This window comes from Miniopterus natalensis, chromosome 2 (assembly GCF_054644295.1).
Source record: "Miniopterus natalensis isolate mMinNat1 chromosome 2, mMinNat1.hap1, whole genome shotgun sequence".
NCBI lineage: Eukaryota > Metazoa > Chordata > Mammalia > Chiroptera > Miniopteridae > Miniopterus > Miniopterus natalensis.
Window position 1 is genome coordinate 100928129 of NC_142082.1, and position 72089 is coordinate 101000217.

Consider the following 72089-nt stretch of genomic DNA (forward strand, 5'->3'; position numbering starts at 1 on the left):
TCACGTAAGACTTGGCTGGGAGGATTTGTAAATGAGGTGCCCTGACCTTCTGTGATTTGTTTTGTAATGTCTAAATCCATCATTCTTTTCAGTGGAGTAGATTTTACTTTTACCTGAAATTTTATTTTAAATTATGCCTAATATTTTTCTCCACCTACTCTACCCCAACCCTAGTCCTGTCCCTTCAAGCAGACGACTTAGGGAGTCCTTTTCCAATTCTACAGTTGTCCTTGTTCAGAATGAATTTAGAGCTGGACTCTGGGAAGTGCCACTAGGATTTGGGAATGGATTCTCAGAAAGAACCTTACTATTAATGGTGGCAATTTCTTCCTTTGGCTTTTTAATTTTTATTTATTTTTTTAATATGTCTTTATTGATTTCAGAGAGGGGAAAGGAGAGGGAGAGAGATAGAAACATCAATGATGAGTCATTTATTCGCTGCCTCCTGCACACTCCCGACTGGGGATCCAGCCCACAACCTGGGCATGTGCCCTGACCAGGAATCAAACCTTGATCTCCTGGATCCTAGGTCAATGCTCAACCACCGAGCCATGCGCGGCCGGATTCCTTTGGCTCCTTTGGCTTTTTTAAAAGGCAGGTTTATTGAGGTACAATTTTCACATAGCAAGTCTCACCCTTTTAGGTTACATGTGTTTAACTAACACATACAGTCACATAACTACCACCACTAACAAGATACAGAACATTTCCATTCTCCCCCGAACTTCCCTTATGCCCCTTTCTAGCCAACCCCAGTGCTCACCCCCAACCCTTGACAACCAATAATCTCTTTTCTGTCCTTATCACTTGTCTTTTTCCAGAATGTCTATAAGTGAAATTCTACAATATGTTTCTTCTTCTTTTTTTAAAATATATCTTTATTGATTTCAGAGAGAAGAAGGGAAAGGGAGAGAGAGAGAGAAACATCAATGACGAGTCACTGACCGGCTGCCTCCTACACACCCCCTACTGGGGATGGAGCCCGTAACCTGGGCATGTGCCCTGACTGGGAATCGAACCTCCATCTCCTGGATCCTAAGTCAATGCTCAACCACTGAGCCACGCCCAACTGGGCTTGAGTACGTTTCTTTTACATAGCACAATTATTTGAGATTTATTTATGTTGTTACATATATCAGGATATTTTATATATATCAATATATTCTTCCTTTCTATCACTGAGTAGTATTCCATTGTATGGATGTTTATCCATTAACCGGCTGATGTTCATTTGTTTCCTTCTAGTTTCTAGCAACTATGAATAAACCAGCTATAAATATCTGAATATAGGTTTTGGTGCAGGGATGGGTTTTAATTTCTCTTGGGTAAATATCCATATCCAGGAATGGTATTATTGTATTGCTGGATCAGATGCTAAGTGAATGTTCAACTTTGTGTGAAACTGCCAGTTTTTCAAAGTGATTGTACCATTTTTTTTTAATGTCTTTATTGATTTCAGAGAGAGGAAGGGAGAGGGAAAGAGAGATAGAAACATCAGTGATGAGAGAGTCATCGATCAGCTGCCTCCTGCACCACCCCCCCCCCCCCCCCGACTGAGGGTTGAGCCTTCGACCCGGGCGGGGAATGGATCTCCTGGATCCTAGGTTGATGCTCAACTGCTCAGTCGTGCAGGCCAGGCTGACTGTACCATTTTTCATGCCCAGTAACAATGTCTGAGAGTTGCAGGTGCTTGGCATCGTTGTCAGCACTTGGTATGGTCAGGTGTGGGTTTTTTTTAAGTTTTTAAATTTATATACTGATTTTAGAGAGAAAGGAAGAGAGAGAGAGAGAGAGAGGGAGGGAGGGAGGGAGAGAGAGAGAGTCAGAGAGAGAGAAACATCAATTTGGATGCTCTGACCAACTGAGCTACCCGGCCAGGGCTGGTTTTGTTTTTTAACCATTCTAAAAGGGAGTCAGCAGTATGTCATTGTGATTTTAATTTGCGTTTTCCTAATGCCTAATGATGTTGATCATCTTTATGTGTACTTAATTGCCAGCCTATATTTTGTTTGGTGAGGTGTCTCCTAAAATCTTTTGCCCATTTTTAAAAATCAGAATGTTTGTTTTCTTATTAATAGGTTTTGTGTTCTTTGTATATTCTGCAGACAAGTCCTTTATCAGATATGTGTTTTGAAAATATTTTCTCCCAGTCTGTGGTTTGTCTTTTCAGTTTTAAACAGTGTCTTTTGAAGAGCGTAAATTATTAACTTCGATAAAGCCCACTAGTGGAAAAAATTAGCTCTGCAAAACACTGCTTTGGTCCCACCTAACCAAGCTTAAAAGCAAGGATTAAAATGTTTACAATGAACTTCACTGAATCTCAAAAAAAAGTTCAAGAATATTTAACAATACAAAAACATCTGACACCTGGTAAAATTCACACTGTAATGTACAACATGGTGACTGTAATTATGAATACTCTGTTATATATTTGAAAGTTGTTAAGAGCAGTTCTTAAAAGTTCTCATCACAAGAAAAAAACTGTAACTATGTGAGCTGATAGGTGTTAATTAAACTTATTGTGTAGCCATATTATAAATATACATATATCAAATCATTATGTTTTACATATTACATGTTGAAAATATCTCAATAAAACTGGGAGGGGGGCTCTCAAAACTCAATAATAAGAAAATAAACAACCCAACTTAAAAGGACTTGATTTGGGCAAAAGATGTGAGCAGGCACACTACCAAAGGATATATAGGATGTCATATAAGCATCTGAAAGGATACTTAACATCATTAGTAGAAAAATGCAAAGTAAAACCACAGTGAGATATAGTACACCTCTTAGAATGGCTAAAATTAAGAAGTCTCATCATACCAAGTGTTGGTGAGGATGTGGCACCACTTATATTCCCAGAAGCTGCCAATAGAAATAGAAAAATCCTACAACCTCTTTGGAGAACAGTTTGGTACTTTCTTAAAAAGTTACAGACAACTTGGGTATGACAGGTGTTCAATTCCTCGGTATTTACTGAAGAAAAATGAAAGCGTATGTCCATACCAAGACTTTTATACAAATGGTTATAGCAGCTGTATTTGTAAAAGCTCCAAAGTAGAAACAACCCAAATTCTATCCATAGGTTAATGAATTAAAGTATTGTATTATACCTGTGTAATAATAGACTACTACTCAGCAATTGAAAAGAACGAGCTACTGACACTACAATAAGGGCCAAGCTAAAACCCACCCTCCCCCCAAAAAACACCCAGAGTGAAAGAAGCCAGACCACTCTCCCCAAGAAAAAAAGGTTCATACTGTATGATTCCATTTGTATGAAAGTATAGAAAATTGAAACTAATCTATAGTGACAGAAAGGAGATGGAAGGTTGCTTGGGCAGGGTGAGTAGGGTGGGTAGGAGAGGGATTACAGAGACGCATGTGGAAACTTTTAGAGGTGATGGATAAGTTCATTATTTTGACTGTGGTGATGGTTTCACATATATATGTGCATGTGTGTATTTATGTCAAAACTTATCCAATTATACACTTTAAATATGTTCAATTTTTTATACATCAGTTATACTGAATAAAGGTTTTTAAAAAGTGTAAGGAGAAAATTATGTGGGAAGAAGGTAGGAAAGTATCTTAGACTCTCTTTAGTCTTGTTTCTTTCTCTCTCCCCCTCCCTCCCTCCCTCCCTCCCCCCCTCCCTCCCTCCCCTCCTTGTCTTTGCAGTTGTGCTCATTTAGTTTCCTTTAAAAGACTGGCAACTACCTTAAGGGAAATAAAAACTACATAATGACTAAATGCTAATGTGGTTGTAGTAAAATCATTACGTTCTCACCTTCCATGTGGCAACATAAAATGGTATAGCACCTTCAGAAAACAAGAAGGCAATGCATATCAAGAACATTTAAATATATTTATATCCTTTGATTCACTAATTCCAATTCCAGAGATTTATACTAAGGAAATAATATTTTAAAAGTGAAAGGCTTGTCCTAGCTGGTTTGGCCCAGTGGTTAGAGCGTCAGACTGAGAACTGAAGGGGCCTGTTTCGATTCCAGCCAAGGGCACGGACCTTGGTTGCAGGCTTGATCCCAGGACCTGGTTGGGGCACATGCGGGAGGCAACTAATCAATGTGTCTCTCTCACATTGATGTCTCTCTCTATCCCTCCCTTCCACTCTCTCTGAAAAGCAATGGAAAAAAATATCCTTAGTGAAGTATTTTAAAAGACAGGGGAAAATGGTCAAATATGTAATAAGCAAGGGAATGACTGGGTCGTTTTATATCCATAAAGAAGAAGAAATGGCTTGTATACAAATAATCAGCTCCTCAGTTGCACTGGCCTCATTTCAGGTGCTCAATAGTCACATGCAGCTAACGACTGCCACATGGAACAGCACAGGGGAAGGATATTTTCATCACTGCAGAGCGTTCTATTGAATAGCACTGCTCTAAGTACCGCTGCTCCTGATTTATAGTGAGACTTGCCCTTTATGAAGTTATATTTCCTACATATTTCCCTGCTGGCCACTTTTCCTTGATTACATTTGTTTTGTTGTTTTGTTGCAAGATGAATATGTATTTTCTTTTTAAGGTGTGCATGTATCAATGTCATTGTTTTTATTTTGTTTTACAGTTGTTTTTTCAGCAGTGATATTTGAAACTATTACAAATCAAGATCTGCCTGTGATCAAGTGTGTTTTAATCAATCATAAGAACAATGATTCATCAGTGGGGATATCTTCAACGTATCCCACGGTAAAGTAATATTAATAGTATAAGTTTAGCTATTTTTCTGGAAACTATTGAGACCTAGCATGGCTATATGAACCTTTCTTTTTATGTATTTAAGAATATTATGTACTCATATCTGGTGCATATGAGTGTCTATACTCATTGCCACCTGGCACTCCATTCCATCAAGAGTCATGTTCTCTTTGAGTTTGGTTTCAGGAAGGACAACGAAGAAGTAACAGGAATTTCCCTTTCTCCTTCAAGAGCATCTGAGCTTCTCTCTCAAGCCCGAGTCCCCCATTTCTAACTATCTCCTGGATGTAGATAGATAAGTTTTCCATTTTGTCTTTAAAATTTATCTCCATAATTCATTTTAGTTCTATTTCCTTGAACCTGCTCCCGTTCTTGTGTTAACTGATTTCTGCTTATGGCTCTGTCTTGTTCCCAGGCTTGACAGCTCAGTGTCATTTTGAAGTACTTACTCTCCTTTTCCTTCACATTCACTCAGTACCAAGTCAATTTCCTTTCTTTACTAGTCTCACCTAACCACCTCAGATTCTCTAGTCTCATTATCACTTCCCTAATTCAAGCCCTCATTAACTCCGTCATAGTCACAGTACTATCCTATGCTGCTGCTTCCTTCTGCAGCTCATCTCAGATGGGCTGTCGGACTATCCTTCCTGACGCACAGCTCCAACCTTTACTGGCTGCCTGGGGACCTTCAGGGACCTCACTTAGGCTGACATGCAAATTGCTCTGTAATCTGACTCCTACTCCTTCAGGTTCCAACCTTGATTTTCATTACTTTTCTCCTTCTTGCTACTCATCTAATATAGCTCAGGTATTTGTGTAAATAAAGGAAGCTTAAACGATAGTGAACTGAGAATATTAGAAGAATATTTATTGCTTTTTACAGTAAAAAGCAAACCTAAATTAGCCAATTCCATGGCCATTTTCAGTTAAGAATTTATACAAATATATGGCCACTATTTTCTTTTGCAAAGGTATAACACACAAACACACGAGATGATAACCTATGTGCACCCCCCAAATCAGAGATATTAGAAATATTCTCAAATCTTAAAATCAATGTGAAATAGGTTTTAATGACAACATTCAATAGGAATGAAAACACCTAATTTAATGCATGATTTTTTTATGCCAGAAACATGGTTGGTTTGAATTTGTTAATTGTTACTGGTATCATAACACATTGGCTTATTAATAATAGTATTTCTTTTCTTTGCTTTTTAAATCCTCACCTGAAGATATTGTTTCCATTGCTTGTCAGAAAGAGTGGAAGGGAGGGGAGAGAGAGAGAGAGAAACATCAATGTAAGAGAGACACATTGATTGGTTGCCTCCCACAGGTGCCCTGACCTGGGCCAGGTATTGAGCCTGTAACCAAGGTATGTGCCCTTGGCCAGAATCAAACCAAGACCCTTCAGTTCTCAGGCCAACGCTCTAACCACTGAACCAAAACAGCTAGGGCTGCATACATAGTATTTCAGTGCATTCAAAAAATTAATATAATTTCTATAATGTTTTAAACTTTTAGTGTATATAAAAAATTTTTTTAATTGATTTTAGAGTGATAGGAAGGTGGGGGGAGAGAGAGAGAAACATCGATTGTTGTTTCACTTATTTATGCATTCATTGATTGATTCTTGTATGTGCCTTGACCAGGAATCGAACCCACAACCTTGGCACATTGGGACAACACTCTAATCAACTGAGCTATCCAGCCAGGGCTTAGTGTCTTTTCAACATAAGAAAATAATTGCGCACATTTAAGTGTTTTCTTATAAAACACAATCTTAAAGAAATTTATGATAAGTCTTGGTTCCTAATATTAAGTCCTGCATTATTTTTTCATGTAGTATAAATTACATTCCTTATCAATATTCAGGATTATATTAAGACCCAGTAGTTCTTAAACAGAATTAGACAAACCATATGAATTCTAACTGTGGCAAAGATGAGCTTTCCTTATCTTGCACATTCATCTCCTTGAACTTGAAGCTGCTGTGTTTGGGAATTTTCCCACTTCAGTGTGTAGTGGATTGTTAGGGTGCCTGTGGCTTTAAAAAAAAAAAATTTTTTTTGAAGCCCTAGGCGGTTTGGCTCAGGGGTTAGAATGTTGGCCTGTGGACTGAAGGGTCTTGTGTTCGATTCGGGTTGCAGGCTCAGTCTCTGGCCCTGGTCAGGTGTCGTGGGGGAGGCAGCCAGTCGATGTGTCTCTCTCACATCAATGTTTCTCTCCCCCCCCCCCCTTTCTTCCTTCCACTCTCTCTGAAAAGCAATGGAAAAAATATCCTTGGGTGAGGATTAAAAAAAAAAAGTTTTTAATTTCTTTTAGTGTAGATGAGATACTTTTCTGGAAACTTTATAGTCCAGGGGTGTTTTGAATAACCAAGCACTCTTTAGTAGACAAAACTTGTCCATGAAAACCTAACAAATAAGCTTCTACAGCCTTAGCTGTATATCCTTGACCCAAAATAAGATGATTTTACTATTCTCACAGTCCACTTAATTGTTGCTTAAAATCGAAATATTTTCATCAGTTTTCATTTCTGTTTGAAGATTAAGTTGCTGTGTGCTGGGTTTCTCCACTGCAAAGTTACTACTTTTCCTTTGTAATTAACAAATATTTGGGGTGAGATGCAAATATCCTTTTTCTCCTCTAATTCTCACCTGCTGATTTTAGCTTCCATTAGTGGACTTTGTCTACAACAGTTATTATTGTGATGTTTGCCTAATGGTGAGTTTTCCTTTTCCCTCATTCCCTCTACATTTATTAATTGGCATTCTCCTATGAGGAAAAGCTATCCCTTCTCTCTGTTTTATTTATTTATTCAATTATTTATTTATATCAGTATGGACTCATATACATTTATTTTATTCTATGCATTCTAAACGAAAACTACTATTTTTATTTCATTGTGCAAATGGTTCCAACATTGGCCATTGGGAGCTACTTCAGGTTGGCTCCTGTGTCCCTTCAACATGTCCCCATCTTTTTTCAAGCACTTACTTTTTAGCTCTGCAATGTAATTCGGGCTCATCTCGTATTTTTCTTGCCTCGGCTCTGGAATTAACCACTTCTCCAAAGAGCACTGGTTTCTTGGAGGACAGTATATAGAAACCAAGATCTGAGAGCTGGATGTGCTTATTGCTACTGGGATGTCATTGCTTCTAGGCCCTCTCAGCAGGCAGAGCTAGGACATGTATGTATCTATACTAACCCTGCCCCTTGCACACACTATATTTATCACTATCATCTCTACATCTATCTGTCATCTATCTATCATCTATCTGTCTGTCTATCATCTATCTATCTATCTATCTATCTATCTATCTATCTATCTATCTATCATCTATCTATCTATCTATCTATCTATCTATCTATCTATCTATCTGTCATCTATCTGTCATCTATCTATCTATCTATCTATCTATCTATCTATCTATCTATCTATCTATCATCTATCTATCTATCTATCTATCTATCTATCTATCTATCTATCTGTCATCTATCTGTCATCTATCTATCTATCTATCTATCTATCTATCTATCTATCTATCATCTATCTATCTATCTATCTATCTATCTATCTATCTATCTATCTATCTATCTATCATCTATCTATCATCATCTATCTATCATCTCCATCTATCACCATAAGTTCAAGATGATAACTCTGATTTTAGTTTGACATCAAACGATTCATTCTAGCTTTCCCTCTTATTAGTATTTCTCTCTCTGACAGTAAGAAACCTGGCTCTCATCTATAACAATTTACTTATGTATTCAGTTCTAGTATATACATAAAGTAGTTACAGAATTATTAACCCACATCCTAGTGAGAAACGGGTATACTAAGTAGAATACTGTATTTGTGTTATAATTATTTTTATTTTTAACCTTATTTTATCCAAAGTATTATTTCTCAAAGTTCTTTACTTTCCTACCCCCTTCACTATGGTTATGTTATTTATTTTTTAGACATTAAGTTAATCCTGTTTGTGTTCCTCCCATATCCTGGTTGGTTTTAATTATTTATTTTTTGAGTATATGAAACATAATTATGGTCCTAAAAGCTGCAGAAATATAAATACTCAGCCCTGGCCAGGTAGCTCAGTGGGTTAGAGCGTCATCCCAGTACAACAAGGTTGCGGGTTCAACCCCCAGTCAGGGCACATACAAGAAACAACCAATGAATGCATGAATAAGTAGAACAACAAATCGATGTTTCTCTCTCTCCTCCCTTCATCTCTCTCTAAAATCAGTAAATAAAACATTTTTAAAAAGGTATACTCAGGGAGGTATCACTTCCTCCTCGCCTCTGTTACCAAGGGCCCGTCCTTTTCCTACTCACCTCCTATTCTTAACCAATCCCTTTAGACTTTTGATACTATTCCTGTATTTCTTGTGCACAAATGAGCAGATACGAGTGTATTTTCTTATATTCTCTACTTTTTTACATGAAGTGTAGCACACTTGAGGGTAGATACTTTTTGCACTTAGCTTTCTTTACCTAACAGTATATCTAGGAAATCACTTCAAGTCAGTGCATAGAGACTGTTCTTTTTCTTCTTCTTTCTTTAATCCTTATCCAATGATGATGTTTTTTCCATTGATTTTTTTCAGAGAGAGTGGAAGGGAGAGAGAGAGAAACATCGATATGAGAGAGAGACATCGATTGGTTGCCTCCCGCCTGTGCCCTGACCAGGGCCAGGGATCGAGCCTGCAACTGAGGTACATGCCCTTGGCTGGGATCAAACCCAGGACCCTTCAGTCCATGGGTCTGTGCTCTAACCACTGAGCCAAATCGGCCAGTGCTCTTTTTTCTTCTTTACAGCTGCATAATACTCCATTGTATGGATGTACCATAGTTTATTTAACTATTCTCCTATGTGTGAGTACTTAGGTTGTTTTCTATATTTTATAATTACAATGATGCTGTAGTTAATTGTTGGAGGTATATTCCTAGAAGTGGAAGTGCTGGTGCAAACAGTGAGTACATTTGTAGTTTTATTAGGTATTGCCAAATTCCCCTCTAGAAGGTTGTACCAATTTGCATTCCCCTAGTAAGGTATGAAAGTAGCTGTTTCCTCACAGCCTCACCAACAAAATGTTTTATCAGACTTTAAATTTGTGCCAGTCTCAGAGATGAGAAGTGATATTTTAGTGTTGTTTTAATTTAGGCTTCTCTAATTATAAGCAGGGTTGAAAATTTTCTTATATGTTCAAGGGCCATTCTTTATACATATTTTTTGTTGTGAACTGTCTATTCATTTCATTTTCACATTTTTCTGCTGTGTCCCTCAATTTTTAAAACTTATGTGTTAGGGGTATTAGTCCTTTATTTGTAATATATATTGCAAATATCCTCCTCAAGTATGCCAGGTTTTTAAAAACTTCTTTCTATGTCTACCTTTTAAGATCTAGTTCCATGCTGGACTTCAGTGAGGCATGCCCACAACCCCAGCTTGGAAGCTGCCAGTCCCTCTTCTGAATTTGCAGAACACTTAAATTTACCTGTCAAAGTAGTTGGTACCTTTTTATGGGTCACATTCTGTTTCAGTTTTACTTACTTCTTATTACTAGACTCAAAACTCTTTAAGGACAAGATCAGTATCTTTTCTTTCTAGTTTCATAGTGTCTGGCAGATGGTCTAGCACTTATCAGATACTGATTAAATGAATTTATCTGATACTAACTGAATAAATGAACAAATAAAATCAGAAATATGACATGATCAGTTTCAGAAGAGCTACCCTGCTCTTCATCTGAAGAAGCTTGTGTGTGTGTGTGTGTATGTGTGTGTGTGTGTGTGTGTGTGCATTAACTGCGCTATGTGTTAGTAGGTAGGAGGCGAGGGTTCCAGCTTCAGAATTAGGTACCACACCCTCCTCTCAATATATCTCAACTTTTGAAGCAAGCAAGGAGTGTGGTGGCAATGAGCCTATGGGGAATATCTGCCCAGAAAATATTTTGGTTTTTAAATTCGCTCTAACACAGATACCAATTCACTGTTACTATGTAGACTCTTATCTTCATACCAATAACCACAAAAACATTTACCTATGTGTTACAATTTTGTGATTATTGTGTGTATATTTATTTGCTAGAGCTGTCATAACTAAGTATCACAGACTCAGTGACTTAAATAACAGAAATGTGTTGTTTCACAGTTCTGGAGGCTAGAAATCTGAAACCTAGATGTCAGCAGGGTTGGTTCTTTCTGAGACTGTGAGGGAAGGAGCTATTTTCCAGGCTCTCGCCCTGACTTGTAGGTGACCATCTTCATGTTTACATGGCATTCTCCCTGTATGCATGTCTTCTTCAAATTTCCTCTTTTTATAAGGACACCAGTCATATTGGTTTAGAGACCACTCTAATGACCTCATTTTATTTATTCATTAAAATATTTATTTTTTTAATCCTCACCTGAGGATATTTTTTCCATTGCTTTTCAGAGAGAGTGGAAGGGATAGAAAGAGAGAGACAGAGAGAAACATCCATGTGAGAGAGACACATTGATTGGTTGCCTCCCACAAGGGCGGGGCCTGGGATCAAGGTACATGCCCTTGGCCAGAATCAAACCCAGGACCCTTCAATCCTCTGGCTGATGCTCTAACCACTGAGCAAAACCGGCTAGCACCGTAATGGCCTCGTTTTAACTTGCTTACCTCTGTAAAGACTTTATCGCAAAACAAAGTCACATTCAGAGATGCTGGGGGTTAGGACTTCAACATATGACTTTGGGGGAGGGTTCCAAGGTAGACACAATTCAACCTATAACAGCCTGTAAAACATTTTAGAAATGTAGTCTAAAGTTATTTACCTTTTTTTAGAGAATTATAATTAATGGGATTTTCAGTCAGTGATACTTTTCAATGGGTACAATACGTTAACATGTATGTATTTGGTAAGGGTTCCAACTAAGAGGCTGCATTGAATATGCACTTGTAGTAAGTTCACATTGTTCCATCTATGACCCAGGCTTCAGAATCCCCGGAAGACCTTGGCTGCACCCTGAGGCCTGAGAGTGCGGAGGCAGTCTATGAGGCGGCCACTGTCGAAGTAGATGCGTCTGCGTCCATCACACTGCAAGTGCTGCTCACAAGCCCGGGGAACATCTCCTGTTTCTGGGTCTTTAAACATAGCTCCCTGAATTGCCAGCCACACTTTGATTTACAAAACAGGTAAGGGAGGGGAGTGGATGTGCAACCATAAGGATATTTGAAGGAACATCTTTTTTGCTGTAGAAATACTTTTTGCTTTACTTAGGATTTATTTTCAAATTTCTGTACATGTCCATTGTAACTCTTATCTCCAGTGAAATAATGAACTAAAAATATAGTTAGGGCATGGATACATTATGTTATATATCTGTCAAAAGTCATAGGATATACAACACAAAAAGTAAAGCCTAATGTAAACTATGAACTTTAGTTAATATAAATATTGGTTCATTAGTTGTAGCAAACTGGGGGTAAGGTGAAGGATGTATGTAGAATTTTTTTTTACTTTCTGCTCAATTTTTCTGTAAATCTAACATTGCTCTAAAAAGTCTATTAATTTCAAAAATTATAAATAGATATATAAGTATAGTTAAGGCATAAGAAAGCAGTGAGTAGCTGGTAAAATATAAAACAAATAGTGAAAAGACTATTTGGGATTTTTAAAGTGTCTTGTTTTTTAACTGTCTTACAGATAAAAAGTTAGAAAGTTTTCATTACATTCTAGTTAAAGTAGCAAGAAGCTTACCAGTTAAAGTAGTACGAAGCTTCTTTCTGGGAAATGTTTGAGGAAAGAACATTTGGTTTTATCTATTTTGTTTCACAGTATGATGAGCAGAATTGAAATGTGATATCCACAAGATATTTTAGTAAGAAATTGATCTGTGTGTGAGGAACATTGGTCTCATGATCCAGAAAAATATCTTAGCCAATATTTATGGATTGTCATCCAAGCCTGCATCTAACTCTGTCCTGATTGCTGTCACCTGTTGTCCCTGTCCTCTTGCTGAGACCAGATGGGGACAGGAAGCAAGGGGCACAGACCATTGAAATGCCCACTTAATAATTCTAAGGTAGCCTCTCTCTCTAATTCTTGGGGGTGTCCTGTTGCCCAAGAGCTGTAGAAGTGGTATTGTCTTTCCAGAACAGAAAGACAGTAAATGGCACACAAATGACCTAATTGGGGGGGGTATCAGGCTGCTTGACTGAGCTATGGGGGGAACATCTATGTGACAGATTTGTACCAAGTATTTCTATTTGTGTCTTTAAGTTCAAGCAAACTCTTAAGTAATTATCAGGACAGTGGCTATAATGCTGATGTTTGGTTCTAAATCTTGGAACACATTCATTTTCTTTTCCTCTTTTGAGACTGTATTGCTTACTTCTGTTTTTTGGTTACCTTTATCTTTGGGCTAAACCAAGACACTCTTGTATTAAGAATTTTGACTTCAAGAAATGTTCTGGATATTTTAATAAAATTTGATGCCACAGCAGTGCTCACTGGATTGAGACCAAAAAGCAAAGTGAAAAAGTCGGGTACTTTTCACTCCAAGAGAGTAGCCTTTTTTGCTTTAGAATTAATAGGCAGCCCCGTTTGTTAGCCAAAGTCATAGGTGTTGTGTGGAATAGTTAACTTAATACCAAAACATTTTTAACAACTTTTTCACAAATCATATGAGAGAGGATGATTCAGAGAAAAAAGGCCCATCACCAAAACATCTGCAAAAACCAATCAAATGTATGTATAACCCAGTAATTTGCTGTCTATGTGAATGCAACACAAATATTCCTGACTCTGGGGCTTGGAACTCTGAAGTGAGACTTCTCCAATATAACATGCAGTTGGATGGCCTGGGGGTCTTGTAAAAATGTGGGTTCTGGTTCAGTAGGTCTGGGTGGTGCCTGAGATTAAACACTGTCCAGGAAAGACCATACTTTGAGTAGTAAGGGTCTAAACATCAGAAAGTATACATTTAATTCCAACACCACTCAACAGACTGCTAGAGAATACTTTAAGCTTTAACGAGAATGGGTATTGCCAAACACACACCAAAGCTGTTTCTTTGAAGTGAATGCCCCTAGCCAAATATATCTTTACCGAATACCTGAAAAGTTAAAAATGCAAACATTGAGAAATCTTCCTTAGATCTATGTGATATGTCATTGTCATCATTACTTCACAGGAAAATGCCTTGTGTCAGATTTTGCTTGAATTCTCTTATCTAGAGAGGCACAAAGAGATTTTTTTTTTTTTTAAATCTCAGTGGCTCTTGCTTGTACAGTGCTCTGGTTCTGGAAATGGGAACTGAGGCTGGTGGCCAGGTGACTGGGCCAGTATGACTGTGGAGGATGCTTTGTGGTTGAAGGGAACGGAGAGCTGCCGACAGGAGCGTACCACTACACTTGTGTGTTTTGGGTGGAAGATTTCCCTTCAAGAGGCTTGGGAAGCATGAGGTGAAGGTGCTGGAATGGAGGTCCTTTACTCTCAAGGGAGAGACTGATTAAAAGTCAAGGTCAAACCGACAAGGCCCCGGGCTGAGTGTTGGCCGCATGACTGAAGCTGTGTCCCCAGAGCAGCATCCATGCTGCAGTCAGAGACAGAATATGGGAGACACCAAACTGCCTTCTGACTCAGTATGAAATTTTATGTTTTTAGTTTCACACGTTTTTCAAAGTAACCAGTTCTCTTTCTTGCTTTTCAGAGGAGTTGTTTCCATGTTCATTTTGAAAATGACAGAAACCCAAGCTGGAGAATACCTACTTTTTATTCAGAGTGAAGCGACCAACTACACGATACAGTTCACAGTGACTGTAAGAAGTAAGTTTAGCCGTTGTTTAGAACCTGAACCCATGAGCTTTTCCCCAGCTGCTCCGAGTACAATATACAGGTTTCCCTCAACATGGAGTTGAACTGACTGAATTCACTTCAACCATCCGTATAACCTGTTGAGACTCTCTGATGTGACCCATGGGCTATCAGAATTAGCGCTCTGAAAAACCCAGGACATCCTCTGCTGAGGCCCCCCATTTTTTTCAGTGACAGATGACTGACAGGGAAGAAATGGAAAACATTTTGATCTTGGAATCAGAAGATCTAGGTTCTTATTCTGGATCTGATATTACCACATCTGGCAGGTCACTTAATCATTCTGAGCCTCAATTTCTGTATCTGTAAAAAAGGGATAAAAACACATTCCTCATGGGTTGTAAGATCTTAGCACTGTCCACGGTCTCTGGGACTATGAAAATGTCCATGCCTGCTCTTTCCAATATGGCTGTTGAGCACTTGAAATGTCACCAGTGTGACTGAGGAACCAAAGTTGTAATTTTAATAAATTAAAAATTGAATTTACATTGCCACATATAGCTAGTGGCTACTGTATTTATATAAATGCCAGATCACTGTGCAAAGCGTAAGGAACAATCCAAATGTTCTTAACCAGGGAGGCAGCTGTGCGGTCGGCAGGATCACCCCCTGCATGTGTCTTCTGGCTTCTTGTTTCCTCTCAGTTGTGCACAGGCCTAGTGATCGCACAGGTTTATGCTATATGCCCTGAACGCTCTACTTCCCATGACAGACAGGACTAGAGGTAGGTGTGCCCACATAGGTCCTGCTGCACTTAGGGGCAGGCCTCCAAAAACCCTGGGTTTGTGCCTTTGTAAGTTAGAGTCCCTGGCTACACATTGTAGGACTTGCTAGGCTACACTCACTCTTCCGTGTCAGTGACTGTGGTGTGGGTGAGTCCAGCCCACAGAGGTGTGCTGGCTAAGGACTACCCTTTATGAGGGTGTTCTGCACATACCCTCTCCATCCCCACAGTGATCCTGCCTTCACGTAGGTGAGAAAACAGGCACACGGAGAGGTGAGGTAAAGGGCACAGGTACAGTTGAGTTTAGTCAGGTCTGCACTTTCTGCACCACACTGCAGGGGGGTTTTCAGTTAAATTTACCAACAGAAAGAGCACTGTGGCCATTTAGATTCCCAGAAGTGTCATTTTACTGGGGTTGGGGGTGGGGTTTTAGGTCCTAAAATCAGCCTGTAAGGCAAAAATTAGGTAAAGTCAAAATTTGTTCTGGCACGACCAGGCGTGGCTCAGCGGTTGAGCATCGATCTATGATCCAGGAGATCGAGGTTCAATTCCCGGTCAGGGCACATGCCTGGCTCCATCCCCAGGCCGGGGTGTGCAGAAGGCAGCCGATCAATGACACTCTCATCATTGATGTTTAAAAAAAAATTGTTCTGAAAAGCTCTCTAATCAGACACTAGAAGCTCAAGAGAAAAGAGTTACCTTTTGTTGTTCTTTGATTTTGGTCTCATTCTCTGTCCCCTCCCCAATCCCTGACTACCCTCTGTGGGACAGTAAGTCTGTGTGCTTCTGGTTGAAAGAGAATATGAGATTTCTTGCTTGTTTCTCTCTCTCTCTCTCATTAATATTTGAATATGTTTAAGCTAAGTGGGCATCTGCTGTGCCTCTATTATATCTAGATTATCTTCTTTTCACTTAAGATTTACAATGTAAAAAATTTTAACAATAATCATTCAAGTAAATTGTAACCTGTTTTTAGCTTTCTAGGGGTGGTGAGGTTCAAAAAAGTCATGTGGAGGAGACTTGCCAACAGTCAGTGTGAAAAAGAAAAAACGTTTAGTGAACCACAGGTCCTGTGTTAACCGACAGTATGGCATGGTTGCTAAAAAAGGAAATCTGAAACTTGGCTGTGTTCATGAAAATATGTCTAGGTTCAGGAAATTAGTAGAAGATTATTATCTTCAGTTCTCTATTTGTTTTCAGATGAATATTGACAAAAGAGAACAATCAGGACAGTGATGAACTTGGAATTCTTTAAGTTAGGAACAGTGGAAATTGGGAATGGTTAGCGTAGAAAATGAAATGTCTTGAGGAGAGAAGTCTGAGGGCAATGTGATGTAGAGGAGATCCTCTGGCATCTGAGGCAGGAAACCTGGTCTAACTAGTTAGAGTACCTTGGGTGGTAATTATCTCCTTTGACCTTTGTTTCTGACTTTTTTTTTTCTTTAAGTAGCAAATATTTTAATTTCTTTATTTTTCAATTACTTTTGACATATATTAGTTTCAGGGATGAAGCACAGTGGTTAAACATTTATATAACTTACGAAGTGATTGGTTTCTGATTTTAAGTATATGAAAGATTTTCATGTGGAAATAAATCTGTACTTTAAAAAAATTGCTCTAGAGGGTAGAATTGGGACCAATGGTCAGAAGTTACAGGGAGAGAATGTAAAAACCATCAGAAAATGGAATATTTGCAACTCACATAATCAACAAAAGATTAATAGTAATAATAGATGGGGGCTCCTATAAATCAGTAAGAGGAAAAAAACATAGTAGAAAAGTGAACAAAAGACATAAGTGGTCATTTCTTTTTCAGAACATGAAAACTAAATGGTCAATAGATATGTTATATTAATAATTTAAAAATACAAATTAATACCACAACAAGATATTTTATACCCACTAGATTGTTGACAATTCAGAAGTCTTGGTGAGTATGTAGAGCACACTAGACAATCTCATATCCTACTATGTAAGTGGAAATTAGTACATATAACCACTTTGGAAAACAGATTGTTATTATATGTAAAACTGAACATGCTCATGCCATATAAACCAGGAGTTCTACTCCTGGGTATGTTACTAAAGAAACTTACACACTGCCTCAGTAGGAATGCACAAAGTACTCATAGCACTACTGCTGGTAATATAAAAAACTGGACACCACCCAATGTCCACAAGGAAATGGAATCATTGATGGTGATATATTCACCAATGGAATACTAGGTAGTAGTGAAAAAAAATAAAGTATAGCTACATGCAGAACTATGGATGAACTGAAAACATAAGATTGGATGAAAAAATGAAGTTGTGTGAGACAACATATTGAATGATACCTTTTGTTGAAGCTCAAAAACAAAAGAGCCCGGCCGGGCGTGGCTCAGCGGTTGAACATCAACCTAGGATCCAGGTGATCGGGGTTCGATTCCAGATCAGGGCACATGCCGGGGTTGTGGACTCAATCAATGACTCTCTCATCATTGATGTTTCTATCTCTCTCTCTCCCTCTCCTTTCCTCTCTCTGAAGTCAATAAAGATGTATTTAAAAAAATAAAAAATAAATAAAAATAAAAATAAAAAACCAGAGACTGAACCAATTTAAAAAACAGAACAAAACAAAAACAAAAGAAACAAATATATTGTTTAGGGCCACATGTCTATGTGGTGAAAACATTTTTATTTTATTATTATTTTTTAATCCTTACCCAAGGATATATTTCTATTGATTTTTTTTGAGAAAGAGAGAAAGAAGGAGAGAGAGAGATGAGAGATCAGTGTGAGAGAGAAACATTGATGGGTTGTCTCCCATAAGTGCCTGGACTGAGGATCAAACCTGCAACCTAGATATGTGCCTTGACCTCGAATCAAACCTGCAGTGTTTTAGTGCAACAGACAATGCTCCAACCAACTAAGCCACCTGACCAGGGTGGTGACATTTTTAAAAACACCAGAATGATAAACACAAAATTCAGGATATAGGTTACCTAGGGAGATGGGGAGAAGCACGAAAGTACATTCAAAGGTGTTTATTAATATTCTGGTTATTAAGCTGAGTATGGGTCCATGGGTATTAGTTTTTATTATTATGCTCCAAAATTTACACTTCATATATTCTTTTGTGTATATATGTAAACACACACACACATATATAAAGTACTATATAATACTTTAAGATAAAATTTATTATAAGATGGGAGATTGAATTTAGCATAGGGAAACTTTCTTTTAAAAAAAAGTTTGTTGAAAAATGGAAGGATCTACTCAGGGAGGTAATGAACTCCTGTCCCTAGAGGGATCCAAGCAGAGGTAGAAAGTTTATATATTAGACATTGTGGGAGTAGCAGATGGGGGAGGGGCCAGGCGTGATGGTTTAGTGTAAACAGGAGGCTAAATTGAACCTCTCAATTCAGTTCCAGTTCTAACTCCATCCTATTATACTTCTGCATTTCTAAATTTGTGTATTTCTGCTTTGATCTAGATAAAATTATGGGAAGAAAGTTGGGTCTTAAACTATATAAGCATGTGCTTTAAACTTTATGTTATTTCCAGTTTTCTTTTTCCTATATGTATCAATATTTGTATTTTCACATGGCTTCTCTCCACTTGTCTTTAGTGGTTTGTGGATTTGTAAAATGCCCAAGAAAACTGGCTAAGAGCATAAATGCTATAGTTGGTGTTTCCACCAGAATTGAATTTAATATGTTGGTGAAGAGGGTTTATATTATTATACATACTTGGAGTGCAGCAGAAGACACTGCTATATTATAAAATACTAGTTTTTCTTAATGATAAAGAATTTTTTGAGAGGGCTGCTAAGACAGTTATTTGTAAAATATTAAAATGTTAATAATTTGTGATGCTTTAGATACACTGCTTTACACATTAAGGAGACCATACTTTAGAAAAATGGAAAATCAGGATGCCCTGGTCTGTATATCTGAGAGCATTCCAGAACCAACCGTGGAATGGGTGTTTTGTGATCCACAGAGTGAAAGGTAAGACATGTACATAGAGATAGCTACAATGATTCCTATACTTATTTGGTCTTTCTCTAATGCAGCTGACAACATACTGGATGTACAATTGAACTTGTCACCACGTTAACAGGAAACTTTGGCTCCTTAAAGAATGATTAGCATGGACTTTCTGGGAGGATGGGGGTTGCTGTTTCAGTAAGGTGGCCTTTTGGAACTCTATGTTGTGTCACTAAACTGCAAGGTCCTCCCTGGACATGACACAACACGAATAAAAGCCCTTTAAGTTACAGGATTGTTAGTTCCCTGAGTATCTAGTTGGGAAAAAAGAAAGGTATGGATTTAAGTGTGTCGTTCCCTATAAGTAAGAAATTCCCTGTGAATAAGTGCTTAATTTGTGATTATTCTGTTAATGTTGGAAGAGCAGTTTAATTTGATTGTTAAAGACATAGAATCTGGCCTGAGTTTGAACTCTGGTTTGCTTACTACCTGTGTGGCCTTGAGCATGTTATTTAATCTCCTTTCCCATCAGAAGAATGGGGATGGTCACAGTACTTACCTTATAAGATTGCCATGGTGATGAAATCAGTTGAAATTTTTGAAACACAAAGAACTGTACCTGGCAGATACTGAGTAATATATAACTGTTTACTTTTGTTTTTTGAATGTGCAATAGCTAAATTTTCATAAGGTAAGAATTTATGCAATTTTAACTAATTAAAATTTACTAAACAACTTTTATTGAAACGGGACTAAAGAGGAGAAAAAGAAATATATGTGTGTGATCCCAAATTTTAGATGGAAAAGAAAGATTACTTGTAGATAGGTCTGTAATGTGTGCATGGACAACAAAAAAATTAGAAAGCTACACACTAAAATCTGGGTAATTTAAAACTCTTTTCTTTGTTTTTTTCTTCTAAATTTTCCAAAATTCCTACAATGAACCTAAACTATTATCTTATTGTCATTGGAAAGAGACTGGACCCAGAGTGGGTCTGCCTGTAGTGTGTGGGTTCTTGACTTCATGCAGGAAAGATTTCACAGTATGAGTCCAGGTGATTTTGAGAGTATGTTTATTAAAGCCAGAGACAGCGAAATGAAGGAAGGGCTTAGGATAAAAGAAGCAACAGAAGAGAGCCTAGGAGTGCTGCTTTCGCCTTCTAGAAATGTTATAAGAAAAAAGTGAACCACGCTGGGCTGCTGTTAGTTCACTGGAAAGTAAGTCACAGTGACAGGAGCGGGCCAAGGCAGGGCTGCTGTTAGCTCACTGAGAAGTCAGACAAAAGAGGGCCTTGGAGACAGGTTCAGGGGTTAGCCTGGGACAAACTGCTGCTGCCCATTGCTCCCCTGGTGGCAAGTCTCATGGGGACCCTTAGAGTTTAGGAGAAAGCGAGCAAAAGTGCATGACTGAGGAAAGGAGAGGCATGGGCATGATCCAAGGAGAGCACACACAGTCTTCCTTTATCTTGAGGGTTTTTATGTGTTTTCTAAAGGCAGAAATTTTAAGGGAGATCTCAGGGGAGGATCTCAATAGGATATTCATCAGCTCTCCAGTCTGTCCTTCAATAGGCTGATTCATGGAAATGAATGGATAGAGGGGTCAGGGTCACTCTCTGGTCAGTTTCACCTTCAAAGAATGCCACCGAAGAGGTTCCTGATCATGGCTGGTCTGCCTCCGCGCCCAGTCTGGAATGTGTAAACCATTTGTTCCTAAGTATGCTTGGTTAGGAAAGATACAATCTTGCGATTTATTATCTGGCTATAAATTGCTAGGCCAGTGTGTTTAGCTTTGTCTCAGTTTCTCCATTCCACTTGCCCAGGCATTTTCCTAGTTTCTTACTATCCTGCATCATCATCATCATCATCATCATAATAAATAATAATAATAATACCCTCATGGAATGATGCATAAACAAAGAAAAAAATGCACCTGACTACAGTGATAAAGAGGAGAAAAGTGACTATACACAGACTCCAAAAGCGCATCTGCTGTGGGAAAGGTGATGGTTAGGGAAGCTTTCAGTGGGACAAAGTCCATCCTCTGCTGAGGGAGGAGAGGGGAGGGGGCTCTGCCAAATCCTGAGATGTGGCTGATGTCCCTCAGGAGGGACACAGTTAGCTCTGGGAACTGGTGACTTTTGCTATTCTCCCTCTCATTGGTTGTCCCCTTCTGTGCTTCAGAGAAAAGATACCTACCTTTGTTAAACTGATTATTAATCTTAATCAAGCTTTTCTCTCTTTTCCTTCCCCTGCTTCTGTCTTTTCTCAATTCTTTTCCCCTCTCTTCAAACAACAACAAAGAAGTCACCAAACACAAAAAATTGAAACTGTTTTATTATGTAATTCTTTCTAGTGTTATTCAGATTGTTGAGATGATGAGTAACTAGTTCCCTGTGAGCTCTGCTGAAATGACCAGTGTGGGTTTTGTTTGCCTTTTGACCTGCTCCCTCCTTTGCACTCTTAAACAGGCTCTTAATAAAACAGGCTCTAGAACCTGTAACCGTTCTTCTCCTGAACATTCACTTGTAATTTTAAAACATGTTTAGTCAAATGACATTTATTTTCTAATTGTAGCTGTAAAGGAGAAAGTCCAGCTGTTGTTACAAAGGAGGAAAGTGTACTTTATGAGTTATTTGGAACAGACATAAGATGCTGTGCAAGAAATGAGCTGGGCAAGGAATGTACCAAGCTGTTCACTATAGGTAAGACCATAATGTTATATATTTCTATTTTCAGTGACCATTCCTTAGAAATGATCTGAGACTAACCATGACCTTTTAGGTAATCATTCAACTTCAGAAATTCTGTTGTCCCTATATACCACTTTAAATGTAATATTATGGATTCTGTAAGTGCTACAAGATTTAATAAAAAATAAAAGATTGTTATTAATTCATTAATTTTTAAAGATTAATAAAATAATAAAAAGGTTTGTGACATTTGCAATGATGTTAAAATCTTTGTTCTTCAGAATGTTCGGCATATATTTTGCAATGAGTAAAAAATCACTTCTTTTCTTACTTGGGATGTTTTCATCTTCTAGATCTAAATCAGACTCCTCAGACCACGCTGCCACAGTTATTTCTTAAAGTGGGGGAACCCTTGTGGCTCAGGTGCAGAGCTGTTCATGTAAACCATGGATTCGGGCTCACCTGGGAAGTAGAGAATAAAGCCCTGGAGGAGGTAATATGACACATTTGTATTCTGAAAATGCAGAAACAGCCAACGGATAATCCAGGTTGAAATCATTAAATCCATTTTGTTTTATTAAAACCTAGGGCAGCTACTTTGAGATGAGTACCTATTCCAGAAACAGAACTATGACCCGGATTCTGTTTGCTTTTGTATCATCAGTGCAAAGAAACAACACTGGATATTACACTTGTTCCTCTTCCAAGCATCCCAGTCAGTCAGCTTTGGTTACCATCATAGGTAATGCAGGCTGCTCACGCAACCTTTATTCGTATTTTTAGTTGCTTTGGTGTGGACTCTGAGGTATGTGCTGTGAATTCTGATTTCAATGTAATGTTGGTATCAAAAGCTGAGAAAGACACAGAGTCAGAGTAGCTTTGCAAACATAAGCTGCCCACTTCCTTCCTTTTCCAGTCAAACCAAGCCCGCTTGAATGTCACTGTCTTCGTACTTGCCCCATTGTTACGTGACCATCTGTTTGTGGAATTTTGTCTTCCAGTAGAAGTTTCTTAAGAACAGGAGTAATTCCTTCTATCCTTGTAGTCCCAGAACCTGGAAGAGAGCCTGACACAAAGCAAGGAGTTAATAAATGCTTGTTCTAAGAACTGAGAGGGCAGTGGGCAATGACTGGGAGATCTGGACAAGCACCCACATGCATTGAAATTTGGGTGAAAGATGGAAGATTTGAAAATAATCATGCTTTTAAAGTAATTTCAGATTAGGTAGCAGCCTTCAGCGTAATGAAAATGTTAAGAAATGAAGTGATTCTCTTATCACACTGATAAGGAAGTGTTCCACAGGAAGCCTGGTGAATACTGCTGGCTAGGTTGTTCTTTGACTTGTGCCCTGAACTTATTTTATGTGGCATGTGTCACTGAGAGAGCCAGTCTGGCTGGGGACCCCTACTCTGTACATGGTTGGCTGCTCTGGGGGAACCCTTTTAACCTTTGAAATCATCTGCAAAGTCTATAGGTTTATTAATACATTTTTGGGGGAGAAGAGAGTAAATTATTTACATTCAGTTCCTAGAGGAATCTTGACTCCGGAAGGTGATGAGCTCAAGCTCATAACTGGATAGTCTCCTGTATTTCTTGGACTAGCGAATCTGACCTGCAGCATGAATTTATCTTCTCAATATATTTCCATAAATGCTTTTTTTTTTTTTTTTAACAGAAAAGGGATTTATAAACGCTTCCAAAACAAATGAAGATTATGAAATTGACCAGTATGAAGAGTTTTGTTTTTCTGTCAGGTTTAAAGCATACCCACAAATCAGATGTACATGGACCTTCTCTCGAAAATCATTTCCTTGTGAACAGAGTGGCCTTGATGATGGGTACAGGTGAGATGACACAGAGCTCCAGGTCTTGGCATCATTTTCGCACAACTCTTTTCGTTGCCCCGACAGAGGAGCAGTTTTGTGTCATGACTTCGTGTATTATTGAGTTGACACTGAAGACAGCACATGTGTGGACACAGTAACAGAGAGTTTTATAGTCAGTTCAGATAGCGTAACCCACTGCACGAAAAATGGAAAGAATCCTATTTGAGCAGGGTTCCGTGGCATTTTCTGAGTCACCAGATTGCTACTTCCTATTTGAGAGTACATGCTGCAGTGAGAACACCGACTCTCCCTCAGCACATTTGCAGAGGATTGAGGAAGTAAAGACCCTGAAAAACAGGAAAGAATTACTTATCAGTGTATTGATTTGTTTTCAAAAAATAGGTGCAGAAATTTCCCAATAATCAATGCTAAAAGAGAATTTTGTTTTCCTGGGACCTGTACAACTGTACTCGGGTTTCTCTCATGGGAGAAATTCTTCATTCCTTCTTTGGAAAACAAAGGTTTTTTTCCCCCTTGTCTTTTCTATAGCTATGAGACCTCTTATCTCTTAAAAGGAATTCTATGTAACTTGGTTTCAGGCTAGACTGTGACTGAAGGCACTCTGTTTTTCCCAGGCCTGTGCGCTGACGGATACACAGTCCCCTAACTCAGGGCTTCTCAACAGCAGCTCTGTTGACCTCTTGGGCTGGATAATGATTTGTTCTGGGCGGGCCTCTCCTGTGCATTGTAGGGTGTTTAGCAGCATCCCTGGCCTCTACCCACTGGATGTCAGTAGCATCACCACCCCCAATTGTGACAACCCAAATTATCTCCGGACATTGCTATACATCCTTGGTGAGGAAAATATTGTCTGGGGTTGAGAAACTGCCCTAGAAGGATCACCCCATTGTCATAAGTTCTTATTCTGAATCATCAGACTTGAAAGTAGAAGGTTAGGAGTCAGTTCCCCTCCTTCTAGTTGAATTGACTACCACAGATCTGTGTTCAGAAGGTACGGGAGCCATCACTTCCCCTCCCTTTGTGTTGTGACCCAGTGTCAGTGGAGCACTTGGCACTGTGGGATTCTCTTTTTAACCTGATTCAGAGGCAAAAATATCAATTCAGCTTAGTTCAACGAATACTTCCTTAATATCTTCTTGATGAGCTTGATGCTCTATGGAGCTACCAGGGTAGATAGGGTAATGTTTCTCTCCCCGCCCTCTCAAATTTACACAGGCACAGTTAAGTGCCAGACGCTGCCTGGCATCACGTACAACCTCTTAAGATTTTACAGATTCATTGATTAGAGGACCATGTTTCTGATATGTGGGTCATGGTCCAATCTAGTAGGCTAGTTAATTTGATTTCATTCCATGATCACAATCTACATTCCTCACCCCAAGTAGTTATCTCATAACTACCCAACCAAATGAACGAATCAGGGCAGGTTCTGATTCCCAGTTTTGTACCTCTCATTCGTCATGACCTGGTGATATAGTGAAACTCACCAGCGAGTTTATAAGCTCCATAAGGATAGCTTCTCTGTCATTTATCTATCCTTGTATAATGCCTCCTCCAGTCAAGGGGTGTTTAATAAGTGAATGAATCGTTGTCACCCCTGGAAAGCAACTCAAAGTGCATAGCATGAACCAAAGATGCATCCTCTTTGCACAGCAAGGACCACACTTACCACAACACCCACATTCAGTGTTCATTTTATTTTTAAAAGTTCTTGAAGAACTATAGTGTTTGTTGGTAATAAGGATGCACCAGGGACTATGGGCTACTTAATACCAATGCAAAAGGAAGGTGGGCCTCCTTCATGAAAAAGGTGATCAAAATATTGCAAAAAAAATAAACAATAAAAGATGTGAACACTAGTGCTCTAAATGTCTTTTGCTGTTCACATGAGTTTCTGTTTTGAGATAGGGGATGACAGACTAAATTGTAATCTGAGTTCTTTTCAACTTTTTATCATAAAAGCTTTCAAATTTGCCAATAAACTCAAGTATAGCACAGTATGCATCCTTCTCCCACTGCCTAGATTCAACAATTTAATCAAAATAAATTTTGTGGTGAAGTACAGTATCTTAGTGTTGCAAGAGATGATATAAGTTTTTATATGTAACTGAAAGGTCTATGCAATAACTTGACTCCTGAAAAAGCTCCGATGTGGTCATAGTGTGTGCGCCAAAAGTCTTTCAGCTTCCCCACCTTCACAGCTTCGTTTCTCCAATTTACTTCCTCAAATATTCCCCTAGGGTTGATTAGGGCTTGGCTGGATGTGTTTACACTTTATTAAACTAACTTTCCAGTAGTCCTGATGTCCTGCTCTTGAGAAAAGCTCCTAGGATATTTCATCTGTTTGTTTTCTATCTCTATAGACTGAATTTCAAACAAATCTACCTTAGCTTTTCCTACCTTCATGGTCAAAAGAACAACAACCCTGAATTATTAGAATTTTATGATTATTTAGTAAATTCCTCTGAAAGATCCTCCTTAGACCTCTGCAGAAACTTCAGTCTGAGGAAGAGAGTCACCCACTTCCCGAAGGTGTCCTTCAGGGCTGGTAAAGCCACCTCAGTCCTGCCAGCTCTCTGCTCTCCAGTTTCAGAAGCTCTCAGCTTCCCTAGTACCCATTTTATTATTTTCTGCATTCTGATTTGACTTGGATAATCCCTTGTTCTTTGAGTAAAACATTTTTTACGTTATGGCCAAATTACCCCCTGAGCCACTAGACAGAGCCTGTCCTTCCTCAACTCCTCCCTCTAGGTGCTAAATGGAAAATAAAAATGACCTGCATTTTAGTTATAACAGAAGAGAAAACCCTTTCCATAGTGGTAATGACAATACCTCTTCTTAGTCACCAAGATATTATGTCAGTGTAAATTCCAATTCCCTCATCTCCTGTCTCATGACAGCTGACCATTTTTAGAAAAACACCAGGGGAAAGAGGAAGCTGTGAATCTCTTGGTCACCTAACCGGTTAGTCCCTTTGGAATTTCCAGAGGAGGGTCAGCGACACAGTTGTTTCTATTGCTAGGATTGGCTGTCATAAACAGGAGGACAAGTAGTTTAAAATGACCTGGATATTCAGGCTATTTAGACTACTTTCCTACCTGGAAGAGTGAAAACATTTGAGATGATATTTATTTATTATTTTTAAAAATTATCTTAATTTTTAATTTTTTTAGTATTTCAATTTTTTAAAAAAATATATGTTTTTATTGATTTCAGAGAGATGAAGGGAGAGGGAGAGAGAAATAGAAACATCAATGATGAGAGAGACTCATCAATTGGCTGCCTCCTGCATGTCCCTCACTGGGGATCAAGCCCGAAACTTGGGCATGTGCCCTGATTAGGAATTGAACCGTGACCTCCTGGTTCATAGGTCGATGCTCAGCCACTGAGCCACACGGGCCAGGCCTATTTTTATTTTTTAATTTACCTTTATTGTTGAAAGTATTATAGATGTTCCTCCCCCCCCCCCCCATTGATCTCTTCCTCCTGGAACCTGCCCCACTCCCCCAGGCCTTCTCTACACTATTGTCTATGTCCATAGGTTATGCATATATGCTTATAAGTTCTTTGATTAATCTCTCGCCACCCACTCACCCACCCCCACCTTCCCTCTGAGATCCCTCAGTCTGTTCCATGCTTCTATGTCTCTGGATCTGTTTTGTTCATCAGTTTATTTTGTTCACTATATTCCACATATGAGTGAGATCATGTCTTTCTCTGACTTGCTTATTTCACATAGCATAATACTCTCCAGGTTCATCATGCTGTCCCAAAGGGTAAGAGATCCTTTTTTATAGCTGCGTAGTATTCCATGGTGTAAATGTACCACAGCTTTTTTATCCACTCATCTATTGATGGGTACTTGGGCTGTTTCCAGATCTTAGCTATTGTAAATTGTGCTGCTATGAACATAGGGGTGCATATATTCTTTCTGATTGGTGTTTCGGGTTTCTAAAGATATATTCCTAGAAGTAGGATCGCTGGGTCAAACAGCAGTTTCATATTTAATTATTTGAGGAAACACCACACTGTTTTCCACAGTGGCTGCACCAGTCTGCATTCCCACCAGCAGTGCACTAGGTTCCTTTTTCTCCATATCTTCGCCAGCACTTGCCATTTGTTGATTTGTTGATGGTAGCCATTCTGACAGGTGTCAGGTAATATCTCATTGTGGTTTTAATTTGCATCTCTGTGATGATTAGTGACTTTGAGTGAGATGATAACTTCTTGACACTATGGCCAGTGATACTCCATGAAGACAGCACAAAAGCCTTAGGAAGGAAAGAGTTTACAAAACATTTTGCTTTGGGCAACATGATAATCAATAGTTGTATTGGTAATTTGTTTTTCTATCAAATTAACTGGTGCTTTTGGCATGTCTCTGGCTAACCACATGGCTTCATTTTTATGTCCTCTCTTGTTCCTTTTCAGGGTGTTTGGATATTGTCCAGTGAGAATTACATTTTCCCTTATAGAGGCTCACATCTTTCTCTTCTTGGACCACTTAAACTCTGTCTACCTAAAGTCTGGAAATCACATATTTACTTTTCTCCCTATTGTTATAGTTTGGCTTTCCTCAAACCATTCTACCACTTTCACTTCACCAATCATTTCCTTCTTGTTGTCCAGAAGTAGGTCAGGATAAGAAATTCCCTTTTTACTTCATTTTTAAATTTTATTTTTAAATTACAGTTGATACAGAATATTATATTAGCTTCAGGTGTATGTACATCAATGATTCGACATTTATATGCCTTACAAAGTGGTCACCACAATAAGTCTAAGTACTCATCTGACATCTTACATAGTTATTACATATTATTGATTCTATTCTCTGTATGTACTTTACATCCCTGGGATTTATTTTATAACTGGTGGTTTGTACTTCTTAATCCCCTTCCTCTTTTCCATCTGTCCTCCCACCCTCTTTAAAAATTTTTTTTTATTGATTTTTAGAGAGAGGAAAGGAGAGAGAGAAATGTCAATTTGTTGTTCCACTTAGTTGTGCCTTCATTGGTTGATTTTTGTATGTGCCCTGACCTGGGATTGAACCCACAATCTTGACATATCTGGATGACACTCTAACCAACTGAGCCACCTGGCCAGGGATACGCCTACTTGGTTTTCACTTCTTCAGCCTTCGTGTTAACAAGGCAGACAAAAAAAAACCCTGTTAAATGCTCACTTGATAGGCAGAGCAGTGAATTCTCTGAGTCAATGAATTCTCACAGTCAGAATTGCCTTTTAGCTTCTGAGTTAAGGATGCACAACATTGGTGTCAGATAAACACGGGCCCGAAGCTGCTCATCGGTTGCTAGCTGTGCAGTTTGAATCTTAGGCATCAATTGGTGCTCTAGTCCTTCCTCCATCTCCATATCCAATCAAGCACCTGCTTTTTCTTTTTTTCTGGGTGCATCTTGGGTTTGCTCTTTCCTCTCCTTTCCCATTTTCCTTGCCTTAGGGAACACTCATCTTTTCACGCTCTATTCAAGTCTGAACTTTTACTTCTCCCCTCCCAGGACTTCCCACATTATACTGTAACTGCTTATTGACTTGTCTGCCTTCACCATCAAACTGCAAATTCTGTGAGAACAGAAATCTATTTTTCTAACTCACAGTTATATTTCTGATTCCTCCCACAAATAGGCTCTACCAATGATGGTAGAATGAATGAATAAATGCATGCATGAAGGAATGAATTCCTGGGTTATAGCTGCCGCAAGATTTCCCTTCAATAAACTTCGTACTGCCATCAACCTAAATTAAAACACCATTCCTGATAATCCTCCCATGCTCAGGAGTCCGTAGCATCTTCTGCTTTCTCCATCATGTCTAAACAATTCAGCTGGGTTTTCAAGGTCCTTGATCACTGGCTCTCCCCTACCCATTTGGCCCTCTTTTTTACCACTTCCCAATGAGGACCTCTGCTCATTGGCCTCCCCATTATTCTCCTTCTTGGACATATGAATTCCCATCTCATGTCTTAAGTCCTGCCCTTGCCTCCTCCTTGGATGTCTGTGATTTTGCCCTCTCATTAAAACTAACTCGTCTGCGAAGACCTAGCGCAAGCCTCACTTCTATGAAGCCATTGGAACTTGGCTCATGTATTAGTCTCTGATCCATTCATCTTCTCTTGGCCTTATTATATTGTTTAATGTTATAACTATTCCATTTATGTAGGTTTGTCCATCTACCTAGATATGATCTCTTTGAGGACAGGAGCCATATTTTATGGTTTCTGCATCCTGTATAGCTCTTAGTTTATGGCTGGCCTCCACTCTGGGTCCTCCTGTTCACATTTCTACCCTGCCCATAAGTAGACTTTTTTTTTAAAAAAACTTCAAGTGGTCTGTATAGAGGAAGCCTAAATAACCTCTGAAAAAGCCTTATTTTCTTTAAGGGAAACTTTGTGAGCAAACCTTCATTTTTTAAAATTTTTATTGATTTTACAGAGAGGGGAGGGGGAAGAGAGAGAGAGAAACATCAATTTGTTGTCCCAGTTATTTATGCATTCATTGGTTGCTTCTTGTATGTGCTCTGACTGGAGATTGAACACACCACCTTGGTGTATCCAGACAACTCTCTAAGCAGCTGAGCTATCTGGCCAGGGCCAAAACTTTATTTCTTTAATGCATGACAGCATATTCAATAGGTCCTCACTCCCCTACCTCTCCTACACTATTCCACATCCCACTACAATAGCCAGCATCCTGTATACATGGTAGACATGGTGGATAACCCTAAGATCAAGTTTTCCATGTCAAAATGTATTGAGTGGTTGATGAACACTCCAAGTGGATACTAGAACTTGCTGAGATGGCCCAAAGATTTTGTACAAACTCAGTTGATGCGAGCCCTCATCACTATTAATTACTATTTCTGTCAAGGATTCATCATAGGTCTTGCCTTGGACCAATGTTAGAGAGCCATTCTTTTAGGAAGCTAGGGAGTTATGGGCTTCTCCACCTACAGAGGTGTTTCCATGTTTCTGGGAAGTTGGACTAGTACAGAATGTGTAGAACAGAAGAATCGGGAACCTTCTTATCTCTCTGAGGAGCCCCGGCCCAGATCAACATGTCTCAATTCTTAATTTGCATATGAACCACGTGGAGAACATCTTAAAATGCAGATTCTGAGTCAGTAGGTTTGGGTCAGGGCCTGAGATTTTGTATTTGTAACATGCTCCCAGATAATACAGGAACTGGTGCTTCTTGTCCACCAAACCCACTTTGAGTAGCAAGGGCCCAGCATACAGACACCTCCTTGTCCATTGAACTTTAGAGAATGAGTGTCTCAAGGGAGGTTCCTCCCATGCATATCATCATTCATTTCAGCATCTACTGTAAGAATTGGGCTAAGTCTGTCTTTAATTTTTTTTTCAAACAGCATATCTAAGTTTTGCAACCACAAACACCAGCCAGGAGAATACATATTCCATGCAGAAAATGATGACGCCCAGTTCACAAAAATGTTCACGCTGAATATAAGAAGTAAGTCAAATTATTAAGAAATTTAAATTCAGTCTTATAACTCCTTAACTATTTATTAACTATAATCAGAAAGAGCTAAGTAATGGTTTAGAAGCAATGCTGTAACACTTTATATGCGAAAGCATTTTGAAGGTTTACTTTCGTGCCTACTAGCTTTGTTTATACACATTTCTCTACCTGTGCTCGTCCTTTGAAGCTAAGAGACGTATTCCATGTGCTCCGTAAATGTGTTTAGCGTTGTGACTGTTGACTTCAGTACTTGGAAAGGTCAAAAGTACTAAAGAAAGGCCAAAAGTCATATTACCTGCCATTTACTTATTTTAATAATTTTTGTTTCTCTGATCTATAAAAAGATGAGAGTACATGTTATTGGAAGTTTTGCAGACGCTTCTGAAGCTAAGAATCATTTCGGGGTGTTCAGGTAGATGGAGGTCGCAACCCCAGCTCTGTGCTGAGCCTGGCTGTGGCGGAGCGGTGCTCTGCAGGGCCGCCGTGCGGGGGGATGAATGACGTGGCCGAGGGACAGCCGGAGGTCTCGTGTCACCCCGCCTGGGACACCCCCCCAGAAGCACAAACTGCTCGGAGTAAAGGGGCGGCCTAAATGAAACTGACTGTGAAACCGTTTCTGGAAAGCCCTGTGCCTCGTGAGCTTCATTTCCTTGCTGTTCTCTGCAGGGAAACCTCAAGTGCTGGCCAAGGCGTCGGGGGTCCAGGCGTCCTGCTCGGCGGATGGGTACCCCTCGCCCGCGTGGACCTGGAGGAAGTGCTCGCGCACCGCCCCCAAGTAATACGACGGACGCGGGCGCCTCTTGCTTTGGAAGAACGCGAAACCCTCACATAGCGGCTCTTGCTCATGAATGCAGTTGAAGAAGTGATGAGCGTTTACAATGCTCGCTCCCAGTCCCCCGCACTTCTGCAGGCTCAGGGTCACTCCTGCGGGTTGGCGCTGGGCAGCTCCCTAGAGGGGGCGTCGCGTGCAGGCTGAAGGCCGCGCGCCCCCTCCTCACCGCTCTGTCTGCCCTTTCTTTTCAGCTGCACGGAAGAAATCACGGAAGGAATCTGGACCAGGAGGGCTAACGGGAAGGTGTTCGGCCGGTGGATATCGAGCAGCACCCTGAACGTGAGCCAGGCCGTCCGGGGGGCCCTGGTGAAGTGCTGCGCCCACAACTCCCTGGGCACGTCGTGCGAGACCGTGCTTTTGAGCGGGCCGGGTAGGCAGCTGCCGCCGGGGCGCACAGCTGGGGAACTCCCGCTCGGAGTCGGTCCCTGCTGGTCCTTTGTGTTTGGGGAATTTTACAAGAACTTACAAGGTTGGGTGTGTGATGCAAGAAGGCTTTTTTGAGTCAGGCAGGAATCCCCGGGGACCGCCCGCCGCCCTGCAGGCGGGGCGGAGCCGCTTCTCCGCGAGGTTCCGCGGCTCACCCTGGAGGTGGAACCCTGAGTCCCACAATAGTGACTGTCCCGAAAGACCTAATTTTAGAAAAACATTTTTAGTAATTTGGAGCAGCTGCCGCTTTCCCTTTTGCTTAATCTCCTTATTTGCCTTTAGCTTGCTGTTTTAGGATCTTTATTTTATTTTTTTAGAGCCACCCTAAGTTAATTCTGAAACCTGGCTGCCTACACCTATCGTTCAGAATCACCAGGATCCTTTAAGGTCTCCACATTCATACAATATAATGTCCTCAATATGTTTTGTGGTTTTTTTTTAATCTGACTTGTCTGTCCTGTGGGTTTAAATAGATGTAATTCTTATAATCCTAAGAATGTAAGATCATTTAAAATGTTCTAGGAAGAAGCTCTTCCTTTATACTGCCCGATTTCCACGAGTAGTGGAGTATCTTGCAGAGAGCTTGTAAGGTTGCAAGTCCCAGTGACTCAAACAGGGTGTGCGAGATCATGACGAGCATTCACTATAATACCAATCAGGAATCCTAAACTTTTGTATTGCAGGCCCCTTCCCTTTCTTCCAGGACAACATCTCATTCTATGCAGCCATCGGGCTCTGTGTCCCCTTCATTGCCATTTTAACCGTGCTAATTTGTCACAAGTACAAAAAGGTAAAAAAACACAACCAAAAACTCAAAGGTAAAAATGTATCATGCTTTCCTATTTCTGAAGAGCTGCCTGTTGCTAATGGACTCGCTGCTTTATCCCTGAAGCAATACAGGTATGAAAGCCAACTGCAGATGGTCCAGGTGACCGGCTCTTTGGATAACGAATACTTCTACATTGATTTCAGAGACTATGACTATGACCTGAAGTGGGAGTTTCCAAGAGAAAATTTAGAATTTGGTAAGAATCGAATGTTCGAGGTGTTTCCGTAGCATTGCCTTTCTATGGGAAAATCTCGAACTTGTACTCATTCACCATTTCTCCCGCAGGGAAGGTGCTAGGATCAGGTGCTTTTGGAAAAGTGATGAATGCAACAGCTTATGGAATTAGCAAGACAGAAGTCTCCATCCAGGTTGCTGTCAAAATGCTGAAAGGTACAGTGAAATGGTAGCCACAAAGGTGGGCGGCACAGGCTCCCGCCTCCCCTTCTCTTTCCCATCATTTTTGTGGGTGAGGCTCACCACCCTTCAAAGCTGAGAATGAGGTGTGTCGGGTTAGTGTCAACCAAGCCATGAATATAAAATGCAAGTCATGAATCCAAAACTCCGCCTCTTCTTCCTCTTCTCTTTGTTTAGCTTTTTTTGGGGGGGAGCTGGGGGAACCTTCAGTATCTGGGAGTACTGTTGCTACAGGGAGATGTTGTTTCTGCCATTTTGATGTATACTCTGGGTAGAAGAGCAAATTGGAGCTCTCTGTATCATCTCTCACTCCTGGCTCTATCCACGCCCATCTGGCTCACACCTCCACCCCTCCCCTTAGTTCACTTTGCAAAATCCCTTGCCCAACCCCCTGGCTTTTGCTCAGGTGGTCAGTGACCTCCAATGAACTAAAGTCTAATGGGCATGTGACTTGAATTTTTAACACAAATTGGCAGGACTGACTCTTCTCCATCCTTAAGTGCCTTTTTTCTTTTAGTTTCCATGTCACCGTTTTTTCTGCTTTTCCTCCTACCTCACTGACTGCTTCACAGCCCTTCCTGGCTGTCTTCTGGCCAGTTCTTTATGGGGAGCCCTGGAAGGCTCACTCCTGGGCCCCCTTCCACTTCCATTCCACATGCTCCCCATAGGCCGTCTCAGCCATGCCTGTGACTTTATCCTGAACACCAGTGGTTCTCATGATGGAATCTTTCTGCTAAGCTTCAGGGTCATGTATCCAGATGCTTGGCTGTCTCAGAAGTCCCTTTAATTCAGCTTCTCCAAGCTGAACTCTTCCAACCCTCTCCACACAACTGGGCAAACCAGAAACCTAGGACTCATCCTTGAAACTATCCCCATTCTAACACCCCAGGAGTGATTCCCACCAGGTTTCTGCTTAGTGTCCTTTTAGTCCACCCTCCCTCTTATCTTTATTACTGCCACCTTAGTCCAAGTTCATCTCTTCTGAATAGCTGCCATAGCCTTCCAAGCAGCTACCCTACATGCCCTCCTACTTTCTTTCAGATTCTCTATACTGAAGCCCAAGTGACGATTATGAAATGCAAAGCAGATCTTGACATTTTCCTACCTACCATTTCCAGTTGCTTTCAGTTACTCTTGAAATACCCTACACAGCCCTGCATGTGGTCACCACTCTGCCCTGAACTCTTGGCCTTCTTTCAGTTTCTCCAGAGCACAGTGCTCCCTTGCAGCTCAGAGCCTTGAACAGGCCTAGCCTCTCTGCTCGCCCTTCCCCTTCCACATAGTTCTCTATCACTCCTCCTTCAGATCTCAGCTTAAATATCACTTCCTCGGGGAAACATGCTCTCACACCAAAGACGGGATCAAATTTCTTGCTAGCTGCTGTCTTAGCTCTCTATAGACATTTCCCCCCCATAGAATTTATCACAATATATAGTTATATCTTTGTTTAATTACTCAATATCTTATTTGCCACATTAGTCTATAAGCCTCAAGAGGGCGGGGCCTCTATCTGTTTTGCTATGGTCTCTTCTTCCTTGCTCTTTGCCTGTTCTGTTCTTTCAATATAAAATGTTCTCTCTACCTCCTCACTGTGCATTCACATAATTAATTCCTATTTTTCCTCAGCTCTCAACATAGACATTTGGTTTCCCTTTCCCTATCCCTCTGAAGGCTAGGTCAGGTGTCCTTCTGGTGTGACTCCACAGCACCCTTACATTCATTTCCCGTATTGCATTTATCATACTACATTGTAATTGTTTGTTCATGTCACCCTTTTCCAGGAGACTCTAAGCTCCAGGAAGGCAGGGACTGTGTCTTGTCTATTACTTATTCCCTCAATGCTTGACACATTGCTGCATACATGGTAGGCCCTCAATAAACACTTGTTTAATGAATGAATGAATGTCAGGTAATGGTATATGAAAATGCTTTGAAAAAGTTAAGCACCCATAAAATGTATTATTTTGGTTATGAGGAATAAAACATGGACAATTGAAAGCCACAAGTCCCTATACAACATGAAGCAGCAGAAGACGTGAAGTGCTAGTGGGTCACAATGTGCAAGTGAAAGATCTCATGCCCAAGCCACAATGTTGGAAATAAGATTCTGTTGGCATCAGTGCTCTGGAAAAGCCACCATAAAGGCTAGGGTGTCTTCCAGGACTAAGTAAAGGGACCTGGAAATATCTAATAAAATCTTCATTGAATGTAAAGAGAAGTTACTATGTTTGTAAGAAATAATAACTTAACAGAGGGGTGGGTGCCTGGTGCCTGGATAGGGAAGCCCCCAAAACCCTGTCGTTGCCTCTAGGGCTCCCGCATCACCTGGGCAAGGGTGCTCTGACCAGCTGGCACATCAGCCTCAGTGACATAAGACTTTTGAATTCCTCAGTAATTACCCTCATGCTATGCTTCTAAGCAAGATTATGAGTACAATTTGCCAAGCTACCTAGACTTTTCTCCAGAGAAAGAATGCATAGTCAAGTAGATTCATTCCAGCCTACTCACCAGTCATATTCCTCATGATCAATTAATTAGTCTCTTGAGAGCTTGGTTAGTGAGAATTGGTCCTCACCATTGGACCCACTTACAAATTTAAGGTTGTAGACCTGGGGGCCAACAGGCTGGAGCCAGCCACCTTCACTGACATTCGTAGCTTGTTTCTCTATGAATTCAACAAATTTAAGAGTAAAAAAAAAAAAAAGAGCTTTTCCCTTCAGTGTATGTATTAACTTCTGTGGAGGAAAAGTTATTTCTTATTATTTTGTTTTGTTTTATTTTGCATTTTAAGAGTCAATATTAAGGGTTTTAATTTTGGTAGAGGAAATCCAATAGAAAGGCACATTATTAGATTCAACTTTTATATTATTATAGTATTTGAAATTCTGTCTTAAAACATAAGATATTATTCAAAATTCATGTAGTAGTTTACGTGTTTTTAAAATTTTTATGCAAATGTCCTCTGAACTGAGGAAAGTTTTAATTTATTAAATGACCTAAAATTCCCATTTTACTTTGGTTTTACATTTATGCTCTTCTGTTGGCAGAAAAAGCAGACAGCTCTGAAAGAGCAGCTCTCATGTCCGAGCTCAAAATGATGACTCACCTGGGGAACCACGAGAATATCGTGAATCTGCTGGGAGCGTGCACTCAGTCAGGTAACCAATTCCTGCTCAGAACTCCTGATCGCACACAGGTTAGCCTGAAGGCAAAGAAGACGTTTGTTCTCATGTTTCCTATTTTCTCAGTCACGGTGTGGGTCCTCGAACCCACGTGGAGTGAGACGTGAGTGTGCTGTAAGCAGATGGGTCAGTGTAGAGGATGCCTCTCTTTATTGGGACGTGCCCCACGATTCTAACCCACTTAAAAGCAGTCACCGTACTGCAAGTACATTCTGTGTGTCCTCCCTCTACCTTCTCCCCAGCTGCGGAGGGCTGCTGAGCGTGGCCACTGCCCCAGTGGGCTGCTTCAAAGATGCACAGCCAAGGAGGGATTTCAAACTTTATTTTCCTAGAATTCAACAGAACATGCACTCTGATTCTTTCACTTCTGCATAGAAATACCCGAAGGACGTGCCTCAGAGTAATTTTTTCTGGGACAGCTGGCCTAGGACTGAGACTAAAAGAGCAAAAGAGCAAATGGATCACAGAGGGGATGAGGCATCTATTTCTTCCTCTTCAGGCAAACCACGAATCAGCATGTATTTACCAAGTGCTCATCATGCAGCTCGCATATTATTTCCAATTGCAAACTGGGGAATCTAGGTAGACAGTGGTTATTGGTGAGGCCGCATGTTAATGGGCCAAAGTGGAAGGCAAGGAGACACTATTTTACAAAGGAGTGTGAGCAAAAAGCTGAAATTGAATTTAATGTATAAGAAGAGACAGGCTCAGAAAGAGTTATACTCTCCCAAAGTCAGGGGAGAAGTGAGTTCTTATCGAGTATAACATGTTCCCTGCTACACAGACATGTGAAAAAATTACTTGGCATTTATCTACCTATAATTAAAATTGTCACTATTTCAGGGCCAGTTTACTTGATTTTTGAATATTGTTGCTATGGCGATCTTCTCAACTATCTAAGAAGTAAAAGGGAAAAATTTCACAGGACATGGACAGAGATTTTCAAGGAACACAATTTCAGTTTTTACCCCACTTTCCAGTCACATCCAAATTCCAGGTAAGAGAATAGGTTAAGGTTTTTATGATTATGCATTCTAGGACACGTGCAAAGTATGATGGTTACACACCTCCCCTCTCACACGCCCGGCCAGCTTCTAAAGGCCGTACTCCAGCATTGAGGAGTCCGTGGGTTCTAAGACCTAGAAAAGTCACTTATCTTTGCTAGAGTTTCCCTGTTGATTTGGAACAATAACCTTTCCTACTTCCAGGCACTGCAGCTAAGCCAGTCTCTGTCCACCTGTGTGTGCCTAAATCACACCCTATGCACATATTTAGTTTGGGAAAGGTATGTTTTTCAGTCCCTCAGTCCTGCTGGTTAACATGTAGGCATTGGTGAAAGAAGAGAAGTCCTGGGAATATTGCACAAGAGAGCTCTTACCTCATAAATTGGATTTTTTTAATGTTTGTTTTTGTTTTAAGCCTCACCTGAGGATATTTTTTCCATTGCTTTCCAGAGAGAGTGGAAGGGAGGGAGAGAGAAAGAGAGATCGATGTGAGAGAGGCACATCGATTGGTTGCCTCCCTCACGTGCCCGGACCAACGCCAGGGATTGAGCCTGCAACTGAGGTACATGCCCTTGGCTGGAATCGAACCCAGGACCCTTTAGTCTGAGGGCCGACGCTCTAACCACTGAGCAACTGGCTAGGGAATAAATTGGATTTTAAAAAATAGGATAGATCCATTGACATAATGTGATGAGGGCAGAATAAAGTTATGGTAACAGTTGCCTCTGTGCTCTGTGTTGTGCATCCCTCCATCCGTGGGAATCCTGACTCTCGGCACTGGCAGAGCCCTGGTTTTGGTGTGTATGGATGAGGCTGGGGAAGTTTGGTGGGGTGCTTGTCCTTATCCTTGGCAATTTCTTGCTAACTGCTTGAACATCGTAACTCTGTAACACCGTTCTCTGAATGAATTCACAGGCACTCTGATAGTGTCGTTCCTTGATCCACAGTGCTTTCCTACTTCCCTGCATATGTGAAAGCTCTCCATTATCCTAAAGGCACATTTGTCGGAGGCTTTTATCTTTATTGGGGAACTTTTGGAGGGTACATTTGAGATCCAGCTTTCTTTACTTAGCAGATGTTTCAGGGCAGGCCGTTGGCCTCCTAAGGTCTGATACAGACCCAGCACCTAAAGCCCGTAAGGCCCCTCGGAGATCCCCGCGCATGTCTTTGTGCAGTTGCCCTTCACCGATTTATACCTGTCACACTAGTCCTCCCTTTTATATTCATTTCTCAGTTCATATTCTACAGCTGAGACAATTCTAATGTCATCTGCATTCTAGAACAGAAAGTCTGTCCTAAGGAATCAGATGTGTATGACCAGCAGTCCCTGGTTAGTAATAACCAAGGCTGGCGAACTCAGTGCCTTTCATTCAGTCTGACACTGGGATACAAAATGCACTGAAACAGTTACTTTTGGAATATTTGTGGCCTGAAAGCTTTAAGCCATTTTTAAAGATATAGAAACTCTAAGTTGGGGTAAGCTTGTATGCTGAAATAAGTTGAATCATTGTACATAATACATAGAAGTTCCTCAGTGAAGAGTTCTATATTATATACCATACAAGAGATTGGCATTATTGCTATTTATTAATTTCACAAGAAAAGGAAATAAGCTTTGCAAAGGTCACCTTGAAAAAAGGAGGATGGTAGAAAATGTAAAGGTCCTTGTAGACCTGTGTCACTTGAGCTGTTACAGGGAAAGACAGCTGAGCTTAGAAACAGAAGACTGAGGTACAGTTGCACTCTCTACCTGCTCCATGATTTCAGCCAATCATACTTATCTCCCAAGCCCAAGTTTTCTTTTACAAAATGTGACTTTGACACCAGCTTGTAGACTTGTAGGGGTTGAGTGACTGAAGTCATCTTTGAACTGTAAGACTCCACACAGATACCAGGCCCACTACGCCCCTAGTTAGACTGGCTCAGTTACACAGATGTTTTTAATTCTACAAAAAGTGAACAAATTGATGCTGTGCTTTTAATTTAAAAGCCCATTTATAATTGGAATTGATTTCTTTGATGAACTGTATTTTTTAAAAAATAAAGTGTCTACTCAGAAGACCATAAATAATGAAATAACAATTTTTTTAAATAGTATGCCTGGTTCACAAGAAGTTCAAATACACCAGGACTCGGATCATATCTCAGGGTTCAATGAGAATTCCTTTCAACCCAAAGGTAATATTTTATTCTAATTAGTAGCACTTAAAAATAGAAATGGATACAAGAGTTCTGTTATCTTTTTTAAAAGATGTATAGATGCAAAAGCATGTTTTACTTTGCTACTGTTATCTGTAGGCTCTCTGAACGCATATTTGCTTTAAAAGTAGTTAAAAACCAACAGTTTATGTATTGTGAATCTTATGTTAATGTTTAATAAATACTGAGGGCCATTTTGTTGGATCAGATTATTATTCTTAAAGTCATAAATTTATTAGAGCCATGCCATTACCTGGTACATGGAAAAGATGCTGAGTCATACAGAAGTTGTGTTAACCTCTGGTTCCTTCACTTTCTGGCTGGATGACTTTGGGTAAATTATTTAACAATCTGAGTCACAATTTTCTCTTTTGTAAAATGGGCCAAATAATACTTCCCTCATCAGACTATTAAAAGGATTAAATGGAAGAACAGTGAGTGTATAGTATGGCTCCTAAAATGTGTTAGATTGATGTGAATTATTTTCCCAACGTGACAAAACTACCTACCGCAAAAGAAGAGCATCTGAGACTCCTGGCTGATCCAGAAGCCATCTGTCAGCAAAGCAGCTGGAGAATTCATTTACCCCTCTAACCAAAAAGAGTCTTCAGGTGACTCTTCATGGGCTGCATAGCTCTCAGCATAAATAGCCCTCGTCCGACCAGGAAAATGATGTGAGGGCTGCACTTGCACAGCTTAGTACCTCATCTAATGGTGGCTTTAATAACTTCCTCATAGAGATTTATTTAATAAGGCCACTTCTTAGAGTCTTGGCAAAAATGAGGACCGGTTCTATTTTACAGATGAAATTGAATATGAAAATCAAAAAAGACTGGAGGAAGAAGAGGACCTGAATGTGCTTACATTTGAAGATCTTCTTTGTTTCGCTTATCAAGTTGCCAAAGGAATGGAATTTCTGGAATTTAAGTCGGTAAGCTCCTTAAAGAAGAAACTAACAACAACAACAAAAGAAAATTTTGAAAAAGATGTGGGTTTTTTCCTTGTTTATTTTAACTTATATCCCTTAGCCTATCTTTCCCAGCCTTGTCCACTGTTGGAGTCACCTAGAATGTTACCTGGTTATTGGCTAATTATAGATAGAGGCTCAGGGCCGGTATGAGGTAATGGGTATTACAGCCCTCCCAGTGACCCTGACGTGTCCAGGCAGGAAGTCCTCAGGAACCCCCCCTCACAACGAGGTGCAGCTGTGCCGGGCCTTCCTTAGACAGCCCAGGTTGTCAGGCCGTGCCTTGCACATGAGCATTTGACTCGGGATAAGAGGAGGCTCAAACACAGAGTTCCCTGCTTTCTAAGCTGCCACCCTGTGCCTATTTCGAAGTGTCCTGCGACGGGCAGCAGCCCTGGAGGCCTGCCTACTACCTCCACGATCCGTCAGGACCGTGGTGAGAAGGTCCTGGAGCCTGCCTCCAGCATGGTATCTATGTCAATTTCGTGTTCTTTGTATAATTGTCTTTCAGCCCTGCTGTTCTCTGACATTTCAAGTGTCTCCTGCCTACAAGCAGATTCAAACCATTTCCACCTACTTTCTGTCCTCATTTACTTACCTTCCATTACCTTCTCTTTATTTCCCAAACTTTTTCTCCTCTTTTTCCTTTGAGTCTTTTATTTTCCTCCTTCTCTCCTCCATTTCCCTCCTTTTGCCTCCTCTCTCCTCTTTCTCCCTGAATTTGGAGAGAATCATTTCAACTGTATTTTTCCCTTTAAGAAATTAGTCTCTAGCCCGGCCGGGCGTAACTCAGCGGTTGAGCATCGACCCAGGATCCTGGAGATCGTGGTTCGATCCCCAGTCAGGGCACATGCAGGGGGGCGTGCAGGAAGCAGCTGATCGACTCTCTCATCATTGATGTTTCTCTCTCTCTCTCCCCCTCCCTTCCTCTCTCTGAAATCAATAAAGATATACTTGGAAAAAAAAGTCTCTAATACAATGTTACATGCCAGTTACATCTCAATTTTTAAAAAGATTAACATGAAATAAACCAATAGCTTTGAAGACTAGAAAAAATTCTATTCATAACAGCAACTAAACCTATAAAACATCTTGAGATAAACATACCAAGAAACATCTTTATATGAAAGAAACCTGTGAACTTTACTAAAGGACAAAAAACAAACCCTGAATAAATGAGTTTTGCTATGTTTATAGGAAAGAATTAATGTTTAAAAGAGAAGTCAGTTATCTCCAAATTAATCTATATTCAGGGGTTGGCAAAAGTAGGTTTATAGCTGTTTGTATGGAAAAAGACATGCAGGTTATGATTATTGCAGTAGCCTCACTGTTTTACATACCCAACAACTGTAAACCCACTTTTGCCCACCCTGTAGTTAGCACAACCTCAACTAGAAGTGCAGGGTGTCCGTCCCCCCCCCCCCGGGATATTAAAAGTGCCTGTTACCTTCTTTGCTCTTCTTTTCCAAATTTGGGCATCCTTGCCCAATAGTTTAAAAAAATTACTGTCTCATAGTATCTTCTCGCCCTTCACCTCTGAGACAGTCTTCTCTTCATCTGCCTGCCTGCTGTCAGATTCCCCTTGTCCGAGTTTTAATTCGTATAGTTCACCTGCACCACTACAGTAGTGCTTTCGCAAGGATCTTGGTAGACACTGGAGGGTTATCCACCTGAATTGTCTGTCCCAGTTGGCTGCCTGTAGTTAAGTAAATACTCAAATTGCTCACAACTGGAGGTCAAGGAGCACTGCCTTTCCCCCCTGGGCTTGTAATGAGAATTTTTTGTCTTAGGCCCTCTCGCCTTGTTTTCCCTGTAAGCCTTCCCCTGAATCATGATGGCACTGTCTCCTGTTTTCCTTCCTGTGGCTGCTCCTCAGGTTCCTCTGTAGTCTATGTGATTCCCTCAAACATCACTTGAGCACTGGGTGGTTTTCGCTTTTATTTTTTAAGAGATGAGCAGTCAGGCAAATCAATGATTATACTGGAGCATGATAAGTATTGTGTTCCAGTAAGAACTGGGAACCCAGGGGAGGGACAGGCGCGTCAGACCTGGGGAGGGGAGGTGGTACAGAAACGCCTTTCTAAAGGAAAACCAGCAGGGAACACGGGATGGGGTCAGGAATTCGTAATCAGGAGGAAGTTTGTTGAGAAAGGTCATGAGTTAAACACGTTGAATGTGAGATTGATTAGGCAACAAAGTAGACACTTGGCTATGCCTGTCTGAAGCTCAAGGGAACTGTTTGGGTTGGAGCTAGAGATTTGGGTGCTGGTAGTTGCATCCCTGGGTTTGGATGAAGTGTCTCAGGGGAGGATGTGGAACCACCAGAGCAGCAGGAAGAAAACGGGTGAGTGACCTGCAGAACTCACAGAAGGAAAGACCTGAAGGAGGAGGGCTGGCCAACAGCACCGCATTCCCCTGAGAGGCCCAATCAAATCTTGCCTGGGTTGGCCCTGTGCCTGAGCAGCTGCGGCTGCCGGGCCTGCTGGGGAAGCCGGGGAAATGTAAAGGGAGCCCGCAAGTGGACAACACTCTCAGCAAGCTGGGTAGGGAGGAAGGAGAGCTGCAGGAATTTGAGTCTTTATGGTTTTTGTTTTTGTTTTTTAAGTACTGAAGATAGGCCTTTGGACCTTTGCTACTAGTGCCCTATTTCTTTAAAAATCTTCCTTCTTAGAGTTAATTTTCTTGACCACTTGGATTAATGTCATATCATGTTTCAATTCAGGTATTTTTCCTGATTCCACTTTAGTCAACCTCCCCAAACTTATTTTTTAGTTTTTTTCTGAATATTTTCTTTGAGGCTACCCATTTTTTGCCAAAACTATTTTTCAGTCAGAAAAGAGATTATTTTCTTCCCTACCGCAATAAGGGTGCTGGCAGATGGCCTCTGAAAATCCCTCTGGGAGCTCAGCAGAGGGCCCTGTTGTGTCTCTTATTTATATCAAGATATGACATTGGCTAGGTTTCCTCTCCTTTCTAAGAATCCATCCCCTTTGGCTTCTGGGAACGTTCCATGAGCAGCACAATGTCTGCAGCCACAATAGCTGGAGAAATGAGCCCTGGGTTCACTGACTGACTTGGTTACACTTCATGATGACTGCTCATGGCCCAGCAACGCTAAGACAACACATGAACTATACTTTCCTTCACCTGTAACTCCTGCTGAACTCGAAGGCTGCACACTGTTAGACTCTGCGCCATAGCAAATAACTCTCCATTGTCATTCTTTACAGTGTGTCCACAGAGACCTGGCAGCCAGGAATGTGCTGGTAACCCGTGGGAAAGTGGTGAAGATATGTGATTTTGGATTGGCTCGAGATATCATGAGCGATTCCAACTACGTTATCAGAGGCAATGTGAGACTGCTGTTTCTTACATGTTTTTCTACTGTTATTTTGTGTTCTGTCGTTGTGGTGAGCATTTATTATTTATTATTTTTTCTTTTTAATTCTCACCTGAGGATATTTTTTCCATTGCTTTTCAGAAAGAGTGGAAGAGAGAGAGAGAGAGAGAGAGAGAGAAAGAGGGAGAAAGATCTATGTGAGAGAGGCATATCGATTGGTTGCCTCCCACACACCCTGATCTGGGCTAGGGATTGAGCCTGCAACTGAGGTATGTGCCCTTGGCTGGAATTGAACCCAGGACCCTTCAGTTGGCGGGCTGACGCTCTAACCACTGAGCCAAACCAACTAGGGCAGCAGTTTGCTTTCTTATGCTTAAGTTTGCTGCAGCTCCAGGGAATATTCCATCTGTAATAAAAGGTGAGCAAAACAGCCACACATCTATCCTTGGGCTCATCAGAATAGGTCAGTTAGGGTCCTTTGAGTGCAAGCCACACTCAAAAACAAATCTCATTACTTGAATTTATTTCAGTTCCCTTAACTATAAAGTGACTACTGAGTTATATTTCCAATGATGGGAATAGCTAATAGTTACAATAAAGTACAACATGTAAATTACATATTAAATATAAAATTGTATAAGGCACAAATTTAAATTAAATATTAGTTAATGAATGTTTGTCATCGTATTGTTATTACACAGGGAAACCGAGACTATGACTAAATCTACTTGCTTAAAAAAACTGAGGGCAGGTGTGTTATTTACAAGGAAAGTATTAGAAATACTAGATGGTAACATTGTGTAGTTAAAAGAGTATGATTGTTAAGAATTACAACACCTGGATTCAAGCCCCTAGTCTTCTTTTGGTCTCTTCATTTTTGGGGTTTCTACTGCTTTATCGTTCCTACTTGTGAAATAATAACAACAAATGCTGATGTCATGCTCACCGTGAGCTAAGCGCTGTTCTAAGTGCTTTATATATATCAATTCAGTTAATTCTAAAGTGCCCATTTGTGGGTGAGGAAACTGTGGCGCAGACACATAACTTCCTGTGATTACACAGCCCAAGGATTAAAGCGTGAATGGTCTGAGCCTGAGCTCTGTATAACCACGATACAGTGTTCCCCATGGGGATTATACACTGACCTCAGCATCCTCGTGGGAATGAACCAATAAAACCCAGAACCAGCCCTGGCTGGTTTGGCTCAGTGGTTAGCGTATCAGCCTATGGACTGAAGGGTCCCAGATTTGATTCCAGCCAAGGGCCATACCCCGGCTGCAGACGTACATCGGTTGCAGGCTCAATCCCCCGCCCTGGTCAGGGAATATGCGGGAGGCAACCAATTGATGTATGTCTCTCACATCGATGTTTCTCTCTCTCTCACCTTTCCACTGTCTCTGAAAAGCAATGGAAAAAATATCCTCAGGTGAAGATTAAAAAACAACAACAAAACCCAGAACCAGTAAAACCCACTTGAAAGTTCCTGTCCAGAGTGAAGGTCCAATAAATATTAAAAATCAAATTCAACTGTATTCCCACTAGATTCAAATAATCCATCATCTTAGCTGATTTTAGATCTGTGCCTCATTGTAGCTGAAGTCACAAATATGACTGCACACCTATGGCTATGCAGTTTCTACCCTACTAGCTGGTGGTCTCTTATGTGGGAAGCTGAATCACATTTGCAACTATGATTAATTCCCTTAGCTGATCAAATTAGCCAGACTAGCCTGCTTGATTCTATCAGCTCATCAATTTGTGGAGGATTTAAGCTAGGGTTTCTATCTTGAGCTTTGATTTTACTCAACAGAATAACCGTACACTGTGAAGGGTTCCCCAACCCATGAAAAAGAAACTACTGCACAATGCTCTTTGTCCCCATCTTGATTCTAATCTGAGGCTGTACTCATTCAAAATCCCCATTTCATGCTACTGGAAATTATTAAAGCCACAGAAGCCAGCCTGCTATCATTTCTGGAAGTGATGACATATACTCCCTTCACCACATTCTTGTGGAGAGCATTTCCACTAAAGTTCTTCCAAGAAATGCTTTAACAAAATTGTGCACTAATTCCCTAGTGTCCACTCACCTCTGGGCAGCTGACTGGCTGCTCCTTAATGGAAAGTATCTACTGTTGAACTTCCCAATTGCAAGCACAAGTTTTGTTCAAGGTAAATTTTAGAGAAATATGGGTGGGTTTTTTTTAGGCTACTATGTTAGAATGTCAATTTGAAATGAAACACTTCTGCACAAGGAATACGATTTTCTCAATAAAGCATTCAGGGTGGCCTTAGGAAGATAAAATTCATCTTCTAGCTCACAAGAGACAAGAAGTGATGTTTGTGTGCGGAAAACTCACTACTCATTCCCGCTTGGATTTTGCACAGGCCCGCCTCCCTGTGAAGTGGATGGCTCCTGAGAGCTTATTCGAAGGGATCTACACAATTAAAAGTGATGTCTGGTCATACGGAATATTACTCTGGGAGATATTCTCACTCGGTGAGTTTTGTAGTTTGCTGCCCTCTCCGGCACTGGGCTTTTGGACTGTCTGTCCTTCTGCATCGTCCTTGGCTCCTAAGTCAAAGAGTGGATGAAATGCCACCTTGAATGGGCCCAGAGCTCCCGAGTCTTACTTCTGTTGCGACAGGTGCCACTTGATGTTTATTTGCTGGGGTGGATGGCTCTGTCTTCAGCCTATTACCTACTCAACAGCAGAGCCATGACTTCGCCCAGTAGCAGCCCAGGACAATTCAGCATCTGGCGCACGGGAGCTCTCCACACGTTTGTTAACTGAATGAATAAAGAAATGAAGAATGAGTAAATGCTTACACTCCCCATGTTTCCTTCAGGTGTCAATCCTTACCCTGGCATTCCGGTGGACGCAAACTTCTATAAACTCATTCAGAGTGGATTTAAAATGGACCAGCCATTTTATGCTACAGAAGAAATGTAAGTTCACACAGACTATAAAGTGGCTGCAATCAGAAATGCTCAGTCTGTCTAGGTTCCAATACATGAGAAAAAAAAAGTAAAGCTCCTTAATGCAATGCTCAGATGATTCCTTTTTAGAAAAGAAAACTCCTCCTTGGGGGTTTCTGAACAAAACTGAGCCTTTCCTGCCCTAAGGCACTCTCACTTCTGGGTTTCAATTCCTTTGCTTGAGGGATCTGTAAGGGTGATAAGACAATATCTCCTCACTTCTAGTCCACATTGTTTTTTTAAAATGCATTTATGTCCATCATCGAATTTGTCCTTTCGGATAGGAGTTCACAATCCAGTTGAGTACTTGCCACAAAACAAACATGCCACAAATAAGCAGCTCCCTGGCAGCCAGGGGTGCTTCATTATGTGAAAAATGATCCCTTTTCTCTGTTCAGATTTTCTCATCTTGCCCCTGTTCTGTTGCTTTTACAGATACTTTATAATGCAATCCTGCTGGGCTTTTGACTCAAGAAAACGGCCGTCCTTCCCTAACCTGACTTCATGTTTGGGATGTCAGCTGGCAGACGCAGAGGAAGCGGTAAGTGGCAGCACACCACTTTCTCGAGTGGGACTAGAAAGGAAGCAGTGAGAACACTCGTTGCTGGTTTTCCTAAAAACCAAAGGCACCAAGTTGCCTTTCTCACCCCAATTTGTCGTGCTTGCCCTTTAAAAGTTGTGCAGGGTGATACACCTGAAACTAATACAATATTGTAGGTCAACTGTAATTGAAAAATTTTTACAAAAAATTAAATTTAATTAAAAAAATAAAAGTAGTATGGGTGAGGCATACTTATTAAGTGATTTTTTTGGTGGCGTGTGGGGAGCTTTTCCTGAAGATTTCAGCCAATTGATTAAGAAATTAAGTGCTTTTAAGTGTCTAGTACAGAGGACTAGACAATTAAATAAAACTTAATCCCTGACCTACCTTTCCTAATTCAACATGAAGCTTTGTACAAAACAATCATGTAATATAGTAGAGTGGAAATAAACATTGATCTGGAGCTGTGAGCATCTAATACCAGCTCTACTACTCCACCTCCTAAGAGCTGTGTGAATAAGTCACTTTATGTCTCTGGGCCTTAGTTTTCTCACCTGTAGAATGGTGCCGGAGCCTGCCGGCAGTCGAACGGGAACCTGATTGAGGGGGTGAGGATTGGAAAAGAAAGACAAGAGACAGGATGGGATCGGGAGGGCTGCAGCTCATTCCTGTTGCCAGCTGCCAGCCCCGAGTTTATTTTCTCCGCTCAATATATACAGGCACTGTTGATTGTGCTGAATAGCACCCTGCCCCACATTTCTTCCCTTAGCCCGATACTAAGTAATTCCTCCAAGGCCCTACGAATGCCTTTTCAGAGTAAACACCCTGCCTCCTGCAGGAGCTCAGGCCTTGGAAAGTATCCTTATCTCGGCTTCTAATGGGAACTTTTGGGGAGGATAGAGTCCTTGGCTTGGTATGTGGCTTAACTATCCTTTAACCCTTCAGGCCGGGGCCAGCTTCCTAATTAGCCTTTCTAGAATTTAGTGTTGCTTTGGTGCCTCAAGGACTGGGTCAGGGAGCAGGAGGGCACCTCTGCAGCTCACCCAGGCAGCTCCTCTGTGCCTGGGGCCACTAACTCATCCACATCTCCCTGGGGAAGCATTTTCCACTGATACCGTTGCATGGGTCTCTGCAAATTGATAGCTGGGACACTGAATGCAAACCGTTCCCTGTCCCTCGGATGGAGGGGGAGCGGGGGGAGCAGGGCGAGTGCTAGCACCGCTGCCCACCACTCGGGTCAATGCCTCAGAGATTTCTCTCTTGATGGCACTAGGGCAAGCGGGCCTCCCGGGTCTTTCTCCCTGGGCAGCACCTCGCCCGGCGGGTCCTCCCGGGGGGAGTCCCGCCGGCTCCCCACAGAATGGGTTGCTAAGTTAGATGATCCTTGAACTTTGAGAATATGGAATTACTCTGATGATTCTTCCCCTCACCAGTACCACCTGCCATAGCAAAAGGAGCTGTTCCCTAGGTGAACTGAACAAAAGATGACACCTTGAAGTCCCCATACCTAGGTTCAAATCTTGGCTTCAACATTTGCTTCTTATATGACTTAAGTCACTTAGCTTTTGCGGGGATCTGATTTCTTATCTGAAGTATGGCATTAATAAACCTTACTTCATGGAGTTGTAAGGAGTAATTAAGATGACATGTGAAAAGACTTAGCACATAGTGGGCACCTAGTAGTTACTCAATAAATGTTAGTTAAATATGAATCTGATTATTTAAGTGGATTGGCTGTCCTCTGTTTTGAAATTATTATGAGCCCATTTTCAATTCTGTAGTTTTTCTAGAGGCCTGTGTAGATGGTGAGTGTTCTTTCCTCCTGCGATGATTTTTTTTAAAAATCACATATAGAAACTAAGTTATTGTCAAGAAATTAGGTCAAAAGGTTGGGAGAAATAAAAAGCCTCCAAAAGAATGGAATATAGGCCATTTAAAAGATGACCTGTAAACAGTTAATAACACTATGAAATAAACTGAAAGAAGAGTTATAGAGAGAAACAAGAAATGAGCTGTTGGAGTAAAGAAAAAGGGTTGAGTGATTTTTACTTGTTGGGAAGTCAGATGCAGATTTACAGGGGTGTCTGTAAGCTGTGCTGTGAATAATGAGTAGTATTTTGTCTACTGGGGAGTGGAAGGTAGGTAGTGTGTCTCATGCTGGATGAGTAATGTAAAGGGACAAAGTTGAGAAATTAGAATGAGGAATAGATGGTGTGAGTGGGCACAAATGGAGGAAACAAGACTGTGAGGCTAGTGTGACCAGGCGGGGAGGGGCCACTGCTACTGAAGAACCCCTTGGCTTTGGTCAGGACCACCTTGGCTTTGGTGCGCGGTTCTCCTTCCATGTTCCCACACCCACAGAATGTCCAAACCCCCTTCCCTCTGGTCAGGGAGCCATCAGGAATGGAATGGCAAGCTCTCCATAGATGATGTTTCAGTTGAGGGTACCCATGGTCAAGGACAGTGCTCCAACTTTCCCCCCAATTTCTTCTGCCTTCTTCCTGGCCCTTTGTGATGAAAGGTTCTCCTTACTGGTATCAGAGCCCTGGTAGCAAGCGGTAGCTTCTTTAGGTAAGTTAGAAAAAGGCGCCCCCTCTGGGTGAGATGAATATACCAAGAGGAGTCCCTGACTCCTGGCCAGTGCATCCAGTCTAGATGCCGGGGGAGCAGAGCACAGATGGGGTTTTAGTCACCACTTGCCCACTTGGCTGGGCACCTTGGAGCAAGGTGTAATCTGCGCAACCATACCAGGCAGCTCTGCCCGCTCCGAGCAAACCCTGTCCCTCCTCTGCTGCTGCTCCATCTTTTCACATCTAAGCACACTCACGTCCAGTCTCTTGGATGGGAAAATAGGCCTGGCCAGCATACTTTGCTCGGGGTAACCTTTTCCGGAGCCCATGTAAATAGTTTTTGTAGAAATTCTGTTTCTGCTTCATCACGGACCAGGGAAAGAAAATGCCCTCAGAGTACAAGTGAGAAGGAAGGGAAACACATAGAGAAAACATAGGATAATACTTTTATATGTAACCCAACACCAATAGTATGGAGTTAGAGCAGGGAGATCACTGGATAACCTGCTAAAGCATTATTTAAACAGTGGTGAACCAGTGAAGATTTTAGAGGGGACAGACATGCTTCAATATTTGTCTTAAAGACCCAGATCACTATGTATAGTGATGGATGATAACTAGACTTACGTGATGATCCTTTTGCAATATAGACAAATTTTGAATCACTTTGTTGTACACCTGAAACTAATATAGTGTTATAGTGAATTATACCTCAATTAATATAAAAAGTGAGCCAGATCAAATATTCTCTTCTCTACAAAGACTCCCCTAATTTCCCTAGTCAAATTTCAGGCTTCTTCTTTCAGGCTCTGTAATACTTTTTATATAACTCTATATGAGATGCAAATCATGTTGTATGATAATTTTGCTTTATGGGCCTGTCTTTCTCACCCCTGGACCTGATGTGTGAGGGCAAGGATGGTGTGCTGCTCATCTTTACATCACCTGATGGAGTCCCATAGTCAGGAGACAATAACTGGTCACTAAATAAATGGATGAATGTAGGTTAGAGGCCACGTCTGTACTGTTCACCATGGTATACCTAGCTGCTAGCATAATGCTTAGCATAGAGAAGTTAGAAGTAAATTCTTCTGGAAGGAAGGAAAGGAATCATAAAATTAGAGAAAGCAAAGGCCAAAGAGTGATAGTAAGTACATCAGTTAAAAGGTGAGTGCAGCCCTGGCCGGTGTGGCTCAGCTGGGTGAGTGTTGTCCCATGCACTGAAAGGTCTTGGGTTCGATTCCCGGTCAGGGCACATACCCAAGTTGCGAGTTTGATGTGTAAGGGAGGCAACTGGTTGACGTTTCTATCTCACATTGATGTTTTTCTCCCTGCCTCTCTCTGTCTCCCTTCCGCTCTCTCTAAAATCAATAAAAAAATAAAAATAAAGAGGTGAGTGCAGCAGTAGAGGTGAACACAAGCGAGAGAGCAAACTAGGGCAGTGGCCATGGGGCCTGAACTCACGTCACCTCTCGTATCAGCCCCCATAAATGCCCATAAATGACAGGAAATATCTATGTATACACTTTAAAAGAAGTGAGGCATAACTGTCTTTGAAGGCAAGGAGGAGATTTTTGTGGGCTGGAAACCATGGAAAATCGCTAAGACAATGAAAGCAGTTATGGTTGGAATGAAGAGGGAAAACCCACAATAGAAAATGCTTTGAAAGAACAAAGAAAAGTACTATCATAAAAGGGTGGGGCCAGCCAGTGTGGCTCAGTGGTTGAGCATCAACCTAGGATCCAAGAGATCGCGGTTTGATTCCCTGTCAGGGCACATGCCCGGGTTGCAGGCTCAATCCCCAGTTGGGGGCGTGCAGGAGGCAACCGATCAATGACTCTCTCATCTTCAATGTTTCAACTCTCTCTTTCTCTCTCCCTTCCTCTCTCTGAAATCAATAAAAATGTTTTTAAAAATTTTAAAAAGGTAGGAAGAGGTCTAATGGGATTCTGCAGAATTTCTGCATTGGGAGCAGCTGCACTGTTAAATGTATGTACAAATAAAACAGGCGTGGAAAATGAAAATATAGCCACTGGTAACATAGAAATATACTATATAACCTCAGGCTCAGTATAGAGGGAAAAAGGACCAGAGAAAACCAGACCGATCCAAAATGTGGGGAAGAAAGAGCAAAGAGAATAATAGATTTGGGAAAACCAAATGCAAGAATTTGTTTCACTTAAGAGAGACGACTTCCAAGTAAATAAAACTGTTATCATACAGGCCACGTTCACTAAACTTGATGCAGCGAGATGAGAAATCACCTAGAGCAACCAAAAAAGCCCCAAAGGCACGTGTCGGGAATTAAAACTCTCGTCTCTGATGCGAAAGGAGGAGGAAAGAGAACTGGAAGCGGACCCTGCCACTCAGCCCTGGGCAGTTCGCCACATTTTTAACTTAAATTCATTTATTAGAAAACAAAAAAAGAATTAAAATAAATGACTGTATTTTCAACTCGAGAAGCTAACAAAAAAGTGGAGGAAGAGGAAGTAGAGCGTGAACAAAACAGGAGGGGCATTCACAGAGTAAAGGCAGGCAGTGACGCCGAGGGCGGCTCAGCGGAAACCACGGTGATGCCCGAAAAGCCAGAAGTCACTTTTTGAACTAATAATAGTAATAATGTAATAGCTTAACATTTTTTTAGTGTTTTCCACACAGTCTACTAATATGTTACCTGTAATAACTCAACCCTCACGTCAATCTTATGACCAGGTTCTAGTATTACCTACAGTCAGAACCTGCCCCGGTGCCTGGGGGGCTGTAGGTGCAGCGCCGAGGAGGTGGCCTGGCCCCTGGGCGGGGGCGAGGTGAACGGTGGCCGCTAAGTGGAACTGCGAGCACAGGGAGAAGCGAAGGCTTAGGGGTAAAAGGGAATGATTCAGGTTTGGAGATGTTGGATTTGAAGCGTTATTGGTATTTTTGTCACAGTCTTCATTAAATGGTTAGAAATTCATTGCCAGAGACATACATTTGCTTCAGCAGGTCCAGTAGGTCATAACCAATTAACTAATTGCTACATCCACTTCACAGAAAAGATGTATGGTTGCCATGCATCCTTAAGGGCGCAGGCAAACTGTCATTATGCGGACCAACTTCAAAAGGAGACTACACACACACACACACACACACACATATATATAGTTTTCTAGAAAGAAAAATTCAGAATAGGAAACAGTCCATTCATTTAACACTATAACTGATTGTCAAAAATTAACAGCAACAGCAACAGACAGTAGTGAGGAATGGGGGAATGGAGGAGTCCTTTAAACTTGAAGAATGCACTGTCTCCACCTCATAAGGAGTTCTTATAAATAAAAAAGACATGTCAGCCCAATATAAAAGGGCAAAGAAGAAAAGGCCATTGAATATAGAAAAAGATGCTTAACTTTGTTTACTGTGAAACACATGCATAGTGAGGGAGATAAAACATGTTGTTGACAAAGGACTAGACACGTGGAAGGCTCTTACTACCACTGTTGGTAAAGCTCGGAAAATAGTTTCCCAGACACACTGGATAGGAGTAGAAATAAGGAACCCTCCAGCAGGGCAGCACAGGCCAAGTGCATCATGGCTCAATCATGCACCCCTTTTAATCACTCTCCCTGCTTCTCCCAAAGACAGGCATAGCCAGGTGTGCACTTTCCCACTTTATAGTATATAACCAATTTATCAGAAGGTTAATTATGGTATATCGGCATTATAGAACCCTAGGCTGCCATTGAAAAGATGATATATGTTCATGTTTAGTAAATAGTGAAAATATGTAACACACTTAACATGAACATCGTAAGTGACATGTATAACATATGAACAACATATTAGTAATTCAAAATAAGGTGCTGAAACAGAATTTACAGTCTGAGCTGACTGACAGCAAGCTCTCTATAATGGTGGTTTTAGCTTTTTTCTATAGAATGTTCTATATCGCTTAAATTATCTATATGAATGTATACTAATTTGATAACCAGACAAAAAATAGAGCTGTTTTTGTTTGTGTAAAAAAAAATTTAAAGTTACTAAACTCCCAAGTGAGAAGTCAAGAATCAGTCCTCTGTATTAGTTGCATAATGAACAGATGTCTTTCTTGTGGCCCTTTTCTTCCGTGGTTTTTCTGCATGGCTTTAGGATTTCTAGATGAAGGTTTTATATCTAAAAGTAGAAACAATAATGAAATAAAAGATTTGACTATGACTTGATTTCTTCATTAAGTTTGTCAATTAATATGCAGAATAGCCTCTAAGGTCTATGAGTAGTAAAAGTAAGTAATAATTTGCAATATAGGCATATGACATGTAAGTCTTAACCAGATGATGTGTGTCCTGTCTCTTTTCTGTATCCAGATGTATCAGAACATAGATGACCATGTTTCAAAACGTTCTTCTGGCTACCAAAACCAGCGACCTTACAGCAGAGAGATGGAAGCAGGGCTGCCCTCTCCGCAGGATCAGGCTGAAGACTCCTAGAGAAACAATTTAGTCTTAAGGACTCCTCCCCCCACCCTGCCCACCTTCAACAGGTTATCGATTACCAAAACAAGATTAACTTCATCACTAAAAGAATATGTATTCTCAACTGCTGCTTTGCTGGACTTTTCTCTAGAAGCTCTCTATATTTACTCTTGTTTTCAAAGGAACTTTTGTAAATTCGAATTTGCACAAGGCAGGAAGAGCTGATAATTAACTTTATTGGAGCATCTACCTGCGTCCAAAGGCCTTCTCAGGCTGGCTTGAGTGAAAATTGTGTACCTAAGTATAGTATATTCTTGTAAATACATAAAACAAAAGCATTTTGCTGAGGAGAAGCTGAAATCATTTTTTAAACCTATGTTTTAAAATAATATGTAACTTTTTCAGCTATTTAGTGATATATTTTATGAATGGAAATAAAGTTTCTACTATAGAAATGTTTGTTATTGAATTATTTACACAGTATATATAAGACAAGACTGACCTGGAGTTAATGAACCTGCTGGAGTTGTGTGTGATGTTTTGTTTGTGCATGTGTGTTTATTTCCTACTAAGAAGGCCCATTCTTTCTTCAGAATCTTGAAAGGACCCGTGACTCCTGCCCCCAGACTAGGAGAACAGCGGATGTTGGAGGTCTGCTGTCTTCTCTGTAGCTCTTCTTTGATGCAGCCCCCTTTGTCCTTGGGAGCCTAGCACCCGACATCCCACAGGCTTGTAAACTTGGACTTGTCCTCCTCCTGACGTGCCAGGTGTAGTTCTTGGTGAAGTGCATGGCAAAGTGTTCTGCCTCTTCTTTCTTCCCCTTAGCCTCTCTTCTAGTATAGTGCTTACAAATAAGAGCTCTCCACCCCTTTTTAGCTGTGCAGTGTAGAGCAAGTAACTGAATGTCTTTAGGCCCAGATTCCTCTTCTGGAAAATGGGACAATAGTGGTGTCTATCTTATAGGGCTGTTGTAAGAATTAAATGAATTACATATATTGTATATGTATGTTATAAATGTATACACATATTACATAAACATATAAATCACTTCCATCAATGCTTGGCCCACAGATATAATCTAATATTATCATTTGCGCTTTCCTTTCTGGTTTTAATTGTTTGCTGTAGACCAGGCCCCCATACACTAACCTAGATTACACTAATTTCTTTTTTTAATTTATTGATTGATTTTTAGAGAGAAAGAAGAAGGAAGGGAAAAAGGAGAGAGAGAGAGAGTGGGGAAGGGAGGGGAGGGGAGGGGAGGGGAGGGGAGGGGAGGGGAGGGGAGGGGAGGGGAGGGGAGGGGAGGGGAGGGGAGGGGAGGGGAGGGGAGGGGAGGGGAAGGGAAGGGAAGGGAAGGGAAGGGAAGGGAAGGGAAGGGAAGGGAAGGGAAGGGAAGGGAAGGGAAGGGAAGGGAAGGGAAGGGAAGGGAAGGGAAGAGAAGAGAAGAGAAGAGAAGAGAAGAGAAGAGAAGAGAAGAGAAGAGAAGAGAAGAGAAGAGAAGAAGAGAAGAGAAGAGAAGAGAAGAAGAGAAGCATCCATTTGTTTTTCCATTTATGCATTCATTGGTTGATTCTTGTATGTGCCCTGACTGGGGATTGAACCTGCAATCTTGGTGTATCTGGACCACGCTCTAACCCACCGAGCTACCTGGCCAGGGCTGGATTGCACTAATTTCTTCTTCCCCTAACTCTGCTACTAGTCTCTCTACCACCCCGTGTTTTTTCTGAGCCACTGACAGATTCATCTTCCTGAAGTATTGATGTGCATCTATAACTTCTGGGCTGGAGAGCTTTCAGTGGCTCTCATATCCATCTGCTAAAGTCAGATTCCCAGCATTCAGGGCCTTACAGCCGGTTCTACTGGGTTTCTTGTACTAGACCGCACACAACACTGCCTGTCTAGCCAAAACCTTCCACCAGTTCACTGGACATCTTAAGCATTCTCGTCTCTTTTTTTTTTTTTCTTTTCTTCACCCACCCTCTACCTGGGATGCCAACTCCCTTCTTCTCTCCCTATTTGAGCCCTTGCTTCATGACCAGCCTGCCACTCTGTCGTCTGCTCAGGGCTTCCTCGGCTCTATTGGGGGAAGCCATTAGTGATGGCTTTCCCCACTGAAATCTTGTATGGGCTTCGTGTCTATCTCATCTGGTTGGCTTTGAACATAGAGTTTACCTACCTTATGTGATGATTTATTTTCTTAAGGAAACATCCTTTCTTTTTACTTGGATTTTAAATAAGTTTGAAAGTAGATGTGATTTATGCCAAGTTGTACACCACTCTTCTATTCGTATGTACAACCAGGATGCAATAGTATATGCACTCAATTATTTCTTACCTACTCAAAACATAAAATATGCTTGATGTTAAAAATTCAAGTAATTTTATGTTTTTACTTATAGTAATAAGTGAAATTTCCCCTTTATGTACCCAAATCCCAAAATGCTTCTTCAGGGAAACCACTGTTAAAGTTGCAGGTGTATTTTCTCTATCTTCTTGTTTGAAGATATTTCCATTACTCACGCGTTTCCACACAAACATGCATGCAGAGTTCTTTGTTTTCTCCATAAATGGGATTGCACTAGCCACACTTTCAAGCATACCTTTTGTTTTTCACAAGGTGTCAGTATTTTTCCCAACAATGTAATTTATATGCTAAGCATTATGCTAAGAATGACATATGCATTATCTCATTTAACCTTTATAAATACCTTAAGAAGTAGGAACCAAAATTATACTAATTTTTTTCTGAGGAAATTGAAACATAGGTAAATAACTTGCGGCCATCAAGTCCCTGTTAACACTTACCTTGCAGTTTCTCTTGTGTTCTACTAATATTTTATTTATTGTATTTATTTACTTATTTTTAAGTGTTAGAAAAACCACACATAACGTAAAGCTTACTGTCTTGACCATTTTTAAGTTAAACAGTGTTAAATATATTCATTTTGTTGTGAAACAGATCTCCAGGACTTTTTCATCTTGCAAAACTGAAGCTCCCTCCCTTAAACAATAACTCCTCTTTCCCAGGCCCCTGGTAATGACCATTCTACTTTCTGTCTCTGAATTTTAGTTCTCTAGAAACCGCATACAAGTGGAATCAGACAGTATTTGTCTTTTTGTGACTGGTTTATTTCACTTAGCATAATGTCCTTAAGGTTCACCCATGTTGTGACAGGATTTCCTTCCTTTTTAAGGCTGAATAATATTCCATAGTATATACGTGTATATAGAACACACACATGTGCACACACACACGCACACATATATATATCACATTTTGTTTATTCATTCATCCATTAAGGGACACTTGGGCTGCTTCCACCTCTTGGCTATTGTTAATAGTGCTGCTGTGAACCTGGTGTGCAAATATTTCTTTGAAACCCTGCTTTCAATTCTTTTGTATATACACCCACAAGTGGGATTGCTGAATGGTATGGGAATTCTATTTTAAATTTGTGTTGTATTTATTATTTTTAAAACCCTGTTGTAGTGATCATGTTTTTCTTTGGCCATCCAACATCGATTCCCCTTTCCTTTGGCAGCAGTGATTGAAGGTATCACTTCTCTCTGTTGTATGCAGTACAGTGGTACTTTAGTCAGGGGGCTTTGCCTTCCAGCCAAGGAGGACCCTTGACTCAAGCTAGGTGAATAAACATCCTCTCTTGCTGTGGAACTTTGTACCTTGACTGGATTTAGGCAAGAATGAAAATAGGAGTTGGAGCTTATCATTCACACAGTACCAGTCTCTGCCTATACTGATAAGCACTTCCCATTCCTAGATCTCTGGAGCTTCTTTGGTCCCTCTTCTTGCCCACACCTTGGTCTCCAGCCTTCCAGTAAGACCAGTAAAGCCTCTTCTGAGGCGGTGAGCCTAAGTCTGCCCCTGTTGCAGACACCCGAGAACCTTGGCGTAAACACCAGCACTGACTTGGTCCCCTTGACTGAACTGAGGGTGTCATCTGTTTACCATCTCTACAAAGTCCTCTCTGTTTTGGTTGGCCAATGGTCTTTTTAGCTTCAAGTGCCATGCTGACTTATCTTCACTGGCATATTCTTCTATCATCTTGATAGGACTTGGGGGAGTGGAGTCACAGGCATTTGGTAAGCCTTCTTGAACAGCTTGTCCAAAAACATTGTTGATTACAGGGATGAAAATAAAAGTAAGTTAACCTTATTTTTTTGTTCAAAATATTACAGATGTCCCTTTTTCTCCCCAATGACCCGTTCCACCCCCTCCCAACCCCCTCCCCAGTCCCTCTCCACACCATTGTCCTTCACCTTGGATTGTGCATATATGTATGTAGATGTTTTGGTTAATCTCTCCCCCTCCACCCTCCTGCCCTCCTCCATCCTTCTGAGATTCGTCAGTCTGATCCATGCTTCCATGTCATTGAATCTATTCTGTTCAGCAGTTTATTAAGTTCTTTAGATTCCACGTATAAGCGAGATCATGTGATGTTTGTCTTTCTCTGACTGACTTATTTCTCTTAGCATAATTTTCTCCAGGTCCTTCCAAACTGTCCCAAAGGGTACGAGGCCCTTCTTCTTTACAGCTGCATAGTATTCCATGGTATAGATGTCCTACAGCTTTTTTATCCACTCATCTACTAATGGGCACTTGGGCTGTTTCCAGATCTTAGCAATTGTAAATTGTGCTGCTATGAACATAGGAATGCATATATTCTTTCTGATTAGTGTTTCAGGATTCTTAAGATATATTCCTAGAAGTGGGATCACTGGGTCAAAAGGCAGCTCCATCTTTAATTTTTTGAGGAACCTCCATACTGCTTTCCATAGTGGCTACACCAGTCTGCATTGTTACCAGCAGTGTACCAGGGTTCCCCATTCCCCACATCCTCGCCAGCACAAGTCATTTGTTGATTTGTTGATGGTAATCATTCTGATAGGTGTGAAGTGATACCTCATTGTGGTTTTAATTTGCATCTTTCTGATTAGCGATGTTGAGCATTTTTTCATATGTCTCTTAGTCATCTGTATATCGTCTTTGGAGAAGTGTCTATTCAGGTCCTTTGCCCATTTTTTAATTGTATTGTTTTGTCTTTCTCTTGCTGAGTAGTATAAATTCTTTGTACACTTTGGAAATTAGCCCCTTATCAGATGCGTCCTTGGCAAATATTTTTTTCCAGGCTGTGGGGTTCCTTTGTATTTTGAGTCTGTTTTCTTTTGCTGTGCAGAAGCTTTTTAGTTTGATGTAGTCCCATATGTTAATTTTTTCTTTTGTTTCTCTTGCCCCAGGAGATGTATGAGTGAATATTCCACTATTTGACATGTCTGTGACTTTACTGCTTATGTTTTCTTCCAGGATTTTTATAGCTTCGTGACTTACATTTAAGTCTTTTATCCATTTTGAGTTTATTTTTATGTATGGTGAAAGTTGGTGGTCTAGTTTCATTTTTTTGCATGTACCTGTCCAATTTTCCCAGCACCATTTATTAAAGAGGCTGGCTTTTCTCCATTGTATGCTCTTGCCTCCTTTGTTAGATATTAACTGACCATAATTGCGTGGGTCGATTTCTAGGTTCTCTGTTCTATTCCATTGGTCTATATGCCTGGTGTTGTACCAATATCAGGCTGTTTTGATTACAGTAACTTTGTAGTGCAGTTTGATATCCGGTAAAGTGATCCCTCCCACTCTGTTCTTTTTTCTCAAGATAGCTGCAGATATTCACGGTCTTTTTTGGTTCCATATAAATTTTCAAAATGTTTGTTCTAGATTTGTGAAATACGCTGTTGGTATTTTAATAGGAATTGCATTGAATCTATAAATTGCTTTGAGCAGTATGGCCATTTTAATGATATTAATTCTTCCAATCCATGAGCATGGTATATTCTTCCACTTGTTTATATCTTCCTCTATTTCTTTTTCAACGTCTGTAGTTTTCCAAGTACAGGCTTTTGACCTCCTTGGTTAGATTTACTCCTAAGTATCTCATTTTTTTAGTTGCATTGGTAAACGATATTGTTTTTTTAGTTTCTCTTAGTGAAAGTTCATTGTTAGTGTGTAAGAATGCCACTGATTTCCGGATGTTGATTTTGTACCCAACTACCTTGTTGAATTCATTTATCAAATCTCATAGTACTTTGATGGAGGCTTTAGGGTTCTCTATGTACAATATCATGTCATCTGCAAATAATGACCGTTTTACTTCCTCCTTTCCAATTTGGATACCTTTTATGTTTTCTTCCTGTCTGATGGCTGTGGCAAGGACTTCCAATACTATGTTGAATAAGAGTGGTGAAAGTGGACATCCCTGTCTTGTTCCTGTTTTTAAGGGAAATGGTTTTAATTTTTGACCATTGAGTATAATGTTGGCTGTAGGTCTTTCATATATGGCCTTTATTATGTTGAGGCATGATCTCTCTATTCTCACTTTGCTCAGAGTTTTTATCAGAAATGGGTGCTGGATTTTGTCAAATGCTTTTTCTGCATCTATTGATATGATCATATGATTTTTGTCCTTCATTTTGTTTATGTGATGTATCACATTTATTGATTTGCAGATGTTGTACCAGCCTTGCATCCCTGGAATAAATCCCACTTGGTCGTGGTGTATGATCTTTTTAATGTATTGCTGGATCAGGTTGCTAGTATTTTGTTGAGGATTTTAGCATCTATATTCATCAGGGATATTGGCCTGTAATTTTCTTTCTTTGTAGTGTCCTTATCTGGTTTGGGGATTAGGATGATACTGGCCTCATAAAAAGAGTTTGGGAATTTTTTCTCCTCTTGAATTTTCTGGAATACTTTGAGTAGAATAGGTATTAATTCTTCTTTGAATGTTTGGTAAAACTCGCCTGTAAATCCATCTGGTCCAGGACTTTTGTTTACTGGGAGTATTTTTATTACTGCTTCAATTTCATTAGTTGTTATCAGCCTATTCAGGTTTTCTGCCTCTTCTTGATTCAGCTTTGGAAGGTTGTATGCTTCTAGGAATTTGTCCATTTCCATGTTGTCCAATTTGTTGGCATATAGTTGCTCATAGTATTTTCTTACAATTCTTTGTATTTCTGTTGAGTTGGTTGTTATATTGACTTTTTCATTTCTGATTTTATTTATTTGGGTCCTCTCTCTTTGTTTCTTAGTGAGTCTGGCTAAAAGTGCATCAATTTTATTTATCTTTTCAAAGAACCAGCTCTTGGTTTCATTGATTTTTTGTATTTTTTTTTTTTTTTTAGTCTCTATGTCATTAATCTCTGCTCTGATTTTTATTATTTCCTTCCTTCTACTTCCTCAGGGCTTTTCTTGCTTTTCTCGTTCTAGTTCTTTTAGTTGTTGTGTTAGATGGTTTATTAGAGCTTTTTCTTATTTCTTGAGATAGGTCTGTAATGTGATGAACTTTCCTCTTAGGACTGCTTTCACTGTGCCCCATAGATTTTGGGTTGTTGTCTGGTCATTTTCATTTTTTTCCAAGAAGTATGTGGTTTCTTCCTTGATCTAATTCGTAACCCATTCATTCTTTAATAACATGCTATTCAGCCTCCATGTGTTTGAATATTTTTGAGTTTTTTTATAGTGGTTGATTTCTAGTTTCATGGCATTGTGATCTGAGAAGATGCTTGATATAATTTCAATCTTCTTGAATTTGTAGAGACTTGCCTTGTACCCTAATATGTGGTCTATTTTTGAGAATGTTCCATGGGCACTGGAGAAGAATGTGTATTCTGCTGCATTGGGATGAATTGTTCTGTAAATGTCAATTAAGTCCATTTGATCTAGTGAGTCATTTAAGGTCTGTGTTTCCCTGTTGATTTTTTGTCTTGATGATCTGTCAAATGATGACAATGGGGTGTTAAAGTACCCCACTATGATTGTGTTGCTATCATTCTCCCCCTTAAAGTCCACCAAGAAATTTTTTGTATATTTAGGTGCTCCTATATTGGGTGCATATATGTTTATAAGGGTTATTTCCTCCTGTTGGATTGATCCCTTTAGTATTATGTAGTGATCATCTTTGTCTCTCGTTATGGTGTTTATTTTGAATCTATTTTGTCAGAAATAACTACTGCTACTCCAGCTTTCTTTTCCTTTCCATTTGCATGGAATATTTTATTCCATCCTTTCACTTTTAGCCTGTGTGAATCTTTTGCTCTCAGGTGGGTCTTGCAGACAGCATATATTTGGGTCCTGTTTTCTTATCCATTCAGCTACTCTATGTCTTTTGATTGGACCATTTATTCCATTTACATTTAAGGTTACTATTGATATAAACTTATTTAATGCCATTTCCCCCCTTTATGCTGGTGTACCTTTCTCTCACTATTCCTTCTTCTTAGAGCAGTCCTTTCAGCATTTCTTGCAATGCTGCTTTGGTGGTATTGAACTCCTTTAGCCTTTTTTTTTTTTTTTTTGTCTGGAAAGCTCTATATTTCACCTTCAATTTTAAATGATAGCCTTGCTGAGTAAAGCAATCTTGGTTGCTTGTTCTTGCTTTTCATTACTTGGAGAACTTCATGCCACTCCCTTCTGGCCTGAAGAGTTTCTGTTGAGAGATTTGATGTCAGCCTTATGGGGGTTCCCTTGTAGGTCACTGCTTGTCTCTCTCTTGCAACCCTTAATATTCTTTCTTTGTCCTTGACATTTGTCATTTTAATTATGATGTGTCTTGAAGTGGGCCTCTTTGGGTCCCCCTTGATTGGAACCCTCTGTGCTTCCTGAACTTGTGTGGCTTTCTCCCTCACCAGCATAGGGAAATTTTCTGTCATTATTTCCCCCACCAAGTTCTCTATCCCTTGCTCTCTTTCCTCCACCTCTGGCATTCCTATAATGCGAATGTTGTTTTGCTTCATGTTGTCCCAAAGCTCCTTTAGACTCTCCTCATGCTTTTTAAGTGGTTTTCTTTTTGTTGCTCTGATTGAGAGTTTTTTTCTACCTTATCTCCTAAGTCACTTACTTATTCTATCCTCTGCTTCACTGAGCCTGCTTTTAATTCCTTCCAGTGTATTCTTGATATCAGCTATAGTATTCTTTATTTCTGCCTGATTTTTGTTTATGATATGTATCTCTTTTTTCATGTTTTTATTAAGTTCCTCGACCTTACTATCAAGTGCCTTGCTGTTCTCATTAATTTCCTTGAGCATCTATATAACCATTACTCTGAACTCTATTTCTGATAACTTCCTTTTTCTGGCATTTTTTTCTTTTCTTTAGTTTGGAGGTTGTTTCTTTGTCTACCCATTTTGATGGCTCTTAGTGTTTGTATCTGTATATTAGATGTATTTGCTGTCTCCCAGTCTTATGGGGAGGGATTTTGTAGTGTGAGTCCAGTGAAGTCCAGAGGTGTGTTTTCCTTATACTTCTGAGCTCTTTGCTCTAGGTTTGACCATTTTGTGGGTTCTTTGGGCTCTCCTGTTGTGATTAGGTCTAGATTGTTGTTGACCAGTCCTTGGGAGGACTCTCCTCTCAGGTGACTAACTGTGTGTCTCAGTCCCAACCATATTGTGTAAGCGTTTGTATGGATGCTGGCAAGGCAAGACAATACACAACTAAACTTCCAGGAAACAAGGGGTGTCTTACAAAATATCTTGACAATCACAATGAACACAACCCAAGTGAAAATAGAACTGGGAGAGTGAAGGGAGAACACAAATGCTAAAGCAAAAAAAAAAAAAAAAAAAAAGGTAAAAAAAAGAAAGAGAGAAAGAAAAGTAAAGCTAGAGAGAGAAAAATATATTGTTGTTAATAGTGATGAAAATTTTTAAAATAATAATAATAAACTAAACTAAAATGTAAAAAATAGAGAAGATACTGGGAGATAAAAGGGGCAGAGAAAAGATTCTGAAAGAAGGGCCAGCAAAATTTAAGGGAGAGAATAGGAACAGGATAATAGTTGAAAATGAAAAAAATAAAAAGACAATAAAGAGAATAACAGAAACTAACAAACAAAAAGGCAGGAGAAAAACAAAAGAAAGAAAGAAAAGAAGAAGAGAAAAAGGAAGTTATGCCAATGAATCAAGAGGAGAGAGAGAGAGAGATATAAAGCCAGGGCAGGGGGGGAGTCCAATAAGAGATTTGGGGGAAACTAGAGAGAAAAGCAGTAAACTTGTTGATTATAATGATAAAGTCCCAGCAATTAAGCAGCGAATATAAAGAAAATCTTGATAGTCAAAACAAGGATAAAATAAAACAAGGCAAATAAGCAAAACAAAACAAAGAAACAAAACAAAAAACAAGCTAAGCAAAACAAAATTCTTTTAAAAAATTAATTAAAAATTTTAAAATATTAAAAATATATATATATAATTTAAAAAGAAGAAAAAAAATTTCTTTTCCTTTCTCTTTTTCCAGACTCTATGGTGTTTTTTAGGGCTCCTTACTTGAAATCTGCCCACTCAGGTATATTTCTCTGGTTTTTCCAAGCTGGTTATGTAGTATTTTAGGAGTCAATCAAATCCGTGGCTGGGAGCAGGAGTGCTCTGTTTCTTCTCACAGTGCTGCTGTCTTCCCTCTCCATAAGTTAACCTTTTTATTGTTGTTGTTAATCCTCACCTGCCTCACCTGAAAATATATTTTCCACTGCTTTTCAGAGAGATTTTGGAGGTTAGGGAGGGAAGGGAGAGAAAGGTAGAGAGAGAAATATCGATGTGAGAGAGACTCAGCAATTGGTTGCCTCCTGCATGGACTGATCCTGCAACTCAGGTATGTGCCCTTGATGAGGAATCAAACCCATGATCCTTCAGTGTGCTGACCAACACTCTAGCCACTGAGCCACACTGGCCAGGGCAAAAGTAGGTTAGGGATGTTCTCCTTTTCCTTCTGCCAGAGTGATAGGACTCATACACATTTTGAACCTGACTACACTGGATGGAGCCAAATGAACACGTTTGTACATGGAATCATCTACCCAGCATACCCCTTGTTGTTGCAGTGTTAAAGGCTCCAAAGAACTTGATTTCCTTGAAAGTGAATATTCTCTTGCCCATGAACTTTATAAAAATGGCATTATACTCTATGTAGACTTCCAGGTCCTGCTTTATGTTTTTTAAAATCAACATTATGCTTCTAAGATTTGCTCACCTAGGGTTCTTTCATTTCACTTTTATATTATGTGAACATACAATCACCATTATTTAGTCCCTCTTACACTGGTAACATTTGAAATGTTTTGGATTGGGTGGGTTAATGGGTTCATAGGTGTTCATTATATAACATTTATTATACCAATATATTTAAATGACAACATTCTCTGAGGAAGGATGGCATTTAAAATGAAATTAGATTCTATTAAACTCAGCTCTTACAACAGATTGAGTTTTAGTTTAGGTCAAGCTGTGTCCCTGACAACGCTACACAGTGTCAGAACACAACTTACTGGCTCAGTGGTTGAGAGTTGACCCATGAACCTAGAGGTCACAGTTCAATTCCCAGTCAGGGCACATGCCCGGGTTGCCTGCCTGATCTCCAGTAGGGGGCGTGCAAGAGGCAGCCAATGGATGATTCTCTTTTATCATTGATGTTTCAATCTCTCTCTCCCTCTCCCTTCCTCTCTCTAAAATCAATAAATTAAAAAAAAAAAACATTTAAGAAAACCACTGATTTGAGAGACCTGTTGATGCTGCTACTTGGACTACCCCTTCCACCAGGCCTTTGCAGTTATCTCACCAGTAGGTGGCGCCCTAGGACTACTGTTTTTTAATTAATCCTAGCCATCAGGCCTGACTTCATTATTTCACCCTGTCCTTGGAAAGACACAGTTTAAGCAGAATTAAAGAAAAGGTTAAGCCTGGCCGGGTGTGGCTCAGCGGTTGAGCTTCGACCTAGGATCCAGGCGATCGGGGTTCTAATTCCCTATCAGGGCATGTGCCCAGGTTGTGTGTTTGATCCCCAGTCGGGGGCATGCGGGAGGCAGCCGGTCAATGACTCTCTCATCATTGATCTTTCTATCTCTCTCCCTTTCCTTTCCTCTCTCTGAAATCAATAAAAATATATTTTAAAAAAGAAAAAGAAAATGTCAATCAGTTGATTAGAAGGAGAAACAACCCTCTATGAAGATTACCTCATCCATTTATTCAGCATCCAGTATTTTCTTGACTATGGTAACAACTGTGCATTTTATGTGCATTATTTATAACATTCTTGACATTTACTGAGCAGCTTAATGTCAGATTCTTTTACAGGACCTGGTTTTTACCACTCTGTTCTAGAGTGAATTCATCTGCAGATGGAAATGACTTTTGAATTTCTTGTTGGAGTACATTCTATGCTAAGTGTTGCCTGAGCCTGCACTGGGTTCCCATATTGAAATAAGAAGTCTATTTCCTGGCAATTTTTTGGAGTAAGAAAAACACCCAGGGGGATTTGGCCTGAAGCAGGAAGATGTCCTGGGCGACCTCTTATCTCAGTTCCAGCCCTTCAATTATCCACCTTCCTTTCTGTCCCTCCTTCCCCCACCACTGTCACTTGTGTTTCTTCCTGATCCTCCTTCTTTCTCCTTCCTTCATGAAGGACTTTCTTAGTAATAGATTTGTCTGGACTCCTCTGCCACTCTCACTGTCATTTTTGTCAAAAATAAATATTTCTGTCAATGCCACAATCACCATCAGAGCAACAACAACAAAAAAGGTGAGAGGAGATTTCACCTAAAAAAACTACACCTTTTTAGCATCTAGAGGTTCAAACATATATTAAATTCCAAATCATCTTAGTGAGGCAGAAGAGGCTGTGATGAATGTTTTGTGGTAAAATATACATAAAATAAAACTTCCCATTTTAACCATTTTTAAGTGTACGGCTCCGTGGTGTTAAGCACGTTCATGTTGCGGTGTAGCCATCACCGCCACCCATCCCCAGAACTTTTCCATCTTTGCAAACTGAAACTCTGTCCCCATTAAACACTAATTCTCCGTTCCTCCTTCCCCCAGCCTTGGCACCCATCATTCTATTTTCTGCTTCTATGAAGTAGACTCCTTTGGGTACCTCATATAGGTGGAACATACAATGTTTGTCTTGTAACTCTCTTGTTTCACCTAACATAAGATCTTTAAGGCTGGCTTTGATGAATTCTTTGTATTAGCATTTATTGATAACACACATATCCTAGAGCTGTGCTAAAGGCTTAACATGTATTGTTTCATTTAACAAATTGTAAAGTAGGGCCTTGTTCTGTAGCCATTTAACAGACAGTGAAAACAAGGTTTAAGAAGTTTAGACACATGGAGGTACTAAGCGCAGGCCTGGCCTGGCACCCACCTCCCTGTTTCCTCACAGCCACACCTGCCTCTGGGCTCCTTCCTGAAGCCCTTCATCTTGCTTTGGCTCAGTCCTCAGCCAATGAAAGTGGTCTTCCTCAGCCAATGAAAGTGGTCTGGTAACAGCAAGATTATAAGATTTCCAACTTCCCAACTTGCCTCAAATCATGACTGTATATGTAAGAAAGCAAGTTGTCTTTCTGGCCTCTTACTGAGAAAACACTCCTGCATAAGCTCCATTCACAAAAAGTTAACAGCTATAGTTGAAGGGAGCAGACACATGAAATATTTCAACTAAGAAATGAAATAAAAATTTAACTCTACCTATTTAAGAATTTTTCTCTAGCCCTGGCCAGATAGCTCATTGTCCCAATTCACCAAGGTTTCTGGTTCAATCCCTGGTCAGGGCACATGCGGGAATCAACCAATGAATTCACAAATGTTTGGAACAGCAAATCAGTCTCTCTCTCTCTCTCTCTCTTTCTCTCTCTCTTTCTCTCCCCCTCCCCAAAGAATCAATAAATAAAATATTAAAAAAAGAATTTTCTCCATGTATTGCTAAAAGTCTCTTAAAGGAAAATTATAATAAAGTCAACTATAATATATTCAACAATCAGAACGTAAGAACCATATCTTGTATGGTTAAACACAAATTAGGAAGCTACACTTATATACAACTTTAAAAAACTAGCTTTTGATATATAATTTATATACCATACAAGTAACCTATTTCAAGTGTGGAATTCATTAACTTAGCTTTTTGCTTGGACAAAAATTGCCTTACATCTGACCACCTTACTTTACTTTGATTAATTTGGTTGGTGAGAGTCAAACAGGAAAAGTTATGCCCCAGAGAGCTCTGTGGCATGGGCTGCTATATTAGGTCCATAATAGCAATTTTTGTCAATGTTGTTCCTATATCCATGACTATTTAATTCCTTAACCTGAGTGTCTTAAAGGTTCATGTGTTGTAGGTTATTTGGAGTTCCATTATTATATGATAGACAGAACAAAATAAAAGGAGGTTGGGGGGCTGGGTAAAAAATGTGAAAGGATTAAGCAAAAAACAAAAACAAAAACAAAAAACCCTCCAGACACCCAAAAGTATGGTGATTGCAAGAGGGATAGGAGGGTGGGGGAGGTAGAAAAAGTAAAGAGGGGGAAATGGTGATGGAAGGAGGCTTGACGTGGGGTGGTGAACACACAATACAGTATACAGATGCTGTACTATAGAATTGTACACCTGAAACCTATATAATTTTATTAACCAATGTCACCCCAATAAATTCAATAAAAAATTTTTAAATAAAAGGAGGTTAGCTTTCCAGCCTGTGCCAGAAATGCTGTGAGATCAGTAGGCAGCCCTTCCCACCAGGTGTATCAGCATTTCCTTGAGCCCAAGCAGGTTCCACTTGCAAATGCAGATGTCTATCTCCGGCTGCTCACAGAGGAACCGACCAGCCCCGGGCTCCAAGCCCCAGGCAGGAGTTTCTGTGAGGGCGGGAGACCCTCAGTTGCGGAGATAAGAGAAGGAAAAGGTAAGGAGGTCAGGCAAAAAGGGTGGGGGACAGGGGCAGTGGAGCCAGGTCCCCTTTCTTCCTCTGCTTCTGCTCCATCTTCTTTCCCACTCACCCAGAGCCTAGGAGTGAGCTGGGGAGCCTGGGCAGACGGTAGTGTGGGCCCAGACAGACCCACCTTCCCTCTCCCCACGGCGCACTCTGACCTTGCGGAGGCTGCACCGGTCGGCTCTGGAATGAACCGAGGCTCAGGGCGGGGGGGGGGGGGGGGGGGGGGGGGGGGGGCAAAACAGATACTGGGCTCTTAACTGGGTCTGTGGCAGAACCTCAGGGGCAAGGAAAAGACTACGTGACTCTGGAGGCAGAAGGGGAAAAAGAGAAAATTCTGTGGTTGGTCCAAAGGAGAGACTAATAGGAAATGCTGTGGCCAACACCTAGGTGGTGCTAAGTAAAGGAGACATTTTAAGCACTTTGGTATACTAATTTACGTAACCTTCGCAAAAATCCCATGAGGTAAATACTATTATGATCTTCATTTTACAGACAAAGAGGCTTGCCACGCGTCATATGGTGGGGACAGAGCAGATCAGGACTCTCCTGGGTCCACACTCCCCTCCCTGGCTGCAGGCTGGCCCCAGCGTGCACTCGGCAGGATCCTGCGTGTTTTCACACACGGGTAGGTATGTGACATGAAGTGGTAATTAATCGTCTATAACTTCCTTCATATTGAAGACAGGATCGGTAATGGTGGTGCTTCTTGCACCAGGTTTTCCCCTTTGCAAAGCAAATTTCATCAATTTCTTTTCAAGGGATGAGGTCTCTGTCCACGCTTCAGTCACGACCTTGGCCCAGGTAGTCAGGGCGAGACCTGGGCTGGGACACATCTACAGAGTTAGGACAAAATCTGTGGCTGCTGACAGATTTCATGGGCACCACTGTCACCTGCCGCTCACAGACCACAGGGACAAATGTGACTGCTTTATTGTTAACGCATTTGCTCTCTCTTTGAATTTGATTCAGATGGAAGCAAATGTGTAGCTAGTACGACTTCTGGAAATACGTTTGCGTTTTTGGTTCTAAAGGAAAAATTTTTGTTTTTAAAATCTTTATTTTTAAAATCTGATCCCTCCTTTTCTTTGACTTTATCTTCCACAGTATTTTTGTTTTGAGTATCTGTGAAAGACATGAGGGTGAAAATGAATCCGTGTGGTTATTTGGTCAACTAATTCACCCCACGGGATTTATTGCCAGCCCACCACGGGCACGGTTCTAGGTCCCCTGTTTAATGAACATTTACTATGTACCTACCTATTATGTTAAGCATTTGAGATAGAGAGTAAAATACACTATCTGTCCTTCACAGCAGCAACAATAATTGGGAAATCAAATTCCGAGTGGGTTGACCTGTGACCTGTCTTTGAGGTTCTTGGGGAAAATTCCTTGGGATAATGTTGACATTAAAATGTTAATGACACCAAACTGCATGTGGCTTAAATGCTGCGAGTGAAATACGGCCCCTACTGGCTTTGACAGTGGGAACAGTTTGATTGAAAATGTTTACCACAAAGATCTTCACTCCCTGGATTAGAACCTTTAGCCTATGTTTGCTCATTACACAAGTCCTCTGGATCTGCTTCTCCCCAGGCATTGAAAACATGCCAACTTGGTGTCGCATAAAAAACAAGCCTGTGTGTTCAGCAAATATAACTCAGTGAGCAGAGTCACTGTCACCTGCTCTGCGAGAGGGGAGCCGATATCCTACCACCTGCAAACAATGGACATGGAGAAGGTCAACTCCATGGACTTTGGAGAATTCGTGGATGTGTTTGGGAATGTCATTGAGAGATGTCCTCTGATTGCGGCTGCTGTTTGGTCCCAGCGCCCATTCTCTGACTTGGAAGATTTAGAGAAGCACTTTTCTGCCTTTATCGATGCTCTGCCACAGTCAGGTAAGGCCTCATGGACTGGGAGAGTCTCCACAAAGGGGTTTCAGATAGTGTTATCAAAACATGTTTTGATCATTTAATTGGTTACAACTGGTATATTTATTTAGCTAATTTTATTGTAAGGGTCACAAAGTTTCCTCAAAATTAGTAAGTGGGAGTCAAGCCCTTGCAAGGTATTAAGCCAAAAGTAAGTTGAAAGAATGTGTGTTGGCTCCGGTAACATGGCTGTTAAATATTAAAGCTACGAGGTCCTGGGGAAGGAGGTCGGGGCCTCCGGGAGGCTCAGAGGCCAGAGGTCAGGCTGGGGGCCTGGCTGGGGGCTCCCTTCTCTCAGCTGAGTATGTTCGCTTTGGGAATGGCCTGTAT

At 40.6% G+C, this 72089-nt stretch overlaps 2 protein-coding genes across 2 annotated transcripts in view; both read left to right on the forward strand.

Moving 5' to 3' along the window:
• Nucleotides 1-2841: 2841 nt before the first annotated feature.
• Nucleotides 2842-55472, forward strand: FLT3 (fms related receptor tyrosine kinase 3). Its single transcript, XM_016209434.2, has 24 exons — nt 2842-2917; nt 4594-4715; nt 11700-11902; nt 14422-14537; nt 19175-19304; nt 21858-21985; nt 22327-22466; nt 22562-22715; nt 23649-23817; nt 31207-31310; nt 31986-32094; nt 32343-32521; nt 33261-33367; nt 33470-33602; nt 33692-33796; nt 36868-36978; nt 37846-37999; nt 40102-40184; nt 41009-41136; nt 44403-44525; nt 46901-47012; nt 47363-47462; nt 47928-48033; nt 54944-55472. Exons 1-24 carry the CDS (start codon nt 2842-2844, stop codon nt 55064-55066), a joined length of 3015 nt encoding a protein of 1004 aa, XP_016064920.2. The 3' UTR covers nt 55067-55472.
• A 16079-nt stretch (nt 55473-71551) lies between these two features.
• The window catches only part of URAD (ureidoimidazoline (2-oxo-4-hydroxy-4-carboxy-5-) decarboxylase), a 7927-nt gene continuing 7389 nt past the window's right edge, over nt 71552-72089 (forward strand). The window contains exon 1 of the mRNA XM_016209433.2: nt 71552-71726. Within this exon, the coding sequence (XP_016064919.2) occupies nt 71552-71726 (175 nt within the window). The remainder of the gene's footprint in view (nt 71727-72089) is intronic.

Excerpts from the sequence above, each read along its gene's own strand:
- FLT3 (XM_016209434.2), top strand. The coding sequence starts at position 2,842 with ATGTGGCACCACTTATATTCCCAGAAGCTGCCAATAGAAATAGAAAAA. Across the intron at positions 22,716-23,648 it reads AGCTTTGGTTACCATCATAG|AAAAGGGATTTATAAACGCT; the intron begins GTAATGCAGGCT and ends TTTTTTTAACAG. Across the intron at positions 40,185-41,008 it reads GAATTCCTTTCAACCCAAAG|ATGAAATTGAATATGAAAAT; the intron begins GTAATATTTTAT and ends TCTATTTTACAG.